At 36.3% G+C, this 72,089-nt stretch overlaps 4 protein-coding genes, 2 long non-coding RNA genes and 1 other non-coding gene across 7 annotated transcripts; 1 reads left to right on the top strand and 6 right to left on the bottom strand.

Annotated features, from left to right (window-relative positions):
* Nucleotides 1-18,190: 18,190 nt before the first annotated feature.
* Nucleotides 18,191-19,029, bottom strand: LOC110882852. Its single transcript, XR_002560255.1, has 2 exons — nucleotides 18,903-19,029; nucleotides 18,191-18,430 (listed from the first exon to the last, which is right to left on the bottom strand). It is a non-coding gene; the product is annotated as an uncharacterized LOC110882852 (long non-coding RNA).
* Nucleotides 19,030-21,354: 2,325 nt separating this feature from the next.
* On the bottom strand, nucleotides 21,355-23,660 carry LOC110882814. Its single transcript, XM_022130743.1, has 2 exons — nucleotides 21,914-23,660; nucleotides 21,355-21,581 (listed from the first exon to the last, which is right to left on the bottom strand). Exons 1-2 carry the CDS (start codon nucleotides 23,658-23,660, stop codon nucleotides 21,355-21,357), a joined length of 1,974 nt encoding a protein of 657 aa, XP_021986435.1.
* A 984-nt stretch (nucleotides 23,661-24,644) lies between these two features.
* Nucleotides 24,645-25,962, bottom strand: LOC110882851. Its single transcript, XR_002560254.1, has 3 exons — nucleotides 25,837-25,962; nucleotides 25,308-25,361; nucleotides 24,645-24,774 (listed from the first exon to the last, which is right to left on the bottom strand). It is a non-coding gene; the product is annotated as an uncharacterized LOC110882851 (long non-coding RNA).
* A 1,868-nt stretch (nucleotides 25,963-27,830) lies between these two features.
* LOC110885961 (interactor of constitutive active ROPs 4) lies at nucleotides 27,831-29,843 on the top strand. The gene is made up of 3 exons (XM_022133704.2): nucleotides 27,831-28,116; nucleotides 28,336-28,389; nucleotides 28,532-29,843. The coding sequence occupies exons 2-3, from the start codon at nucleotides 28,376-28,378 to the stop codon at nucleotides 29,637-29,639; spliced, it is 1,122 nt and encodes a 373-aa protein (XP_021989396.1). The 5' UTR covers nucleotides 27,831-28,116; nucleotides 28,336-28,375; the 3' UTR covers nucleotides 29,640-29,843.
* A 68-nt stretch (nucleotides 29,844-29,911) lies between these two features.
* Nucleotides 29,912-29,984, bottom strand: TRNAE-CUC. The gene has a single exon. It is a non-coding gene; the product is annotated as a tRNA-Glu (tRNA).
* Nucleotides 29,985-42,021: 12,037 nt separating this feature from the next.
* Nucleotides 42,022-42,339, bottom strand: LOC110882813 (allergen Asp f 7 homolog). Its single transcript, XM_022130742.1, has one exon. The coding sequence runs from the start codon at nucleotides 42,337-42,339 to the stop codon at nucleotides 42,022-42,024; it is 318 nt and encodes a 105-aa protein (XP_021986434.1).
* Nucleotides 42,340-45,575: 3,236 nt separating this feature from the next.
* LOC110885959 (gibberellin 2-beta-dioxygenase 1) lies at nucleotides 45,576-48,798 on the bottom strand. The gene is made up of 3 exons (XM_022133702.2): nucleotides 48,341-48,798; nucleotides 47,859-48,213; nucleotides 45,576-45,919 (listed from the first exon to the last, which is right to left on the bottom strand). Exons 1-3 carry the CDS (start codon nucleotides 48,727-48,729, stop codon nucleotides 45,665-45,667), a joined length of 999 nt encoding a protein of 332 aa, XP_021989394.1. The 5' UTR covers nucleotides 48,730-48,798; the 3' UTR covers nucleotides 45,576-45,664.
* Between the last annotated feature and the right edge of the window lie 23,291 nt (nucleotides 48,799-72,089).

Genomic DNA, 72,089 nt, shown 5'->3' with positions numbered 1-72,089 from the left:
GCTTCATATTTTTTTACAAATCTGTAGGATCAAAAAAGAAAACACTTAACATTGTTATTTTAACAGCATGTTGGTGTATGTGAAGAATCAAAATGATAAACACTTTAACAACATACCAGGATCCCCAGATAAGATCTTTGAAGATATTAAAGTAATAGGCTTTCTACGAATGAGAACCAGGTCCAAGCTTAGTTATCTTGATTAGACACAATAGTGTATGTTTAGTATGTATGTAATTTATTATATTTTAATTTGTTTTAGTCGTTAAAAAACACAAATCTATAAAAAAGTTAGAATAGTAAGAAAAATAAATATTCTTAGAATTCCAACGGGTACTTTTTTAAATAAATTAACGAATGTGTCTGATACTCGACTTATAATTACTTGATATATACGCATTGGGCATTAGACCATGTCTAGAACACCGTTTTACAAAAGCATATGACACTAGATTTACCAATACCCATCTCAAAGCGATCCCATTGTGATTCCGATTATTTAAAGTGAGATTACATCTGATAACGATAGTTAAAAGTTAGAGTAAACTTCCGTTTTGCTCCCTGTGGTTTAGTCACTTTAACGGTTTTGCCCCAAATATTTAAAAATAGCCATTTTCCTCCAATAGTTTGCTAAGGTTTTTCCATTTTACTTCTGTTGGTGCATACATCTGTCGACTTCGCCTTGTATCGAGTCTTAGACTAGATAGAATAGATCAGGGCATGTTATTTGAGAAAATATCAAGATTTATAGTATTAGAGGCTGATTTCGCTCCAAACAACACATATAGGTGATTCCGCCCGAAATCACAAGTAGGTGATTTCGCCCGGAATTACAAGTTGTTAATTCCGCTCCAAATGTCTAATGTCTTTTCGGGCGGAATCAGGCACCTATAAATAGGTCCTCAGGAGTGAAATCAGTAACCGAGTACTTGTTTTCCATGCCGAAGTGTTGCCGGTGTGAGATTTGATTGTAAACAGCGTCAGATCAATACAACCAGTGATTTAAGTGAATTGCAAGCTGTTTCTACCTTTGTTTCTTGTTTTCCGCACCTGAAACAGAGTAAAACTCCTCTGAACGACTCATTTGGGTCAATCGCACGATCCTACAACTTCCCGCCTCTAACTCCATCCAAATTGTTTTTTTAACTAAAAGGGCATTTCAGTAATTTTATAAATGTAAGTATTAATTTATTAAACAAACCACACATCAATGCACTGATTCGGTGAGTCTTCAAATTATCCGAATTATTAGTCAAAAGTCAATGCATTCAAGTTTCAATCTTTAACACTTTCTTAATGATGATTAGGTTGCTGCTATGCCAACAGAAGAACAACAGGTTAAAGAAGACAACAAGGGCAAAGCTGCTATGAAACCATCAATGGCATCTTAGAACAAATACCTCTTGTTAATGGAGGATCTAAACCGCTTGTTCACCCAATCCCCATCTTTCCAATACCTAATCCATCCACAATGATGGATCTTAACTTAGACCGGACATACGAAACAGACCCGTTGACAATCTCTCTGAATCAAGATCGAAACCCTTTTGGGTTCTGAAGCAAAAAAAAACCAATCTTGCAACACTTGTACACAATCGGAAGAAAGTTGGGCCAGGGTCAGTTTGGTACAACCCATCTATGCACAGAGAAATCAACAGGTGTTGCATATGCCTGCAAATCAATCCCCAAAAAGAAACTTATTTTCAGAGAGGATTATGAGAATGTGTTGAAGGAGATTCAAATAATGCACCAACACCACCACTAGCACCACCAACCGCCACCGCAGCCACCACCACCACCACCACCCCATTCCCTTCCAAATGATTAGAACCACCATATTTTGCACAGTAACTAAATAACAAGTACTGGATATGTATTTATTTATCATTTGAAGCCATCACTTTTTAGATTCATATGGTGGGTCAATGTAACCCCAAGGAGTTCTCCTTTTCGCTACTAGTAGCCTCAGAATATCTAATATCTGAAGAATCTCCGCTAAGATCCGCGATTGGAAACCCTTGCCGCACTAGGTGTCGTCGGATCAGGTCTGGTTTCTAGTTCAGGGTGATTAGGGTTTAGGTTTGCACAATTTGCAGGTTTTTTTGTCGAGCGGCTAGGTTTAGGTTGAAGATGAAGATGCTGGGTTCTGATTTGGGTTGGGTACCGGTTTTGGGGTTGGGTTTTTCTTTTTTCCGACATGTTTCACTAGAGGTGGCTAGTAAAAGAGTGGTTGGAGGGGTGGTGATGGGCGGCAGATGGTAGTGGGGATCAGATAGGTGATGGCGGTGGTGATTATACAGTTTAGTGAGAAGGTAGAGAGAGAGAGAGATGGGGGTAGTAAGAGAGAGAGAGAGTTTTGTGCTTATCTATCCTATATAATAAAAGAAACCATTTTGGGGACACTTGTCATCATATTAAGCCATGTCTTATGGATAATTATTATTTTAGTTTAATCTCTTCTAATTAATTATAGATAATCCTTCTACTAAATATTATTTAGTTTAATTATTACTTTTATATTTATCTATTTACTTCAAATTCAAACTTATTTATCTAATTTAATATTAGAGTAAATTACGATTTAGACCCCTATGGTTATATCACTTTTACCCTTTTAGCACAAAAAGGAATTTTTTAACATCTAAGCCCTCAACGTCTTTTTTTCTAATCCTTTTGGCCCCTGAAAGTAAATGGATGGGGTTAGTGTTAGGGGCTAAAAGGGTTAGAAAAAAAGACGTTAGGGGCTCAGATGTTAAAAGATTCATTTTTTTGGCTAAAAGGGTAAAAGTGATATAACCACAGGGCCAAAATCTTAATTTACTCTTGATATTAACTATATATTTGAACGTTTTGTTTAGTTTGGTATCAAATAGATTTTACGAAACTTAAAATAAAATTAACTAATATTATTTATCATTTCTACATTTATAAGTTTTAAATAAATAGTTAAATTTATTGAGACTTCGTTACATTTACAAGTTTTAAATAAAGGGTTAAATTTATTGGGACTTCTTTAACAAATGTTACTACAATATAATAATCTATTTATATGAATCTAAATATATATCTATACTATACTATATAATAAAACATTAATATGTGACACCTATTATTCATTGTAAAGATTTATTTTATGATTTTCTCGCCTCAGTTCCACACTTATCTTATATTAATTAAATAAATAAATGAACAATGAGCTAATATTAAATTTCATCCTACTTTAAATTTTGAATACCCCTCTTCTATTTTTCTAATAAAATATTATTCTAAAATTTAAATTGTTAATTTAAGATATTTTTAGAAAAAACAAATTATTTATCACGAAAATCAAACTTTGTATTAATATATGAAATATTTTTATTTTCATTACTAAAAAAATTATTATATCAAGTTTATTACATAATTTATAAATCAATTTATCGGAATTGGTACCAACATTTTATCACTCAAATAGATGCTAATTTGCTTCTTGAATAACATATATTCTTTTCAAGAACCATCTTCACAGTCACCATATCCATCGCGTATCGAGTATTATCCATTAGTATATTGAAATATATGACTTTTTTATTATTGGTATATAAAACTAGATTTATTAAACCCGTGTAATACACGTGGTTTTTTAAAGATATACCTTTTTTATTATTTACTATACAAAATAACATTTATTCGACCCGTGTAATACAGGAGGTTTTTTAACATATAACTTTTTATTATTTGATATAAAAAATTAGATTTATTCAATTCGTACAATACACAGGGTTTTTTTAAGGATATATATTTTTTGTTATTTAGTATAGAAAATTACATTTATTCAACCCGTGTAATACACATATTTTTAAAGATGTAACTTTTTTATTATTTGGTATATACAATTACATTTATTCAACCCGTGTAATAAATGGGGTTTTTTAAAGATGTATTATTTTATTATTTGGTAAACAATATTACATTTATTCAACCCGTATAATACACGTGGTTTTAAATATATATTTTTTTATTTGGTATATAAAATTATATTTATTCAACCCGTACACTATGGTTCTTATATATATAACTTTTTATTATTTAATATATAAAATTATATTTATTCAACCCGTACAATAAAGGAGGTTTTTAAAGATATATTGTTTTATTATTTAGTATAAAAAATTCATTTATTCAACCCGTGTAATACACGGGGTTATAACCTAGTGAATTAATAAATTAGTTATAAATAATTAAATCCGTATATATCAAATTACCAAAATATCCTTTTGATTGCAAGTAAAATTACTCAAGTATGCTTACTTTTAATTGTGATTTTTAACTGCGTTAGAGGTGGGGAGCAAACTGGCAATAAAATGGAAACATCAGGGAGTAAAATGACTATTTTTAAAGATTTAAGACAAAACTGTTAAAGTGAACAAACCACAGGGAACAAAACGAAAATTTACTCGAAAACTTATGAGCGTCCTTAATCAAATTGTTTAGTGATTAAAGTTCAACTTTCCTTGTTTTAAAGAAAAAAATTCATCGACATTTTTTATAAAACAAATAAATAAAAGTAAAATATTTGGATGGGGCAGCCTCCATATCACACGCCCTGCTAGCAAAGAGCAAGAAAAAGATAGTACAATAAACAAAGAGAGTTGCTTTAAAAATGGTTATAATAAGACAATTTAATGCCCCCATGCAACCTCCCTTTTCTTTTAAAAGTTTATTGACTTTTGAATAATAAACAAGATTTATTCCTTTCTTAATTGTCTTTTGAAGTAGCAATTTAAATTTTTAGACTTTTTACATGGTTTCCGCATATACAACTATACAAGGTGTTCGGTTTCACTTTTACACTTGACTGAGTTTAAGTTTAGTTTTTTTTTTTTTCTTTTTAAGATTAATAATCCAAAGAGTTAAATGCCTGGATAGTCCCTGTGGTTTGTCTTTTTTTCACCTTTAGTCCCTAACTTTTTAAAATTACATCTATAGTCCCCAACTTTTCAATTTTCGTTCCCGGATAGTCCCTATGCCTACCATCAGTTAGTTTTCTCAGTTAAGAGAATAGTTAAGAGAATGTGAAATGACAAAAATACCTTTTTCCTTAAATAAACCAAAAGCCCCACCATTTAATTTAATTAAAATTTATGTAGGACCCATCACCTACCCCACCACTCATCTTCCCCACCCTTCACCACCACCACCACCACCATCTTCACCTTTCACTACCACCACCATCCACCTTACACTCCAGGCTCACCAACTCCAATATTACACCTCAAAACCCACTCCACAAGTTGTACGTGTACAAGGCATCACCTAAACTGCCATTTATCATATACTCATAAACAAGCATCCCATTGTTATCATTATGCACAAACCCCAATAATCTAACAATATTCTGGTGCCGGAGTTTCCCCAGAACGTTCACTTCTCCGGAGAAGTCAGCGGCGTTGGTGCCTATTTCGATGTCGGGTTTCGTGTTCCAGAGTTTTTAACCGCGACAACGTCGTTTATTCGTGAAATCTTTGCTTTGTACACCACTCCGGTGGCGCCCATCCGTATGATGTTTATTCTTTGATACAGTTGACTGTGCATGAGAATTTGAGTTTTTGAAATGAAATTAATCGATACGGGTGCTCTGTTTTACGCATTTCGAATTGGGGTTTGAAACAGAGTCTGGTTTTGTGTGGTTTGAAAAACAGAGCTTTTCCGGCGAAGGTTGTGGTTACGACGGCGAAGATCACCGATTAAAGATGTCATCTTGTCTGGGAGGGGCCAAGTTTCTCATGTTTACAACCCTTATAACCATTTTAGTACCCATCAACACAGGGTTTACATCATCATCATCATTAGCGTTCGGATATCCATGGCCCCTAGTTATCTCATATTTCACAAGGTTGTGGAGTTGGGGGTTGATGATCTTGATGCTGACTTGGCGTAGGGGTTGTGGATTTTTTTTTATAGGGGCCATTGGCTTTGTGGCGGTAGTAACAGCGGCTCGAGATGTTGGGTTGGATGATCTCAATGGTTTTGCTGTTGTTGATGGAGCTTTTTTTACGGCGATAGTCTTCTAATGGAAATCTACATGGGGTTGTTCTAGCTATAATGATACATAGGGGGTAGGGTGAGGATGGGGTAGGTTGTGGGGCCACTTGAAAATGTCACTTATTAATTAGGTTTTTATTTTTTTTATTTATTAAATGTCAGGATAGTCCCTATGGTTTGCCATATTTAAGGAAAGGATATTTTTGTCATTTCACATCATTTTAACTGAGAAAACTAACTGATATTAGGCACAGGGACTATCCGGGAACGAAAATTGAAAAGTTGAGGACTATAGCTGTAATTTTAAAAAGTTAGGAACTAAAGGTGAAAAAATGGCAAACCACAAGGACTATCCGGGCATTTAACTCTAATCCAAACTTCACCACATAAGTTTAAGTTTATTCTTTTTTACTTTTTAAGATTAATAATCCAAACATCACCACAAGCTAATCACGCTACCTCACTACATCATGTAATTCTCTTAGGGATAACAATGGGTCGAGTTTAGGACGAGTTTAGGTAATTTCAACCCCAAAACTCAACTATAGAAGTTTGTCCTAAACACGTCCCAAAACCTGTTGGGTTTCTAGCGGGTAAATACCCATAAGATATCGGGTATACACGCTAGTTTCGGGTAAAACCCATTAATTTTAAACAAAAATTACTCGTTGGATATAACCGACCCAAAACTCATCGAGTATCTATTGGGTAACTACTAGTCAGTTACATTTAGTATTATCACTATAAAAATATATCAAATAACTATAATGTATACGGAATAAAATAGTTATATGTATAAAAATGGATGTATCGTATATATATACATATTTAAAAATATAAAAAAATTACATTGAGTATATAATCGGGTAAACGGGTACTCTTTATCGAGTAATCAGGTTGGGTAAACGAGTATATCACCAAATCTCAAACCTATCCCAAACCCATGAAAAAAATAAAAAGATAGTAAACAGGTTAACTCCCTCATCTTAATTACACTTTATTCTCTCATCTTTAACGAAACTATAGATAACTAGGGTTAAGACCCGCCCGCGTTGCGGCGCGGGTACGTCGTAAACATTGAATGGATTAGTCGAAATGTTATATGATGCATTAACCATATGAAAACACACATTTCGACGTATACAGTTGAACTCAGTGTAACCTGTATAAGCATTGTGATTAGATCAAATGTAAAGTAAATGGAATCCATATCGAACAATCATAACGTATTATATGTGATCCAACTCATACATAGAAAATGTAACGGGTGTGAAGGAAAATATGCACATGTAATCGAAAGAGATTAATTAGAGCTTTCGGAAAATGGGGAGAAAAAGAAACCATAATTTGACTCCACTCGGTTCGAAAAAAACTTTACGAAACATACATAAAATAAACACGAAAACATATTATATTTGACCTGAATCGTTTAACCTGAATTTATACCAAAACGTACATAAAAATATGCACGTAAAAATGGTTTCTTTAAACGAAAACGTATTATATTTGACCTGACTCGTCTATAAAAAAAGTTTACGTCGGAATGTAGAACAAATCATATTTATACATACCCATACATAAAATATGCACGTAAAAATAGTTTTTAAGTAAAGGAAGTATAAGGGTAAACCGAAACAAAATATTAGTAAAACATTTAATAGGTTAAAAACGTTCATAAAACAGTGCCAAGTAGCACCAATGCCACAAAGACATCAACTCTCAACATCGTAAAAATAAAATAGATAAAATGGTAAAAATTACACTGAACGAAAAGGAGACTAAAATCGTTGAACCACGCACACCCGTTACAATGTCTTAATGTGAAGAAATTAACCAGAAACGTAAAACGTACAAATTAATAACTTAGTCGATCTAGGACCCGCCCGTTGCGGGGAAGTTTTCAAAAGGAAAAAAATGGATGCGTTGCGACGGGTCTGTCAAATATAAAAAAAAATAGAACAAAAACGTTGAACCTCACATGCACGCTACGACATGTTAACTCGCAAAACTTAGAACGAAACGTAAAACGAAAAACTTGCGAAATATAAAAAGTATGGAGGGGCCAAAGTTGTAAATAATAAAGTGTTGTGTTAAATTACAAAAGATGAAAAAGTTTGAGTTAAAAGTAAAAATTTCAAATGGGTTAAAATGTAAAAGAAAAAACTTTAAGGTTGAAAGTGAAAAATCAAGTTTTTTTTTTTTTTGTGAAAAAGTCCCCAAACATGGGGTACAAGTCATGATGCACAAGAAAGTTGCAAATTTATATATGGAATAATAACTAGGTTTTTACCCGGGATTGCTTCCCGGGCTCGGGAAACTTAGTTATATTAATTACTATTTGTTATTAATACGACCACATTACATCAACCATCTCATTCGATTCAACAACAATGTCTTCAAATCACCGGATTAGATCATGAACTCATATTAGAGGACAAACAAAATCACAACAGGACCACATGAATAATATCATTTCCACTTTTACTTCAATGCACTTACATGATAGGGTGATTTGGGATTTTGTAAAAATCTTTGTTTTTGTACTTCTTTACAAAATAAAATGTCGACCAAATTTCAAACAGATGTTGACCAAAAGTCAATCAGATGTTGACCAATAGTCAAACAGATGTTGAGCTTAAACAGATGTTTGGTTTAAAGCTAAACATCTGTTTATGGCCAAACATCTGTTTAAGGTCAAACATCAGTTTAAGTCCAAATATTTGTTTAAGGCAAAACATCTATTTAAGGTCAAACATCTGTTTAAGGCCAAACATCTGTTTAAGGTCAAACAACTGTTTAAGTCCAACCTCTAATATAAAAGGCGAAACATCTATTAAAGGCCAAACATCTGTTTAAGCCTGAACAGATGTTTAACTTACTAAGATCTACTGTCTTCTCACACTGTTTTCCTCTTTAAAACATTGTTCAACCTAACATGGGTTTCCATTAACTATTGACCAAAGGGTAAACATATGTTCAAACCACTGTTTGTTATTGAACTTTTTTACAAAATTACATAGAATTGAAGAAAATGAAACAATGACTTAAAGAACTATAATTTAACACATAATCTAATTGGGCAAAGCAATCTATTATCTCACAGTTCCCTGCTTTTTACAACATTAAACACAACATCATCATGCCAAATACAGCCATATTTATCCATCCATTATTCTGAATTCATAAACCTATAAATGCAGTTACTATTAGCAAAAAGAAACCTCATATATCATCTATATATAAAACATAGGGAAATTGGCCTGTAATAATCCTATCTAGACCTTATTGGCCATTAATAATCCCACCTCGAAATATTCCCCCCCACCAGTCCCACCTTTCACATATTTTTCCTACAATGGTCCCCCGTTAAAAAAACTTAACGGAGTTAATCTTTTTTCCAAATTACAAACAGATTTTTTAGGGCTTTTGATTAGAACGACGATACCAGTCCATTGATGTAAAACTTGCCTCGAAACGGTGCTCCAAACGATGAAAACGGCGCTTCAATTCGGGTGTTTAAATTTCCAATTAACCAAAATCAAGTCACTTGGAGCACCATTTCGAAGTAAGTTTTACATCAATGGACTCATATCATCGTTCTGATCAAAAGCCCTAAAAAATATGTTTGTAATTTGGAAAAAAACTTAAATCCGTTAAGTTTTTTTTAACGGGGGACCATTGTAGGAAAAATAGGTGAAAGGTGGGACTGGTGGGGGGAATATTATGAGGTGGGATTATTAATGGCCAATAAGGTCTAGGTGAGATTATTACAGGCCAATTCCCCTAAAACATAAAGTGTTAATAACAGTGTTTTATCATCTTAGCCATACATAGCAACAAACCATCAAGTTAATAATTAAAAAAAAAACATACAACATCACCATCAAAATATTCATAGTTGTAGTATCTGATATCAGAACATAATTAAATGTCTTTGTTAAACTGACGTAACTTGATTTAATACGATCTTCTGTTGCGAAGACACGTATGTGAAGTGCAACATATCACCAAACCTCAAGTTATTGTCAGTCATAAACTTTCGCCAACCGTCCAACCCATAACGTGGGTTCAATCCATTTAACTCCGACTTAACATCATAAACCTCCACAACTCCAACCATGTTTTGAACTTTCAAAGGATGAAGATCAAGAGAAAGACCTGCTCGTCTGGCAACTTCAGCAGGAAGACGCTACATGTATTGTGTGGAAAAAAATAATAGTCAGATAAATAAACATAAATCATTAGTTTGTTATAAAAACTGGTATACCAGCCTATAGTCTCCTTTGTGATCAAAATGAAAGAACTCAGGGTCGAGAAGATGCCCAGAATGTTTTTTAGCAGTCTTTGCAATCTTATTTCTACGGTTAAGCTTTTTCTGAACGTTGGCGGCTCTCTTCCCCTTGATGAAAAAGTAAACATATACATATAAATACTGTGATAAATACTGTTACATATAAACATTGTGGTAATAAACACTGTTACATATAAACACTGATGCCATAAAAATTGTTACATATAAAACACTGAGGTAATGGCATCTAACAACCTAACAGACTATAAAACACTGATTTGAAAAACACTGTTACATATAAACACTGTTAACATAAACAAAGATCGAATAACTAATGTTGAAGCTGAACCACTGTTGTTGTTGGACACTGTTATTGGACATAATAAATTTCAGATCTAATTTCAAAGGAAAGTAGTGTATATCCTTATATGCTGCTTTATTAAAGTAATTAAATATTAGAAATGATATGCGAAGTAGGAAAAAAAAGAGAGAGAACGACAATTTTAAATTACCATTTTGCATATTTTGAATTTCAAAATTACTGACATTATCAGTAATTCTGACTTGATTTGAAAGCAATTGTCATGATGACTTTTCTAAATTTTATTTTAACTTTAATTAAGAGATAATAACCGTCAATTTGAAATTCACATTTTGCTTAATTCAAATGTCCAAAGCTCAAGAAATTAGCATTAATTATTGATTTGATTTGGAACAAATAGTCATCAAGATTTTTTTTTATTTTTTAATTTAACTTTAAATTTTATAATGAAAACAATGTTGGGGGAACTCTTATGTCATTGGAATGTAACGATTAGGTAAAATAGTAATTTGATTGTAATTCTAGTTTTGATTTGATAATTTCAATCTATCAATAATTAACAACATCAATAATAAAAATGTGAGCAGTGAGTGTTTTTTAGAGAAACCGCTGATGGTCAATATCAGTGGATGTCAACAATAAAAAAGTGAGCAGTGGTTGTTTTTTCCTACCAGTGGATACCCAATAGTTTTCGAAACACTGATGTTTGGTAAGTCAGTGGTCAACACGGAGATTGAAGAAACAGAGGTTGTATTTCAGCAGTGGATAACTTTTAATAATCAAATGTTTGAACCAATTTCAAGAATACTATACCCAAACAATCAAGATGAGGAGCTTAATAATCATCCAAGTGTACTTGATTTTTATTTATTAGTATAAAGATGAAACAACTGAAGTGATGTGATAAATACTGTTACATATAAACACTGTTGTGATAAACACTGTTACATATAAACACTGATGTCATAAAAATTGTTTCATATAAAACACTGAGGTGATGACATCTAACAACCTAACAGATTATAAAACACTGATGTGAAAAACACTGTTACATATAAAGACTGTTAACATAAACAAAGATAGAATAACTAATGTTGATGTTGAACCACTGTTGTTGTTGGACACTATTGTTGGACATCATAAATTTCAGATGTAATTTCAAAGGTAAGTAGTGTATATCCTTATATGCTGCTTTATTAAAGTAATTAAATATTAGAAATGATATGCAAAGTAGGGGAAAAAAAGAGAGAGAACGACAATTTTAAATTACCATTTTTCATATTTTAAATTTCAAAATTACTGATATTATCAGCAATTACTGACTTGATTTGAAAGCAATTGTCATGATGACTTTTCTAAATTTTATTTTAACTTTAATTAAAAGATAATAACCGTCAATTTGAAATTCACATTTTGCTTAATTCAAATATTCAAAGCTCAAGAAATTAACATTAATTACTGATTTGATTTGCAACAAATAGTCATCAACAATTTTTTTATTTTTTAATTCAACTTTAAATTTTATCATGAAAACAATGTTGGAGGAACTCTTATGTCATTGGAATGTAACGATTAGGTAAAATGTAATTTGATTGTAATTGAAGTTTTCATTTGATAATTTCAATCTATCACTAATTAACAACATCAATAATAAAAATGTAAGCAGTGACTGTTTTTTAGGGAAACCGCTGATGGTCAATATCAGTGGATGTCAACAATAAAAAAGTGAGCAGTGGCTATTTTTTCCTATCAGTGGATACCCAACAGATTTCGAAACACTGATGTTTGGTCAGTAAGTGGTCAACACGGAGATTGAACAAACAGAGGTTGTATTTCAGCAATGGATAACTTTTAACAATCAAATGTTTGAACCAATTTCAAGAATACTGTACCCAAACGATCAAGATGAGGAGCATAATAATCATCCAAGTGTACTTGATTTTTATTTATTTATTAGTATAATGATGAAACAACTGAAGTAATGTGATAAATACTGTTACATATAAACACTGTTGTGATAAAAACTGCTACATATAAACACTGATGTCATAAAAAGTGTTACATATAAAACACTGAGGTGATGACATCTAACAACCTAACAGACTATAAAACACTGACGTGAAAAACACTGTTACATATAATGACTGTTAACATAAATAAAGAAAGAATAACTAATGTTGATGTTGAATTACTGTTGTTGTTGGACAGTGTTTCACCTTTGGTTGATCAGGCCTTTGGTTCATCAGTGCTTGTCTTCAACAAGACTTTGTTCTTGATCAGTGGTTTAGTAATTGAACAGTGGATGATGTTCATCAGACTTTGTGTACAACCATCGTTATATCCAACAGTTGTTAGGCAGATCAGTGTTTTGCCTTATTAACTTGTTATAACCACTGTCATTGTAGGAAACTTAGCTGGGCAGTGCTTATTGGGGATCTGCAAGCGATTACAAATGAATCAATGCATCAATAAACGATAAATCAAAACGTTACAAATACCAAAAAATAAATCACAGAAATTGAAGTTACCTTGGAATTGTGTAATCACTTTGATGTCCATGACAAAAGCACCTTCATAAAAAACAATGTAAAACTGATTGTAAGATTAAAACATTCAATGACTTACCGTACACGGGTCCAAATGATCTCAATCATGCACTAAAATTCCTATACTCATCTGAGATTGTTTTCCGCTCCCCATCTTAATTCGTCTCTCCACAACTTCAATTGTAAAAAAAAAAGGGAAAAAATCAAATACATTGAAAGTTACTACAAACATATCAAAATCAGTCTACTCGCAATCAAGAAACATTGGAGCATAAAAAATTACTAACATGGGTGAATAAATCAACAAAAAAGCTTGTGAAAGACATAAACTATAAACATATCAAAATCAGTCTACTCGTAATCACATGATACAACAAACCAAGCATCTGAATAAACAATAACAAAGGAAAGACAAAATCAAAAGCTACAAACAGAGTTATTCATAAATTTCAGATATATACAATAATAAAAAGATTATTAGAACATACCAGTGTCACCGATTAATAGGAGCTTGTACAAAAGGGTTCATCGAGTACGATAAGAAACCCTAGGAGATCTGCTTCTTCTGAGGGTACAAAAGGGTCATCGTGTTCAGTATGAGAAAATAAATAAAACGAAATAAAAGTTCGAGAAAAATGCCCGGATAGTCCCTGTGGTTTCATCTTTTTTCACCTATAGTCCTCAACTTTTTAAAATTACCTGAATAGTCCCCAACTTTTCATTTTTTGTTCCCGGATAGTCCCTGACGCAGAAGGAGGTTAGTTTTTTCAGTTAAGTGAGTGTAAAATTACTAAAATACCCTTAATAATTAATAAAAAACCTATCCTTTTACCCACCCCACCCCCACCCCTCTTTCTTCCCACTTTCCCCTCTTCTTCTGATCTTGAACGACCAAATCACCATCTTCACAGCTTTATTTTTTACACGTTGTTAAGGACAATTGATTGGTAACATGTTTTGTAACTTATTATCCACCTGTAATTGGTTATATTATATGTAATGCTTTACAAAGATTCACAGAAACCAAAAATGGGTATTTGTTGAAGTCCTATTTGGCTTTTGGCAATCGAACCTTTAGATAAGGAGAATTTCTAGTAGTTATCGACGGGCTTACAATACAGATCTTACTTCTTGTGTAAACATGATCATATTAAAAAGGTTGCTAATATGACTCTTGAAGACGAGACCTTTTGTTTTGCTCGGATTAATATCAGGAATCGAAAAGCGACGTATCATTTATTAAGATTTGCTCACGTGTCTGTTAGTTTAGCTATGGGGATGCCAAAGTGTTCTGCTAGAAACGATACAGAGTTGTGGGATCTTGAGTGTAAGCAGCAAGTCATGTCTATGTATCTATGGCTGTCGAATCATTTCAAGGAGGAAACTTTTCCATATATTATGAAAGCCAAAGCAATAGCCACAGATATTGCTGAGTTATTAGGCGAATCGCTTGTTAAAGCTTACTGGAAACCAGAGTCAAGAAATCAAGGGAAGAAGAAGATGAACGATAAAGGGAGATGGTTATGAAGGGCCAAGATCAATGGTCAAGATGCAAGAAAACTATGTTGCAGAAGGCTAGAAAAAAATAATTCGAAATGTATAGAAAAGGTAACAGAATAGGAGAAATAAGGCAGCAACAGTATTGAGTGAGTATCAAATGATGTTTAAAAATCAATAATTAATGTCAAAAGTTGCCATTTATGAGCATCAACTCTACTTAGGGCAACCATTTTCTCCCCTCTATTCTTTCATCTTAAAACCACAATTACAAAACAGAGTATTTCACCACTCAAAACAGTGAAATCACAGCTTTATTAGTACAACTTCCGACAACCACCAACTTCACTTCTTCAACAAAGCACTACACTGAGCAGGTGCCGGAGTGGAGGTCGTGATGGTGGTCGTGATGGCAGCGATGAAGGCGGTGGTGACGGCAGTGTCGGAGCAGGTGCCGGAGTGGAGGTCTGAAGGTGTGAAGGTGGTGATGGTGATTTGGTCGTTCAAGATCAGAAGAAGAGGGGAAAGTGGGAAGAAAAGGAAAGAGGGTGGGGGTGGGTAAAAGGATTAGGTTTTTTATTAATTATTAAGGGTATTTTAGTAATTTTACACTCACTTAACTGAAAAAACTAACCTCCTTCTGCGCCAGGGACTATCCGAGAACAAAAAATGAAAAGTTGAGGACTATTCAGCTAATTTTAAAAAGCTGGGGACTATAGGTGAAAAAAGGTGAAAGCACAGGGACTATCCGGGCATTTTTCTCTAAAAGTTCTGAATGAAAAAAATAGATCTTACATGATTATTCTCTTCTTCAACCAGTCGACGGTGCATGATTTAGGGTTTCAAACGCAGATGTATCCAATAGAAGTAACCTCTATCGTACGATGTTGAGGAGATGAAAATGTGAAGGAGAAGGATGAACATCAGAGAGAAAGAGGATCTTAACATCGATCGGAATAGAGCAGAGCAGAGGGAGACAGAAAGTGGGAAGCCCTAAATGAGTAAATGAGGGAGGATATAAATAAAAGAATGCAGTGGTACTGTTGGGCGGGAAAAAGGGGAAAAACGATGCCCTCATCTACTGACACGTGACCCAAATAACTTTCACTTATTATATATAATAGATTAGTTAGTATTTACATTTTATCCTCTTATAAAAACTAACCACCCTGACGATTTGTAAACCGTCATAACTTTTGTGTACGTTAATATTTAAAAAAAAAAATACAACATAAAAATGAGTATTTTATTCTGTTTAATTTGAGTATAATATTTTTATAGTTTTTTAATTAAAAAATGATATATTACGTGATTAACAGTGTCTAAGGGTGAGAAATAACTTAATTGTTAACCGAAACTGAATAAAAAAAAACAGACGAAACTGAACCGAAATCAACCAAAACTTGAATTAACTAAAAACCAATTAACCGAAACCCGAATTAACCAAAACCGGTTATTGATTTTTTTGTACCATCATTTAACCAAAATTAACCAAACTGAACAATTCATATTTTCATATATTTCTAGCATTTATACCTTCAGTTCATATATTTAATATTTATACCTCCATGTAATGTATTCCATTTCATGGATTTATATTATTATACCTCAATTTCATGTATTTCTAAGCACAAAATTTAATTCAAGTTTGATTTAGCTAATAACCGAAATTAAACAAATCAAACCAACAACTGTCAAATTAACCAAGTAAACCAAACCGAAAACCGATTGGTTAATAAAATAAACTAATCAATGACTTTGGTTTCAGCTGAGGATAATAAGCGAACCAACCGAACAATGCACACCCTGGAAACGTCTGTGTTTCCCGCCGCATCGTGCGGGCCCCTTCTAAACGAACCCGAACCAAAATCATTTGAAAATTTAATAAACTGAAAACCGATTAACCGAACCCTGAATTAACTAAAACCGGTTATCGATTTTTTTGTACCATCGTTCAACCAAAATTAACCAAACCGAACCATTCATATTTTCATATATTTCGAGCGTTTATACCATAGCTCATGTATTTCATATTTATACCTCCATTTTATGTATATATACCTCCATTTCATGTATTTATACATACATCTCATGTATTTATACCTCAATTTCATGTATTCTAAGCAAAAGTTTTAGCCAAAGTTTGATTTTAGCTATTAACATAAATTAAATGAATCGGGGTAGTGAACAAGGTAATCTCAAAGATCCTCGCGAATAGGCTTAAAAAGGTTCTTGGGTCGGTCATCTCTGATTCGCAGTCGGCTTTCCTAAGTGGAAAGTATATTCCGGATGGGCCGTTGATTATTAACAAGATTTTTTCTTGGCTTAAGAGACGTAAAAAGAAGGCTTTCTTTCTCAAAATTGAGTTTGAGAAAGCTTATGACAATATTAATTGGAGGTTTGTTGTCGAGGTTCTCCGTCAAATGGGGTTTCAACATAGGTGGTGCAGTTGGATTTCGGAGATTCTCTCTTCGGCTCGAGCTTCTTTTCTGGTCAACGGTCTCCTACCTTCGAGTTCGGATGCGGTAAAGGTATGAGACAAGGGGATCCCATTTCTCCTTTTCTTTTTGTGGTTGTTATGGAGGCCCTTTCCTGTATGTTTGACAAGGCATAGGAGGTTGTTGTTTTGGATGGTATTTGTCTCCCTAACGACGACCCTTGTGTGTCTCATTTGTTTTTCACTGATGACACTCTTGTTCTTGGTGACTGGGATTGTGAAAAAGCGCTTAATGTCGTTAGGGTGCTGAGTTGTTTTTCTGTGTGTTCGGGTCTTAAAATTAATATTGGCAAGTCGAATATTATAACGCCTCATTTCCATACACTTTAGAACTTAAGTAATTTCAACATTTATTTTAGAAAAATTCGGCATGACCTGTTCGTAATGTGAACAATCCCTGTTTTGACAGACTTAATTTCAAGTAACTAACAACACTTTCAAAGGACTTAACAAATCCAAAACATACTTTTAATTAGCTACCGAAAACTAGAAAAATTCAAAAGACCCAACAAGTCAAATTTCAAAGTCTAGCTACTATTAAAGACTAATTACAACAAAATACTTTTGAACAAAAAGTTTGTTACTAAAAGTAGTGGAAGCGCTTATAGGCGAGTTACATATGGGTGCTCGTTCCAAGTCGCCGAACCGATTAAGTTGAGGCTTTACCTACATCAAACCACCAATGAAAGAATTAATCCATAATCATATTAACAATTTCAAATCAAGTAATCTACATATTTCTCGCCTTTACATCATTCTTTTTCTTTACACATCCTACCCTTTGAACGGGTCATTACATTCTCATCTCAGATAGAGACATTACATTCCATTTCTTACATACCCGTTAGTAACGGATATTAACATTCATGACATAACTTCCATTCGATTCGTTTATGACGAACGAATGCAATCTTTACATTCTTGCACATACACCCCAACCCGTACATGACGGATTGAGTAGAGCATCATTCCATTCTTTCTTAACTTTCCATTGACCGGTTCAACTAAGATGAATCGGTTATAATGCAGTCTTATTCATAAATTTTCCTTTTACATAATTCGTTCATAACGGATCATACTAATTGCTACTCAACTTCCATGGACTACCATTATTATGATTTTTGGCATAAACGACAAGTTACAATAAAAATTAGTGATCATAATACAACATGCTAGAAATGTATGTGTAAATTAACATACCTCGATCTTGTGAGCCTTTCGATTTCCTAGTGTCTGAACCTTCTTCCTTCACGCCTATATCACATTCATTCATTTATTTATTACAACTAAATTTTATTCCATCATCTTCCAAATTACACATATTTATTCTTTTAAGCATTTCATCAAACACTTGGTGGGCATCGTATTTACTAGTATTATGTACAAGTACACAAAGCATGAATCCTACTAGTTCATCTTATAACTCATCAACAATCAATCCATATTCATATCATTCTTTTATCCTACATAAATTTTCTAAAATTCAAGCATTACAACATCATCACATTTCAAATTTCACATGATTATATCTACTTTGATCATCCTATTCATAACACAATTTCATAAAGTGGGTTTTTACTAAAATCTTTCAAATAACCTAAAATCAAACATGATTCTTGTTCTAGAAATAAATTCTAACTCATATCTTTCACATTTTGCTACAAGAACTCGAGATTGGGTTGTACCCTTCATTCTACAAATCATAATTTCAAAAAATTGAACTTACCACTTCAATAATCGAGTTCAGTAGAGTGATATTAGAGTTCATGCATTGAATTATCCTTTGATTTCAGGTTCAATCGCTTGATTCTTAAAGCTAGGGTTTTCCCCCCTTGTTCTCTGTTCTTGATCGATCCCCAGACACACACCTACTGTGTGTTTGGGGTTTAATTGTTTTTAATTATAGAGTTTTAAGAATTTTACACTTTTGGCCCCTTTTATTTGTTTGTATATTGAAGTTTAGGCTTTCCCATAACTTAACTACCATTTTGCCATGTTTCATTAACTATGTTAAGTTCTTTATTTATTTTTACTTATTTTCACATCAAACATTTTTGGGGTGTTACAAGTCTACCCCCTTAAAAGAGGTTTTGTCCCCGAAACCTGGTCACATAACAAATTAAACATTGACATACCGAAGAGAAAAGGGTAGTGCCTCCGCATTTCATCTTCCGCTTCCCATGTAAGTTCCGATCCCTTTCGGTGTTGCCATTGGACCAACACTTGTCTAACGGCTTTGTTGCGCAGGTTCTTTACCTTGACATCTTTAATAGCTATCAGTCTTTCGACATAATTTAACCCCTCGTCCAATTCAATGTCGTCGAGAGGTACTAACGCTATTTCATCCGCAAGACACTTTCTCAACTGCGATACATGGAAGGTATTGTGAATCCCGTCTTGTGTAGACGAAATTCTAAACGATATGCAACCTTTCCGACTCGAGCCAAAATTTTAAACGGTCCAATATAACGAGGACCTAACTTACCCCGTTTACGAAAACGGATTATACCCTTCCATGGAGATACTTTTAGCAAAGCATAATCTCCGACTTGAAACTCGATAGGAGGCCTTCTCTTGTCCGCATAAGCTTTTTGCCGATCCTGAGCTGCTTTCAGTCGAGCTCTAATCAAATCAATCTTTTCATTTGTCACTGCTATTAAATCACTTGGCGCAAGCTCCCTTTGCCCTACTTCACCCCAACATACTGGAGTCCTACATTTTCTCCCGTATAGTAATTCATAAGGAGCCATTTGAATGCCACTATGGTGACTATTATTGTAAGAGAATTCCACTAGTGGTAAATGGTCATCCCAACTTCCGCCGAAATCTAATGCACATGCCCTCAACATATCGATAAGTGTTTGAATGGTCCTTTGTGATTGACCATCAGTCTGAGGGTGATAGGCGGTGCTTATGTGTAACTTCGTGCCTATATTTTCGTGAAACTTCTGCCAATAATGAGAGGTGAACCTCGTATCCCGATCTGAGATGATTGACACGGGCACCCCGTGTCGAGAAATTATCTCGTTCATATACACTTCTGCCATTCTTTCCGATGAATAAGCTTCTCGAATAGGTAAAAAGTGTGCACTTTTTGTAAGTCGGTCTACGATTACCCATATTGTGTCGTACCCCTTCTTCGTTCTAGGTAGCTTGGTCACTAGATCCATCGTTATCTCTTCCCATTTCCATACGGGAATTTCCAAGGGTTGTAACTCCCCAGGTTTTTGATGTTCTGCCTTCACTTGGGAGCATGTTAAACATTTCGCGACATACTTAACAATATCACATTTCATACCCGGCCACCAGTAATTTGTCTTCAAGTCCTGCTACATTTTTGTTGCCCCTGGATGGATCGAATATCGTGACTTATGAGCTTCCTTGAGTAACACTGTCTTGGCTTCGCAAAACCGTGGTATCCAAATCCGACCGAATCTCGTTTTGAGCCCGATCGAGTTTTCTTCCAATTTTTCGACTATACCTTTCATTCTCTCCTTCTTTGGGTCTCCTGCCGCTAGCGACTTTATTTGAGCGTCTCGAATCATATCAAGAAGACGAGATGTAACTATCAACCTCATGGACTTTATTTGAATCGGAAGTGGATACTCTTTTCGACTTAATGCATCCGCTACGACATTTGCCTTTCCCGGGTGATAAAGGATATCGCAGTCGTAGTCTTTAATAAGTTCCAGCCATCTCCGCTGCCTCGTACTCAAATCTTTCTGTTCGAAGAAATACTTGAGGCTCTTATAATCCGGGTATATTGTACATTTCGACCCGTATATATAATGCCTCCAGATTTTTAAGGCGAATACTACCGCTGCCAATTCTAAATCATGGGTTGGGTAGTTCCCTTCATGCGGTTTTAGTTGTCTCGAAGCATATGCGATAACATTTCCTCTTTGCATTAAAACACATCCTAAGCCTTGATGTGAAGCATCTGAATAGACAACCAAATCTTCATTCCCATCTGGTAAGGTCAACACCGGGGAACTCGACAATCTCTCCTTTAACACTCGAAAAGCTACTTCTTGTTCCTTACCCCACACAAACTTTTCTTTCTTTCTTGTCAATTTCATTAAAGGTAACACTATTTTTGAAAAATCTTGTATAAATCTTCTATAATAGCCAGAGATACCTAAGAAACTCCTTACTTCAGTTGGATTTTTCGGGGAGACCTATTTCATTATGGCCTCTATCTTTGACGGATCAACCAAAACACCTTCCGAGTTTATAACATGACCGAGAAATTGCACCTCTTTGAGCCAAAAGGCGCACTTTGAGAATTTTGCATAGAGTTTCTCTTTACGGAGAGTTTCAAGTACTTCCCGTAAGTGTCTCGCATGTTCAGCCTTGCTTCGCGAATAGACTAGAATATCATCTATGAACACGATCACAGATTTATCTAGCATGGGTCGACATACCCGGTTCATAAGATCCATAAACGCTGCTGGCGCGTTCGTCAACCCAAAAGACATAACTAGAAACTCATAAGATCCATAAATGCAGTTTTTGCAATGTCTTCTTCTCGTACCCTGACTTGATGATATCCTGACCACAAATCTATCTTATAGAACCAACTCGCCCCTTGTAACTGATCAAAAAGATCGTCAATTCTGGGTAAAGGGTAGCGGTTCTTCACGGTCAGTTTATTTAATTCTCTATAATCGATGCACATGCGCATCGACCCATCCTTTTTCTTAACAAATAGGACGGGCGCTCCCCAGGGCGACACACTTGGGCATATGAAGCCCTTGTCGAGAAGATCTTGTATCTGCGTCATTAACTCCCGCATCTCGGTGGGGGCCAGCCTGTACGGAGCCTTAGCTGCCTGTTTTGCACCCGGATTCAATTCAATTCGAAACTCTATTTCACGTTCGGGAGGGAGTCCCGGTAATTCCTCTGGAAACACGTCCGGAAATTCATTCACTATTTTGACATTTTCAAACTTCGGGAGACTTTGTAGGTTATCCACTACGTAAGTTAAGTAGGCTCTACTTCCGTTAACAAAATACTTGACTGCTTGGGCAATGGTACAAAGTTTCGCTTCTATATTTCTTTCTCCTTGAATTTTTAGTCGTTTCCCACTTGGAGATTGGATAGATATAGTTTTATTTTCACAATTAATTTCTACATGGTTTCGGGCCATCCAATCGATACCCATTATCACTTTAAATTCCCCCAAAATCATTGGTACAAGGTCAATGTTAAATTCCTCATCTTCTATGATCAACTTACAGTTCCTACAAACTTCGTGCAACAAATAATTCTTGCCATCGGCTATTTCTACCTCTAAAGGTATCGGCATTCTTTCAGTCTTAAATGAAGGGTGTTGTATTACTTCACTCGAAATGAACGACATAGTGGCTCCGGTATCAAATAAAACATACATCGGCAAGGAATTTAGCAAAATGATACTTGAAACGACATTCGGGTGAGCTTTGGCTTCTTCGGATGTTATTTGGAACATCCACCCTTTCGCTTTGGAGCTCTCCTCCTTCTTTCCTTCCTTTTTCGCTTCCTGTTGTAGTTTAGGACACTCCGCTTTAACATGCCCTTTCTGAAAACAGTTGTAACAGGTCTTTGGGTTGTTAGGGCATTTGTAGTACGGATGTCCTTCATCACCACAATTATAGCACCCCTTCTTGCCTAAAAGGCATTCCCCAGTATGAAGTTTCCCACATGTCTTGCAAGGAGTAATGCCACCCTTCGACTTATCCTTCTTTCCATGGTCTTGAAACTTCGCCTTCTTAGACGGACTTGAATTGGCCCCTTTTTCCATTGATCTCTTTTCACCACGTTCCTCTTGTCTTTTAATCTCTAGTTCTCTATCCCGAGCCCAGTCAATAAGCTCATCAAGGGTTTCACATTTATAGGGAGTCATTAACTCCCTAAATTCTGCCTTTAGTATACCATAATAGCGATTGATCTTCATTCTTTCCGTCTTCACAAAATATCCGCAGAACTTCATTTTATCCAAGAAGGTGTTTGTTATTTCGTTAATCATCTCGTTTTTCTGTCGGAGGCGTAAGAAATCCTCCTGAATCTTATCAATAGTTGACTGAGGACAGTGATACCTCATGAAAGGCTCCTTGAATTCCTGCCAAGTCATGTCTTGAAGCTTGTCCTCACCAACTTCCTTACTATACGCATCCCACCAATCCTTTGCTTGAAAGGTGAGTTGACCAGTAGCGAACATCACTTGATCTACCTTATCATACCTACTTCGTATAAACACCGCCTCTACGTTTGAAATCCATCTTTGGCATGCTATCGGATCGATTTTGCCATCATATGTTGCAGGGTTGCATGACATGAAATCCTTGTACGTGCACCTTCGTTCCTTGCCTTTACTTCTAGACACTTCAGTCATCTCCTTTAACTCCTCAAACTTACTAGTCATCATTGCCGCTTCCATAACCTTATTATCTAATGCTTCTTGTCGTGCTACTTCGGCATCATCTATATTCCCTGTGTCCGTCATCTACATAAAACATTCATCTTATTCGTTAGAGTTCCTTTCATACCTCTTCATCACATTTAAACTCGTATTATCATTCTACATTCCATTTACAACTTATACTTCATACATTGTCGCCATCGACAATCATAATCTTTGATGTTAACGATTTGTCTTTTCTCCTTTAACATATAGTTTCCTCATCTTTCTTAATGTAAAAATGACGTTATCATTGATTACGGGGTCTTAGAAACCGGTTAGAACAAACCACATAATCTAAACAGCAAAAATAAAAATTTTTGAACGATTTAGGGTCTCTCTCGGCACGCGACAGATAGCTCTAACTTTGTCGCGCCCCGCGAGCGCTGTCGCGTGTCACGCCACATGCCATGGTTCCTGTCGCGTGGCGTGGGGGAACCAGTTTTCCAGCAGGTTTGTTATAAAAACCTGCATTTTGTCCAGCTCTAGTTTTCACTCTAAGTCAACTTAAAACTTCCATAACTTTTAATTTACAGGTCCGTTTTTCGTAATTCTTTTTCCTACACGTTTGTAATTTAAATACGGACCTGTTTAACCTCGCCATATGCCTAAAATTTTGGTTTATAAGTAATTTGCATAAAATTCCCCTTTTTATCACTAACTATAGGTATAATCAAAGTTTACAAATTACTTACTTGATAGCGCTTCGGAACGAACACACACTTGCACGAGCTTTTGGTTTGAGTTCAAGCACTTGATACTTGAATCTCTCAAACCTAGGCTCTGATACCAACTTATAACGCCCCATTTTCATACACTTTAGAACTTAAGTAATTTCAACATTTATTTTATAAAAATTCGGCATGACCCGTTCGTAATGTGAACAATCCCTATTTTGACAGACTTAATTTCAAGTAACTAACAACACTTTCAAAGGACTTAATAAATCCGAAACATACTTTTAATTAGATACCGACAACTAGAAAATTTCAAAAGACCCAACAAGTCAAACTTCAAAGTCTAGCTACTATTAGAGACTAATTACAACAAAATACTTTTGACCAAAAAGTTTGTTATTATAAGTAGCGGAAGCGCTTATAGGCGAGTTACATAGGGATGCTCGTTCCAAGTCGCCGAACCGATTAAGTTGAGGCTTTACCTACATCAAACCACCAATGAAAGAATTATCCATAATCATATTAACAATTTCAAATCAAGTAATCTACATATTTCTTGCCTTTACATCATTCTTTTTCTTTACACATCCTATCCTTTGAACGGGTCATTACATTCTCGTCTCAAATAGAGACATTACATTCCATTCCTTACATACCCGTTAGTAACGGATATTAACATTCATGACATAACTTCCATTCGATTCGTTTATGATGAACGAATGCAATATTTACATTCTTGCACATACACCCCAACCCGTACATGACGGATTGAGTAGAGCTTCATTCCGTTCTTTCTTAACTTTCCATTGACCGGTTCAACTAAGATGAATCGGTTATAATGCAGTCTTATTCATAAATTTTCCTTTTACGTAATTCGTTCATAACGGATCATACTAATTACTAGTCAACATCCATGAACTACCATTATTATGATTTTTGGCATAAACGACAAGTTACAATAAAAATTAGCGATCATAATACAACATGCTAGAAATGTATGTGTAAATTAGCATACCTCGATCTTGTGAGCCTTCCGATTTCCTAGTGTTTGAAACTTCTTCCTTCATGCCTATATCATCACATTCATTCATTTATTTAGTACAACTAAATTTTATTCCATCATCTTCCAAATTACAGATATTTATTCCTTTAAGCATTTCATCAAACACTTGGTGGGCATCGTATTTACTAGTATTATGTACAAGTACACAAAGCATGAATCCTACTAGTTCATCTTATAACTCATCAACAATCAATCCATATTCATATCATTCTTTTATCCTAAATAAATTTTCTAAAATTCAAGCATTACAACATCATCACATTTCAAATTTCACATGATTATATCTACTTTGATCATCCTATTCATAACACAATTTCATAAAGTGGGTTTTTATTAAAATCTTTCAAATAACCTAAAATCAAACATGATTCTTGTTCTAGAAATAAATTCTAACTCATATCTTTCACATTTTGCTACAAGAACTCGAGATTGGGTTGTACCCTTCATTCTACAAATCATAATTTCAAAGAATTGAACTTACCACTTCAATAATCGAGTTCAGTAGAGTGATATTAGAGTTCATGCATTGAATTATCCTTTGATTTCAGGTTCAATTGCTTGATTCTTGAAGCTAGGGTTTTCCCCCTTGTTCTCTGTTCTTGATCGATCCCCAGACACACACCTACTGTGTGTTTGGGGTTTAATTGTTTTTAATTATAGAGTTTTAAGAATTTTACACTTTTGGCCCTTTTTATTTGTTTGTGTGTTTAAGTTTAGGCTTTCCTCATAACTTAACTACCATTTTGCCATGTTTCATTAATTTTGTTAAGTTCTTTATTTATTTTTACTTATTTTCACATTAAACATTTTTGGGGTGTTACAAATATCTACGGGATAGGGGTCAACAACGTGGAGATAGAAGAGATGGCAGAGGCGATAGGGTGTAAGTCGGACTCGCTTCCTTTTAAATACCTTGGGCTTACGGTGGGAGCAAACATGAATAGAGCTAATAACCGGAGACCGATATTTGATATTTTTGAAAAAGGGCTTTCGCTCTGGAAAGCTTTGGTTTTGTCTATTGGTGGGAAAGTGACGCTACTTCGTTCCAGGCTCGAAAGTCTCCCGACTTACTACATGTCTTTGTACAAGGCTCCGGTGAAGGTGATTAAAGACTTAGAAAGTTAGTTCTTGTGGGGTAGCTCAGCCGAGGAGAGGAAGACGTATTGGGTGGCTTGGGATAGGGTGGCTTCGCATGTTAAGGATGGGGGGTTGGGTTTGAGTAAACTATTTGATATTAGTGTCGCATTTTTAAGAAAATGGGGGTGGCGTTACAAGTGCGGAAAAGAAAACTTATGGGTTAAGGTGGTGGACGCCATTCACGCAGGTGGGTCCGGGTGGTCTTTCCTCCCCGTTAACAAAAGTATGGGTGGAGTGTGGAACATGTCGCCATTATTAATAAACCGATCATAGATAATGTGCCTATTCGAAGCTTCTTCAAGGGGATAGTCGGAGATGGTGTCGATATTCTATTTTGGCTTGATCCATGGTTGAAAGATAAACCTCATAAGGAAGTCTACCCTAATATGTCCAGGTTGGAGGCTGTTAAAACCTGTTCGGTTCGGGACTGTATCGGCGGAAGCGAAAACTGGTTGTGGTTACATGATCCGGATGTTGAACCAGAGACTAGAGAATTCAGTGATTTAAGAGATTCTTTGCAATTGGTTTTGTTAAGTAGTATGCGGGATCGCTGGAAGTGGACGAGGAATTCTACAGGTAGTTTTTCGGTTAAATCAGTAAGAAGAACAATATCTAACCAATATGATTTTAGCAACCGTTGTGTGATCGAGTGGTGTAAATGGGTGTCTTTAAAGTGTAATGTTTTTGTTTGGAGGACCGAGATGAAGAGAATCCCCACTGCGGATGCGTTGGCTAAAAGAGGAATTGTTATTGGAAACGAATTGTGCCCTCTCTGCAAAAGTGATGAGGAATCAGTGGACCATATCTTCACAGCCTGTATTGTTGCGACGGTCCTGTGGCAGAAGATTAGTCGATGGTGCCGAATTCAAAACATTTTTGCTTTCACGTTTAACGATCTTCTGGGAATTCACAACTTCGGTAGATTGGGGGAGGCCGAGAAGAGTGCTCTCAAAGGAATAATCATTGTTGTGTGCTGGAGTCTGTGGAAATATAGGAATAAAGCGGTGTTTTCGGGTTTTCAAGTCAAGGTTGAAGACGTGTTTAGCGAATCAGGTCTTTGGGTTTTCTTTGGTTTAAGAGTAGATCAAAGTATGTACATATTCTTTGGTTAGATTGATGTAAATTTGTATTTATATAGGTTGTTGTCGTGTTGGGCGCGGCCCGATTTTTATATCAACCGTGTTTTCTAATGAAGTTTTCCTTTAAAAAAAGTTTGTGTAAAAATAGAGAAAATAATGTTTCTATACAGAGTCAAACAATAAATTAATTAAGTAAAATAGAAATGAGCTTTCCAAGACATGTAATATACACATTTACATGTCTCTTTCTATAATTCAAAAATTACTCTCTTGTCATCTTCTCCATTCAGATTCTTCTTCTTCCTCCCTCCCACCTTCTCTCTCATCTCTCTCTCTCTCACACAAAGAGATTCACTTTAATTCAAACTTCAAACGGTTCTTCTCACTTTCTTCAAGGCTTCTTGTTGCCAGTGTAAACAAAACACATCCATCCAATTCTTTCATTCTTATAATAATAATCTTCTTCTATCAACATTTTCAACAACCAAATCATCACCATATCACCCAGATCTCTCACATTCAAACCCAGCAATTCCATCTTCATGGTAAGATCACCAACTTTCTAAACATAAAAAAAATATGGGTCTTGTGTATATCCTCATAAAGATTTGTGGGTCTTCTTCTGTTTGTAAAACAGACACTAAAAGTTCCCAGCTTTTTTTTATTTCCATATTAACGTTACCTTTTTTTCATCAAGATGTCTATGTTACTTTTGTGTATTTGAACTTTTTGAAGCTAACTCTGTTTTTTGCTAAATATTTCAGCACTAAAGAGTAGAAGATCAAGATTTTTACAAGTGTCTAAATGCCAAGAGTAAGGTTAGAAGCTACATTCATTACTTTAATTCCTTCAAACTTTCATTCAGTTAATTAAATTAATAATTGTATGACAAAGAATAATAATATTATTATTTTTCTTAACGGCCAAACTTATATTAGTAATATTAATTTTTAAACACAGAGCATCAGAAATGGCTCCAAGAGTATCAACCACCAGAGGCCCACTTTCTCACCGGACATCAAGCTCCGATTCCGACCCACCACACCACCGTCCGGTGACTGACCGGAGCCCAAAACTAGGTGACCGGAGGTCACCAAGAAGCGCACATTCCGACCCACTGTCCCAGAAGAAACTCGGAACTCGAATCGCTGGGTTAGAAACTCAACTCGAGCAAGCTCAAGGCGAGCTCAAGCTTCTTAAAAACCAGTTAGCCTCAGCTGAAGCTGCAAAGAAAGAAGCCCAAAAACAACTAAACAAAAAACCCCTTAAAACTGTCGGTTCCGTACCGGATGCTGTTCCGGGTTCGGGTCCGGGTCCGGGTCAAGATACCCGTGCTTCACCAAGTGAGAACCAGAACCCGGAACCGAATCAGGATCCGAACAATGAGATCAATGAAGAAACTGATGTTTTTGAAGTGCCTATTGAAATGGTGAGTGTGGAGGCTAAAGTTGAAAAAAGTCAAACTTGTGATCAGGATGAGGTCAAAGTCAAAGTCAACACTGAATTACCGGAAATTGGTGTGAAAAATGAAGAAATAAGTTTATTGAAACTGACTATTGAAGAGAAAGATAAGAAGTTAGAAACTTTGGGTGAAGAAAATGAAGGTTTAAAGCGTGAGTTAAGTGAAGCTAATGTGAAGATAACTTCTGCAATGGTCAAAGAAGAGAGTTTGAATATAAAGTTGACCCAAGTTGACCAAGAGTTGCAAAAGAGTAAAAGTGATGGGATTCAATTAAAGGAGAAGTTAAAAGAAGTGGAAGGAGCAAAAGAGGCATTGGAAACAGAAATGAAGAGGCTGAGGGTACAAACCGAGCAGTGGCGGAAGGCGGCGGATGCTGCGGCAGCGATTTTAGCGGGTGGTGGGGTGGAGATGAGTGACGGGAGGAGGGTGTCGGAGAGGTGTGGGTCGATGGATAAGAATTACGGGGGTGGGTTTGACGGATATGGAGGGTTTGGGGGTTCACCGGGGTTGGGTGAAGATTCGGATGACGGGTTTGGGAATGGGAAGAGGAAGGGATCCGGGATTCGGATGTTTGGTGATTTATGGAAGAAGAAGGGACATAAATAGGGAGTTTTGGAATGAGGAATGATGGATTTGTTCTAAAAATCTATGTTTGGTTTTTTGTTTGTTGGGTTTGAATGTTATATGTTGGTGTAGATTGATGATCATCATGTTAGAATGATCTATTTAGTTATGTTTGTGTTCGATCTATGTTTAGTTTTCCTTCATCTAGAGGTTGTGTGATGATATGATTACAATTTACAACGATTACTAAGGTTTCAAAATGCAAAATACAAGATTGAAATAATCAAAAAAAAAAAATACTAACCAAAAATTAATTCCGTTGCCGGGACTTGAACCCGGGTCTCTCGGGTGAGAGCCGAGTATCCTAACCAACTAGACTACAACGGAATTTGAATGTAAAGTTTTTGTAAATGTTTTAATCTGTCTGGTATCCATTTTTCCCATGTTGAGACATAGACAACCCGTATAGAATGTAAAGTAATAATCAATATAGCATCAAAGCTCTTTTCTTTTGTAGTTTTGAATATTGGTTCTTATGTTATATTTACAAAGAATATACTAAATATAAATAAATGTAACATGTGTACTTGTGTAGTACATCTATATACTTGATCAACCCATCTTATTGGCAGGTCTTTGGGGTAGAGATGTCCAACTAACTCTTTACTTACAAATGAGCAAATAGCTTGATAAAAAAAAACATGCTCGGAATTCAGGTTTAACTAATTTGACTCGTATAAACTTTTGAGGCGAGTTCGGTTGAAGTTAACTTGCTCGAATAAATTTTTTATTCTTGATCTTCTTCATAGGTAGTTTGATATTTTGTTATTTGACACAACTTGTTTATTCCCATCAAATTTGTGAAACATAGAACTTTAGGTATAAGAGTATTCACAGGTTTCTTATCCTTATCATTATAATTTAACTAAAAACCATCATTCTATAAAAATATTGTTCATTTTCTAAAATCTCTCACATCTCATTCCGTATCCTTAAAATTTTTAAGGAATTGGTATATTTAAGATTCTAAAGTTTTCTTAAGTTCATTTCCATATAACTTTAAAGATAAGGATAAGGTTTAAAGAATTTGATATAGAACTCTTTTAACTTAAACTTTATATTTTCCCCTTATAATTTAAGGATATGGTATATATACGAATCCTAACATGGATGCTCTATACTTTCTTATATATTTTTAATAAAAATATGTTAAACCTATTTTGGTATAATAACGCTTTTTAACTTTTAAAAACAAGAAAAATTCACTATTCTAGTTTTTTTTTTAATAAATTCCTTCAGCCTGTAAAAATGTACGTATTCTTTAAAGGTTTTTTTTTTTTTTTTTTATTTTAAATGACCTGTAAACTTTTAAATCTGTAACGTGATGATGGTGTAACTTAACTTTATTTTTTTACAAAAATGTTGAATTTCACTTTACAAAGTTTAACCACTTTAAAATTTGATAAATGACTTTTTTCCATCACAAATAAATAAATGACTTTTTTAAATCCGTGAATAGGATATTAGGTTCAATGACAAGAATCATCCATGGGCTAGCTCACATTGAAAATAATAGCCCTCTTTAAGAATATTGAAATATGGATAGCGGGCCCAATCAAAATCAATCACCTTTGTGCACTGCTCCCCTCTGCTCGTTCATTATTTTTTATTCTTCATGTTTTTCATAAACACTACTAAAAAAACAACTATATTTTTTTATTCTTTATGTTTTTTCCATAAACACTACTAAAAAACAATATATTTTTATTCTTTATGTTTTTTCATAAACACTACTAAAAAAACAATACTTTCAACTATATTTTTTGTTCTTTTTTTTTTCATAAATACTACTAAAAGAACAATACTTTCAACTATAGTTTTTATTCTTTATTTTTTTTTTCATAGACACTACTAAAACCCATACTTTCAACTATAAAAAAATCACTCATAGGGTTACTGTTATCAACAAATGGACCAACATTCATATTTTTTTTTTCATAAACACTACTAAAAAACAATATTTTCAACTATAAAAAAAATCACTCACATGGGTACCGTTATCAACAAATGGACCAACGTTCAAAAGCTGATCTTTTAAGTGAACTCAATGATTTATCGATTATTACCTACATATTTATGACAGATCAGGCAAGGTTCCAAACAAAAAAGATTCTTATCAATCCGTTCAGTGAATGGTCATTTGCTAATGCATCGTAAAAGCATCATTGTTAATCTAGTGATCACGACGACTTTCCAACCATGACTTATATTCGTAATCCATCGGTGTCTCGTCCATGATTTATTTACCCACGCAGGTGTTTCTAACGGGGGCATTCTCTAGCGGATTATCGATATGCCCTCCCTTCACCGAGGGATCACTGACGGGCTTCATCTTTTTTTTTTTCTTTCATTTCTTCGACTTTCATCAAATCTTAAATTGGTGATGAATTTCTTTGCAAACCCTATATGGTTTCGTTAACATGTACGTATACACACTGTTAATCCAACACGTACGAGCTTAAAAATCTTAAAGGGAACCGATCCATTAATCAAAATCCTCTTGGTCCTAGAACTTTTATAAAAAAAAATGCATACTTTTGTATTTCTTTGGACTAACAATAACTTTTAGAACATCAAAAGAACATGACTATGAACTGAAAGCATATCTAATCCACCATTCAAAATCCTGATAGTCCTACACCTTTTATGAAAAACAACCCATCCATGAATGTAATAGTCCTACCACCTTTTGTTGTTTACCGGTAAAACTGATGGTTTTTTGTTCCGTCTCATTTATTAGATTTGTTTTCTTTCATACATGTGGGATCTAATACTCCATAAAGATTATATCTTCCGTACGAGTCTTCTCAATCTTAGATTCTTAGAATCCTAGTTTTTTTTTTTTTTTTTCTGAACTTAAAATCTTAGTTATATTTTTTTAGAATCTTAGTTACTTTATATAGATGTTTCATTCTTATTTTTAAGTTACATTGTTTATAATACTTTTAAATTGCACACCTCCGTCACCACATGTACCACCCCTTATGTTTGGAATAAAAAAATTATTTAAGTTCCAACAAATCAAGGAATTTCTTTTTTAAATTCCATAAAGAAGTGGATGAAATGTTTATAATTCTATTAAAACTAGTTGTTTATAATGCGCGCGCGTTGCGGCGCGCTAAACCAAATCGTTCTATAAGAATGACAAAACATGTCAAATAACAAAAAGTAGCTCGAACTAAAACGTAACGTATTTTCGGTACCGGTTCGGCACCGGTGTTCACCGATTTTTACCCTCAAATACCGGTGTTGTACCAGTACCAACCGGTACCGAACCGTACCGTACCAGGTATATTCGGTACCGGTACATACTTTTGGGGATTTCGGTAACGGTATTTTCGGTACCGATTGGTACCGTCCTGTAACAACGTAGCAATACAAGTAATTGCACAGTTTAGATTACCTTTTATACACACAGTAAGTAAACTGACTGACATCATTCTTCAAACGATTCGAGATAAACGATGCGTAACCAGTCATATCCGGCATCGTGGAGTGCATTAAAAAGGGAGCAATTGGACGATTGGATGCTGGGCTAGGTGTTTCTTGGAATGCCCACGGATTGTTCGGGTCAAAACCTCGATTATGAGGATTCATTTTTTCGTATTGTGGTTGGATGAGAATTTTTTTTTAAAAATAAGATAGAGATCATTATAGAAGAGGTGGAGTAGTTGTGGCAAAAAAATGAATAGAAGTGTGAGTATTTATAGTGAATAGATATTTTTTTTAAACACATAGCCGTTGGCCAACGGCTAGCCCAAACGGCTACTTGTCTTGGCCAATGAGATCCCGCCATGTCATCTTGATAGCCCCGCCCAACGCCCGGGCTGAAACCCCCGCCCAAGAGGCCACGCCGAAACCCAAGCCCACCCGGGGTGGTGATTTGGGTGTTTGTACCCAACCCACGCCACAACCCCCGCCCCATACCCCATATTCTAATATTTCTTAGATCTTTTTTTTAACACATAGCCGTTGGCCAACGGCTAGCCCAAACGGCTACTTGTCTTGGCCAATGAGATCCCGCCATGTCATCTTGATAGCCCCGCCCAACGCCCGGGCTGAAACCCCCGCCCAAGGGGCCACGCCGAAACCCAAGCCCACCCGGGGTGGTGACTTGGGCATTTGTACCCAACCCACGCCACAACCCCCGCCCCATACCCCATATTATAATATTTCCTAGATCTTTTTTTTTAACACATAGCCGTTGGCCAACGGCTAGCCCAAACGGCTACTTGTCTTGGCCAATGAGATCCCGCCATGTCATCTTGATAGCCCGCCCCATCGCCCTGGCTGAAACCCCTGCCCAAGGGGCCACGCCGAAACCCAAGTCCACCCGGGATGGTGACTTGGGCGTTTGTACTCAAACCACGTCACAACCCCGCCCCATACCCTATGTTCTTATATTTCCTAGATCACTATTGATTTAGTTTGTTTTAATTAATTGAAATCACTATTTATTTAATTAATATATATTAAATCTACTGTTCATTCAGTTTCTAATTTATTAGTATATAACTAGTATTAATCAACCTCGCGGTGTGACGGGGACGTAAAACCACGACAAATAACACGAATGCCACACCATCACTATCGACCACTAACATTGAAGTTTTGGCGTCTTAATACGGAGAAATTAGACCGAAACGTAAAACATAGAAAATAATCACTAACTTGATTTAGGACCCGAGCATTGTAACGAAGCTGTTAAACAGGAAAAAATAAACAACGTAAAAACATTGAACCACACACGCACTTTGCGCCATGTTAACTTGCAAAATTTAGAACCAAGCGTAAAACAAAACGTAAAAACGTTGAACCACACACACGTTGCGTCGTGTTAACTCGCAAAATTTAGAACGAAAGTAAAAATATTGTCACTTAAATTGATAAAGATGAAAACTTTTGGGTAATAAATAAAAAAATTAAGTAGTTTTGCGTTAAAGTGTAATAGCAATTATTTTTTTGAAAAGCACCTAAGCATAAGGTACAACTCTATGCATCAAAATGAAAATGTTGCAAATTTATAGTTTGTAAATTCATATGTTAATCAAAACATACTTGTTAATCATATGTTAATCAAAACATACTTGTTATTATTTGTATTTATGTTATTATACTAAACTAGTGGGATTACTGGCGCTTCGTAGCAGGTTTCGGTCAGTGTTAGTTCAGTTCGATACGGTACCAACACTCAAAATAGCAATCGAAAGAGATACGCACAAGAAGATATCGACACGTGTTTTACATCGATATAAACCATAATTAACGAATACCAGTATCGGTTCCGATGTTCTTCAGCTGGTAATGGTTCGATTCGTCACGCTAATGTATCATACCGGCAAAAAATACTCTATTGCGAATACAACTCCATTCTCAACAAATTTTATACCGTCACGTCAAAAAAACTATAAAAAATTATACGGTACCAATACCGATGTAGTTCAGATGGTATTCGCCCAATTTCTCACGATAAAGAAACAAAAAATCTGCTATATTTGACTTGTTTAAATATATAAAGTTATAAACAAAAAACGAAATATACTTAAAAGCAATAGTAGTAGTAATAATAATACAATAAAGAAAATTTTAAAGTAAAAAAAAGAAATAAAAAAAATATTAGTAAAAATAAAAGAAAAAAAAACAATAACAAAAAAATAGCAGTAATAGTAATTTATTGTTACTAATAAGCCTTAAATAAAATATATTTATAAATTTACTGTTCAACCTCTTTGAAAATGAAAATATTAGGTATATAATAAGCCTTAAATAAAATATATTTATAAATTTACTGTTCAACCTCTTTGAAAATTGAAAATATTAGTTATATAATAGTTATATAATATAATATAATATAATATAATAATATAATGGTATAAAACTATTAAGTTATCATATCGTATATCAACAAAAGATATAATTTCATTTATCCCTTTTTACACTTGTAAATTTCACATTTTCCGAAATCATTTTAAAAAGCATTATTCATTACTGATTACAAACTTGTATTTTAATGAAAATATGAAATGAAATATGAAATTTACAAAAATAAAGAGGGATATATGAAATCCCCCTTGATAAAACAATTCTTAGATCACCCGTAATCATGGGCGTGATTGGCGTCTTTTGTCCAAGATCAAGCTCAATATCAATATCGCCCCTTTCCCACTACGCATGGGCGTGATTGGCAACTTTTTTGTTGAGGCGTTTTATAAATCACGCCAAAGGGGGGATTTCTTGGCCAATCACATTTGAGCTTCCATTTGGTGGCCAATTAGAATTTTTAAATGTTTTTTTTATTTTATTTTATTATAAAACATAATGCCCCACAAGGGGAATGTTCATTTGAGAAGAAATTTAATGTGAGAATAAAAAGAAGAAAGAGCATATTAGTAAAATACTATTTCATTTATAACTCATATCATTAATTTTTCTCTCTTTAATTAATTAGTCAACTAATCATTAATTATCCTACATATAATCTACAAAACCTATACATTATCAAAATTTCCCTACATATGCCCTACACATAATAGAATTTTATCTTACACAGTCGAAATTTATCCTACACACCTCGAAATATATCATATACACGACTCGTAATTTATCCTACACAACTAGTAATTTATTCTACACTTGAAATTAAGTTGTTGTTTTTTTAATTTGGAAAAAGTATATATTTTAAAAGGAGTTACAAATTTAATTTAGTTAGTTATTAAAGGGGGAGAATACAAATTAGTTATTTATGTAAGTTTACCAATATACCCTTATATTAAAATTAAATGCAAATATTAAATGAAGTAAAATGAAGCATTCTTACTGGTTGAAACTTCTTATTTTTTCTTCTTACAAAAAAATTCTTCTCATTTGAACCCTCCACTGCCCCACAATCCCCACATCCCCACTACATCCATTTTAGAAAACGCCCCATAATACCTCATTACTGACTGGGCTGTCACATGACGCAAAACGCCCAAAGGTGAATATTGCCCACTACGCATGGTCTTAGTTTCTTTTTGAATGCCTCCTAATTTACACCTATTAAACCCACCAAACATCCCTTGTTGTTGCTGCTACTGTTGTTTAACATGCATGGTCTTAGTTTCTTTTTGAATATGCTAAGGTAGATGCCGATGGCAGATCTGGGGGTCTATTGTCACTATGGAACCCATTGTTATTCAAGAAAGAATTGGAGGTCAAAAGTCAGAATTTTATAATAATTAAGGGTAAAATAACAGGTACGGTTGATGATTTGGTGATAGTGAATGTGTATGGCTCAACTTTAAAAGCAAACAGAAGAAGAACGTGGGAAGAATTATTGGAGGCAAAGAACGGTATAACAGGAGATTGGATAATGTTAGGTGACTTCAACGAGGTCAGATTTCCCGAAGACAGATTCAACTCTCAGTTCGACATGAACGGAGCTATTTGCTTTAACAACTTTATTAGCAGGGGGTTCCAGGAGTACAATATGGCAGGTAGAAGATTCACGTTTATGTCTGGAGATGGTAAAAATTTAAGCAAGATCAACAGAGTATTGGTTTGTGAAAACTTCATGAACAAATGGCCTAACGCAACATTATTGGCCCTGGATAGAGAGATATCTTATCACAGCCCTTTAATATTAACCACAGTGAACAACAGCTTCGGACCGTCGCCTTTCAGGTTGTTCAACAGCTGGTTCTCCATGTCTGGCTTTGATGAGGCAGTTAGAAGAGGTCTTGCAAAAACTTGTGAGACAAGATTCAAAGACGAAGAGATAGCAGTAAAGTTTAAGGCAATAAAGGAGGAGTTAAAATCATGGCGAAAGAACAAAAAGGAGGAAGATGAGAAAGCCCTGTTGGAAGCACAGGACAAGGTAAAACACCTCGATGAGGTTGCCGAAAGAAGAACTCTAACCGAAGAGGAACTCAAAATTTGGCAAGAAAGTAAATTCAAAATAAAAGAATGGCACAAAACGGTGGCCCTAGACATACAACAAAAGGCGAAGCTAAGATGGGTGGAGCTGGGTGACGAAAATACAATTTTTTTTCATTCCATTGTTAATAACCACATTGCAAGAAACAGGATCGCGGGCTTATGGATTGAAGGAGTATGGGTTTCGGATCCGACACAGATAAAAGCACGTATCTTGTCACCTTTTAAAGGTAAATTCAACGAACCGGTTAGCTCAAGACTCCATATCGGGCCTGGCGACTTCAAACAACTGAGTTCTGCACAAGCGAATGGGCTGATCCAACCGTTTACAATTGAAGAGATTAAAATAGCGGTTTGGGACTGTGGTATAAATAAATCGTCTGGGCCAGATGGAATTACATTCAATTTAATAAAAGCTTATTGGGAGGAGATGAAGGGACCACTTATGCAAATTATGAACCAATTCTTTATCCACGGATCTATTCATCATTCATGCAGCGCCTCATTTATTACCCTCATACCAAAGGTACTTGATCCTATGACTTTATCTGATTTTAGACCTATATCACTAATAGGTGTCGTGAATAAATTGATTTCCAAAGTATTAACCAACCGATTAAAAGGGGTAATAAAAGGTGTGGTATCGAATGCCCAGTCGGCCTTTGTATCGGAAAGAAACATAGTAGATGGTCCTTTAATTATTAACGAAGTGGTGGGTTGGGCAAAAAGGACAGGTAGACGATTATTTGTGTTTAAGGCTGATATTGAGAAGGCGTATGATACAATTAATTGGAAATTTTTAATTTCTATATTAACACGAATGGATTTTCCACCTAAATGGAGGAACTGGATAATGGGGATACTATACACAGGGAGAGGCTCGGTATTGGTGAATGGCTCACCTACGGAAGAATTTCAATACAAAAGAGGTTTAAGGCAAGGGGACCCATTATCACCCTTTCTGTTCATTATAGCAATGGAAGCCTTGCATATTTTAATGACTAGAGCAAAAAAATAGTAATATGTTTTTGGGTATAAAATTACCGGGTGACGTTCCATATTTAACTCATATGCTATATGCGGATGACTCAATCTTCGTGGGTGAATGGGAGGAAAGCAATGTAAAATGCCTCAATAGAATCCTTCGAATTTTTTTATCTTTTATCCGGCTTAAAAGTGAACCAACGCAAAAGTCAGCTCTATGGGGTGGGAATAGAGGAGGAGGAAGTAGAAGGTATGGCATCGGTATTTAACTGTAAAGCTGGAAAGTTCCCATTTCTATATCTAGGGTTGAAGGTAGGTGCAAACATGAACAAGATAGCGAATTGGAAAGAAGTTATTGACATGTTTAATAGAAGACTATCAAATTGGAAGGCAAAGAACCTGTCATTCGCCGGTAGGGTTGTATTAGTGAAAACAGTGCTTGGGAGCCTACCTAATTATTATTTATCTTTATATAAGTGTCCTATTGGGGTATTGAAGATACTGGAAGGAATTCATAGGAAGTTCTTATGGGGCGGAAACAACACAAACAACAAGATAAGATGGGTGAAATGGGAAAAGATAGTAGCAACAAAGGACTTTGGAGGACTCGGCATCGGAAGCATTAGAGACATGAACTTGGCTTTGTTGGCCAAATGGTGGTGGAGACTGAAAATGGATCCAGAAAACTTATGGGTAAATGTGATAAAGTCGATCCACACTAGTCAAAGAAAGGTGGAATAGATACCGACAAAAAAATCACTGCCCGGAGTATGGAAAAATATTGGTGAAATAGGAAAGAGGTTCTCAAAGAGTAATATCGACATCGCTGCAAGTTTAAGAAGCAAGGTGGGGATGGGAAATAATACAATGTTCTGGGCTGACATTTGGCTTGGCCAAAACTCACTTAAATCGCAATTCCCTAATTTATATCAGCTTACAACCAGAAAAAAGGCATTGGTAAGTGAGTGTTATCAGGCAATCAATGGTGGGATAATATGGGACTGGCCGTGGGAAAGGATTCCAAGTTCGGGAACCGGACTTAGTGAAATACAAAGTTTATATGATCTTTTGCAACAACAGGTAATATCAACGAATTGTGATGTATGGTATTGGAATAATTATGAACATCAGGAGATTAGTACAAAAATTGTGAGAACGGCTTTAAGTAGACAACTTGATTTGAATGCTCCTGCTTGTGATTTTGAGTGGAACCGGTGGACTACAAACAAAACCTTGATGTTCGTGTGGAGGGCAATGGAGGAGAAAATACCGACGACAACAGCTTTGAGCAACAGAGGGTTAAACATTCCAGATGTAACGTGCAGGATCTGCGGGGCTGCAGATGAGACGACAGCTCATGTCTTAATTCAATGTAACTTTGCAAAAAGAACTTGGGAATCGGTTGTAAATTGGCTGCATATACCGATGATAAACACGGAGGGTGGCATAAAAGATCTTTTACTGGAGCTGAATGGGTTACAAAGATGTAAAAACATGAAGAAAGTAATACATGCGATTGCTATCCAAACAATGTGGATTTTATGGAAGAATAGGAACGGAAAGATTTTTTCAAATAAACAAGGCGACGTACAAAGAATAATGATAGTTTTTAAAGAAGCTTCATATCAAGGCTTGAAAATGAGATCAAAGTTTGGCTCGATAACAAGGCAAGAGTGGTGGGATTTTAATATAACATTGTAATTTCTTTTGGTTTCTGTTTTTTTATTTCTTTTTTTCTTTTGATGTCCAGCTTCTGGCTGGTGTTTTGTTTTGGATTGTGAGGTAATAAAAGTTTCGTTGGCTATTAAAAAAAAAGTAAAGATACTCGCGCTACACAGCAGGATTCTGGCCAATATCGGTCCGGTTTGGTGTACACTGCCACTCGGTTTTAGCAACCGAAGGAATTACACCAAAATTTTACATTGATCGAAAAAAAATACACTAAGCAGTATCGTTGTGGGGCGCTAAATCAGGGAAAGATTTATCGTTTTAAATAATAGATAAAAAGAGGTCTTGAAAAAATATTTAAACAATAATACTATCGCTAGCGGGGTGGGAGATGACGCAAGCGTATAAGAACCAGTAAAGTCAGGGGGTGGGGGCGGGATTCGAACTTACGCTTTTGGGTAAGTAGCCTACACAGGCAACACTCGATTCATGTGGGCTATAATCTTGGTTGTGTAAGTGTATGATTTAAATGTAATATCCTAAATTAAACATATAAAATATTTAATAATTTATTTCGTAAATGCAATATATAAATTTAATACTAACCATGGTTATTAATTAAAAATCTATATGAACAATAATCGAATTAAAAAGGGGAATTGACCTCTAATAATCCCATCTATACCTTATTAACCATTAATAATCCCACCTCAGAATATTCCCCCCACCAGTCTCACCTTTCACTTATTTTTCCTACAATGGTCCCCCATTAAAAAAAACTTAACGGAGTTAAGCTTTTTTCCAAATTATAAACATATTTTTTAGGGCTTTTGATCAGAACGATGATACGAGTCCATTCATGTAAAACTTGCTTCGAAATGGTGCTCCAAGTGACTTGATTTTTGTTAATTGGAAATTTAAACACCCGAATTGAAGCACTATTTCGAGGGAAGGTTTACATCAATGGACTCGTATCATCGTTCTAATCAAAAGCCCTAACAAATCTATTTGTAATTTGGAAAAAAAGCTTAACTCCGTTAAGTTTTTTTAACAGGGGACCATTGTAGGAAAAATAGGTGAAAGGTGGGACTAGTGGGGGGAATATTTTGAGGTGTGTTTATTAATGGCCAATAAGGTTTAAGTGGGATTATTACAATCCAATTTCCCAATTAAAAAATCAATTAAAGGCCAGTAGTCTATAAAACACTATAAATGAATGGGGGTCGAACATGGGTTTCCTAAATAAAAGAGAAGGGCATTGGCGACCCCACCAAGCTACGGGTAAGTGTTAAGCGATCCACAATAAAATATACAACATCAAGGGTAAATTACACTTTTTTCGTCATTTATGTTTGTAGCGAGTTGCAGTGGATGGCCTTTAACTTCAATAATTACAGTCATAATCCTTTTTTAGAAAACTCATTACACCTTCGTCCTTTAAGACTAACCAGGTTAAAAATTTAAGTTAAATCCATTCACTTAAGGGTATCATGGTCATTTCATGCTTTTATTTAAATTTTTCTTAATAAATAAAACAAAAAAATTACATATAACATATCTCCCCTAATTCCTAACCCTAATCACTCATCCATCTCCTGTTTCTTTCTCCCTCTCTCCACAAACCTGTAATTCAAAATGAAATATCTTATGGGGCATCATATATATATAACAAATTCAACAACATTTCAATATCAAAATCGTTAAAATTAGCATAACAAATTTGCCAAAATCAATCGAAAATTTCTCAAAAAAAAAAACAAATAAATAAATATAATTCACGTAAATATGAAGAAAGTTATCAACCATTCGTCGGGCCTGGAGACACCATAACCGCCTGCGGAGTAACCGTAACCGGCGATGGATTATCAGGCAACGTCGATGGCGGCGGTGTTTGATAGCTTTCCGGAGGTTCCGGCGGTGTCATATTGGTTTCCGGCGGTGGCGGAGTTGACATAGAGGTTTCCGACGGAGGCGGAGGTGCAGTGGAACTGACAGCTGGATCAAATGGATTAGAATTCGGTAACGATGCAAACGGCATCTGCACCGGTGGCGGATGAAAGTCACCGGAAATTGAACAACCTTCGCCGGAAATTAAACGTTTTCGAACAATCTCCATTAGTAGAAGACTATATTTCTGGTAGAGCTGCAAAAGCATCTTTTAATGCAAACGGAAACTGCTACCCGCACTGATACTATTTGTGCGATGGAATTTATCCTAGGTATTCGATTGTCGTGACGTTTAGGGACCCGTACGATGAAAAAAGAGCTCACTTTAAAAAAGTTCAAGAGTCTTCGCGGAAGGACATTGAGAGATGCATTGGGGTTCTTCAACAACTGTGACATTATTTGAGAAATACATGTCGTGCATGGACCAAAGAAAAAAATGAGAGATGCTATGTACGCTTGTATAATCATGCATAATATGATATTGGAAGACGACGGAAAAGCAATATGCCAAAACTATGTACCGGAAGCTGTTCAGGAATATCCCTAAGCAACAATAGAAGACAGGGTGAAGTATGCACATGAAATGCGGTCTGAAGCCGCACATACTGCGTTAGTGGTTGATTTGGTTAAACACGCATGGTCGGTTCGGTATATTCCAAATGAGGGTGAAGAAGAAGCGGATGACGAGAAAGACGAAGATGGCGAGAATAGCGAAAACGAAGACGAAAATTAAGACGGGTAGTATTATGTGTTTTATTATTGGGAAATTGGCCTGTAATAATCCCACCTAGACCTTATTGGCCATTAATAATCCCACCTCAGAATATTCCCCCCACCAGTCCCACCTTTCACCTATTTTTCCTACAATGGTCCCCCGTTAAAAAAAACTTAACAGAGTTAAGCTTTTTTCCAAATTACAAACAGAGTTTTTAGGGATTTTGATTAGAACAACGATACGAGTCCATTGATGTAAAACTTGCCTCGAAACGATGCTCTAAACGATGAAACGACGCTTCAATTCGGGTGTTTATATTTCCAATTAACCAAAATCAAGTCACTTGGAGCACCATTTCAAAGTAAGTTTTACATCAATGGACTCGTATCATCGTTCTGATTAAAAGCCCTAAAAAATCTGTTTGTAATTTGGAAAAAAAGCTTAACTCCGTTAAGTTTTTTTTAACGGGGGACCATTGTAGGAAAAATAGGTGAAAGGTGGGACTGGTGGGGGAATATTCTCAGGTGGGATTATTAATGGCCAATAAGGTCTATATGAGATTATTACAGGTCAATTCCCCTTTATTATTTATGTAATTTTTATTTATTTAATAAAATATAATTAGTTTTAATTAAAAAATAATAATTAGGTAATCATTGGATGAGACATTAGACTATCCACTATGGTGACCAAATTGCACAAACGGTTACCACATGGCAAATAAGACAAAATTGTAGGAAATTATTTTAATTATATATTTGAAATTTATGAACAACCAGGTTGGTATGGCAACCAATGATTGCAACCAACAACCAACATAATATTAATTCTTTATTCTTTTTTCTATTATTTAATTCTATTTCTTTATAATATTTAATTCTTTTTCCTTTTTTTATTATTTAACTTCTATTTGTTTATATAATAAAATATTAGTTTAGGTTGGGTTGTGATAGTGAGTGAAAAATTGGATTGGGTTGGGTTGGATTGTGTATATGGAAGAGAGAGAAATTAGTATTTTAATAAAAGATTGGGTTGGGTTGGGTTGGGTTGGGTTGGGTTGTGATAGTGGATAGTCTTATGAAGCATTGTACCACTACACACATTTTAAATAGATGCCCCATAATGCCTAAAAGTTGACTGGACCGTCACATGATAGATAATACCCAAAGACAAGGCATTATCTTTACCCTCCCAGTATACATGTTGTTAGTTAGATTTATTGAACAACCGAACATGAATTTGAGAGGAATTAATTTCATATCTAAATAATTTCTCAAACCAAAGGTGGCCTTTTTGTTTGGTTTATGGACGGTTGAGTTTTTCAAATTTTGTTTGGTTTTGGTCTGTCGGACTTGGCTCACATTAAACACTAAACCATTAACTAATCTTTTTCGAACTCCGTATTTGAACATCAACCAAAGTTTTTCAACTTTAAAATTAATACCAATATGCCATTAAAATCAAACCAAATTGGCATAAAAGTCTAAACGGAGTAGTTTAATGAAAAAATAAACAGTCTGATTTATCATGTATACTGTAATCTATCAGTGGTGGAGCTTGACCTATTAAATAGAGAGGGCCGAAAGTTTCAAAGAAAAAATTAGAGGCGGCCGAACTTAATACATATATTATTTTCGGAGTTTTCGGTAAAATTTACACTATGAGGCGAAAAAACAGGAGGAGCCAGGGCTCTCGTGGCCCATACTAAACTCCGCCATGTAATCCATATTAACCAAAATGAGCCAGAATAATTATCGGCTTTTAAAAGCTAAAATCCAAATCATCTGTTATTTAAAAATGTTTTGATATTGGTTTTTCCACAATGTTCATTAGATTGCTTATTGTTATTTGTTTAACGAAGGACTGCCTAGTTATGAATATTTATAAATAGTTAATGTGATTAATATGATTAAATATAATGCCCCTTAAAATAGTAACTTCACTTTTTGGAATGATGGTTTTATTTTTGTAGATAAACAAGTCAAATTGTTAACTCTCGCACTAAATTGAAAATGACATATTCTTCTAAATCAGTTTAGATAAGCTTTAAGCTTTAATCAGTCATGATACTAGTTGGATATCTCATTCTTACAACAGACCAAATTACTAAAGAAGTATTGAACTTTTTAGAATTATTTATTTGAGTTATCAGCTTATTTTTATAAACCAAAAGGTCTCAACCTTTTATTTTATGAATTTGAGATCTTTCTAACCATAAAAGGAAATCTCAAATGGACAAGCAGAAATAATAAACTGAGTCCATCAAATAAAAAACTATAAACATCATCATCATCATACTCAGTAAATCCCACCAATAGCAAAGCTAAGGTAGGGTCTGAGGAGGGTAAGATGTAGACAGTCTTACCTCCACCCCATAGGACTAGAGAGGCTGCTTCCAGTGAGATCCCCGGCTCCATTGTAGTTTTGCATCAAACCTTGGACATAAGACGCATAACTCTCGGCAAAAGGCCGATTAGTGCATGTACCCCCATTGTCTTTTGACTATCAACGGCACTATATGATGCATGATTATCCGTCCCCCGCTTTTAATGTTATTTTCACGAAATTAGTAAAATAACGTTAAAATTAGTGCAATTTCACTTTTGCCCCCGAGGGCCCACACACATATATATATTATATGTACACACCGCAAACGGGACGTGAAATAAAAAACTATAAACAATTAGCAATATCAGAACTTTGTTTATTTTCTTTAATTTAATAATAATAATACTAAATACACTGTAATACTTCAAAATTCAAATGAACATACAGGTAATCAAATTTTAGAAGAAAACTTTTCAAAGGAACCCAACCTATTATGGGACAATGTGGAATTGAAAGCAGAATTTTTGTACTCAAACCAAGTAAACTCTTTATACAAGCTGTCTTCTTCCCTTTCAAGGAGTGATGCCAATGGAGCTATCTTCTCATTCAATGGTGGTCCTCCAAAGTATATCATTGACATCCTACTTTTCTTACTGTTTGCCACCACCCTATGCTTTATGCTCTTGAATCTTCCATTTGTCAACACCTATCATCAAAAATATCATTCTAACTTATTCAACAACTCATGTCTAAAATATATGTGTTGGACCAGTGGTGGACCCGTAAATTATTTATTGGGGGTGCAAACATGGGCCTTAACCAACATTTCAAGTGGTGCGTTCGGGATTTTTGCCTATAAAATACACTAATTTTTGTTTTCAAAAGGTGCGCCCACCTACCCAGTCTATAACCTAGATCCGCCCCTGTGCAGGACTCATGAACAAGATTGATATCGAATTGCGATCGTTGTTAAAAAAATATTAAGTATTTTGATAATCTAATAGCTGAAAGTTTAAATACTAGTTATTGGATTGAATGATATTGTTAAGGTAATGAAAATATATGTTTGTTTAACATACATGTGGGTCAAGTGGACTTCCCTTTTTTTAGATTATCTTTGAAAAGACAATTTCATTTTCAGCTGGTATGAAATTATTGAAAATTAATGCCATCTCTAGAGGAATCTAATTGTAGGTTTGATATGTAATCATTTTTTTAAATATATAAAGGAAATACAATTTGATTTATTCAGATAAATAAAACATAAAAAAGAATTATATAACAATTCTTGTTTTATAGACTTATATCATGAGTTGTTAGTCTGGTAACTGTTTTATATGAATAAATTCTAGGATTTTTTTTTAATGGCTAATGAATCCTCCAAATGGTCTACTGACGAAATTCATCACATCGGGATACACTCGCCTTCGAACCGGGGAAAACCCTCGCCTAGGGCCGAAGACCGTGAACACTCGCCCGAAGGCACGACAGTGCGGTGAGGTAAAACCCGCTCAGTTCAAGGATCGAACTAGCGATCTCCACCTATTTGCCTAGTCTTCCATCATCACCAGGTAGCACAGAAAATAATGGAGAGAGCAGGAATCGAACCTGAGTCCCTTAGAACACAAAATCTCTCTCCTACCACTCCACCACCACCTCATTCGCAATAAATTCTAGGATCTACATGTCACATCCCTTCTATGTATTATATATAAATGAATGAATAATAATTGTTCAATGATTATTCTATTATTTTGTCTAAAAATGTAGGTAGAAAGTGACTTGTAGAACTTGGGAAAAAGATTGATTAGGACTTGGAAAGCATATATGCTAAATTGATGGGGAATTTATTTATATATATAGGAGTCATTTGAACTACTTGTACATGTTCTCGTAAAGTACAACCCTCTTATAACCATTTATGTAAACTTTTTAAAATAATATATTCAATTTTTAGTTAGTCTATTCAACATTGCTGTATTCAGTTCAGTTTTAGTACAAAACATAACTTACACGCAACAAATGTATTTCCAACATAGCATATACAAATTATAAATTAGTTAGACTGGTGGTTTGTTATATGTAAATCATAAAATACATATTGCTTAAAAAAACTGTTAAGAGATGGTATTTAAACACACCTTAATATGGTCATTAAAACACCCTTTTATTGAATATCATAGAGGGATATTCAATAAACAATACCCTCTTTCTAATTCTTCACTTAAATTTAGTTTTTATCAGGGACGGACCTAGTAAGGTGGTGAGTTGGCGGACGCACTCTTTAAAAAAATCCTAGTGTATTTTATAGGGATAAATCTCGCCGCACCTCTTGAAAATTTGATTAAATCTTTCATCCGTATTAGTTAAAAAAATTTATCAGGTCCGCCACTGTTTTATTGAACGTAACTATGTCAAACTATAATATTTTTATAAAAATATATATAATAATATCTGTAAGTTGGTTAACCTTCAGAAACTGATAACTACTTATTTAGTTATTTAATACCTAATAATTTAGAAGTAAGTTAGCTTCTCGTTAAAAAAAATATAATCTACTGGTTATAAAATCAAATTATCAAATACCAAATTTATGATTATATAACCATTTTGCATGATATAAAACATGCTGTATACATACATACCTGTAAAGAGTCACCAACATTGATGAAGAAAGATTCAGAATCAGGAGGAACAGAGACCCAACTGCCATCTTGTAACGAAATTTCGAGGCCCGAGGTGTTATCGGATCTTAAAACCGATATGATTTGTGGGTCTGTATGTTCTCCAAACCCAATCAAATTCCCACCATCAGCTTCATTTTCTTGAACCTCTGGACATGGTGGATAGTAATTCACCCTGAAAACAGAGTCACTCTGTTCATCCATCAACAACTTACTAAACACATTTCTATCCTCTAAATTCAACTCATCAGCCATCATTTCAAGAATCTTACATGCCATATTCTTCACTGCTGTCACATAATCATCCACAGCACAGCTGCAGTATAAAAAAAGAAAAAAAGAAAATTAAGCTCAAGAAAACAGAGCAAAAACAGAGCAAAACAGAGTAAAACAGAGGAGCAACATAAATGTTATGAATTCTTGAAAATAAGTAAGAATCATACTGGAAATTTTCTGGGTGTTGAAGTTTATTGTAATGGGAATCGGGTTTTACGTCGAGGAGGAGATATTCAACCCATCCAACGTCGCCATTTCGACCAATGTTTTTATTGCCATAACCGAAAGGGTCGGGTGGACCGGCTTTTTCTTTGAGTAATTGAGGGGAAGAGAAGAATTTAGTGGCTTGTGATTCAAGTTTATCGATGCAATCTAAGGAAATCCCATGATTAACTACCTTAAAGAATCCAAAATCTTGACAGGCTTTGACTAATAGGTGTTTAGAGTCAGGTTTAGAAAGGTCAATGAGGGGAATTTGAGGAAAAGTCAAAGGGTTGACTGGCTTGCAGGTTTTGAGAAAGAACTGTTGGATTGTGGATTGTGAAAGAGCCACCATTGTTGATTGTTGTTTTGAGAGATTGAAAGAGCAAATAAGGATGAAAGTTTGGGGAAGAAGAAGGTAAGTGAACACATAGCATTGGGCAGTTGCTTGGCTATTTGTAGGAGAGGGGAGAAGCAGGTGGTTGTGTAAAGGAAAGAGATATGTGGGGAAGTTTATATTTATTTAATTATTTTATGTCTTTGACATTTTGATTTTTTTTTTTTTTTTTGTTTATAAAAAGATTAGATTATTTTTTATGGATTGAGTAGATTTTATTCTATGTTTATAAAAATCCTGGATCTCTATATAACCAGTCAAACACTTTACATTATAAACAAACAGAGATGGAGAATATATTTATTTTAATTCATCTTATAAACCAAACCAAAATTCTCATTGGTAGCTAGTATATCGCTTTTTGGTATAAAATTTTGACGTAAAATGATATTGGAATGACAAAAAAAGGAAAAAAAAACCTGAAATTGGTGAGATAACCCGAAATTCAAAACATCTATATCGGGTATGGGATCAAATATGGTACCCCTTTTATAAATTTTCATGGGATTGTAAAGGGTAAGAAATTAGATAATACACGACAGTGGCAAATTTAGAATAAATATTCATGGATTTCCAAAAAAAATAAAGTTTGTACGGTGACGGATTTAGAAAATAGAAAAAAAAAACAGTAAATTATCTTTTTCTACTTCTTCAAAAAAGTTAAGGGGTATCATGGCACCACCTCAACCCTTAGATCTGCCCTGTACACGACTCATATCCTGACCTTGTCTACCTAAATATATTAATATATTGAAACTATAAAATTGTAAGAAGTGTCATTGAGTATTTAATATTTCAATTCGGTTGTTGAGGTGAGTTTAATATTAGATTTCAGGTAATGGACATCCAATAGGTAAATTTTAACTGCATAGTACCGCAAACTCGACGGGTATTAAGTAACCAGTACTCAGTGAGTATGCGACATGGTTTTATAATCGGATATGAGACTTCAATTATCAAAATCCAGAACCTTAGATATTTCATTTGGACTAAAAAACCAAACCATAAATTCAAAACTTTTGTTTGACTTTTTAGACCTTGGACTAAAAATACGTGAACATCAATCCCAAACCTAAATGTTTATGTGGTTTTCTTTGCATTGATGTGATATACTGATATGTATAGGAGTAAGCCTTAATTTCTTATACGGAATGATGTGTGATAATTTTCCACATTTGAATGTTTCATTTCCGACATTTGAAGAATTAAATATTAAAGAGGATAAATTACAAACGTTTTATTGCTTTACGGTATGAGTATATATTATATACTAATATATATCATAACTAGGTTATAAGCACGTATTATGCGGATTGAATATATGATAAAAAAAGAACTTTGGGTTCACAGAATTGTAACAAGTGAACCTATTAGAGTATGGGTTCACTGGCTCAGTTAAGTTTCTAAAATTACTTATAGTCTCTATATATTATAACCTAATTATTCAATAATGATAATTCAATATTTCACCCTTCAATATAGATATTTCTATTAAAGTGGCTCAACTATTTATCCGGTATAGATATTTCTATTAAAGTTGTTTGGAAAATTTTGGTTGGTTTTTGCATGCAAACCAAATCTGAATCGATGTAATCAGTTATCCTCAAAACTAAAGACAATCATCAGTTATTGATTTGCAGGTCGGATCTATGGTATAATTAACTCAGCCTTGGACCTAGGGCCTCCAGACAATACGGCTTTCAATTAGAAGAAAATTAATATGCTAACTATTAATTCGGCAAACCTATTGTTTTAGATTTGTTTGATTTCTTATACAAATAAACCACTCTGTGTTATAGTTGTGTTAGATTTGTGTTTCCAAACACGGATAAATGGGTATCGTTTATAATAATCAAGAAATGAAAAAGGGCCTCAAAATTTTATTTCGTCTTGGACATCCAAAAAGTAAAGACGACCCTGTTAATTTGATTCGTTTAATTTTGGTCAATTTTTTGGTTTCTGTCCACCTTGACATGGAGTGTCAAGATTGGAATGATGGATTATTTTCACTCATGACCCTGAGAGGAGATATCAGTCATATCACCGATAAATTAATCCTCAAAGAAATGAGAAGATATTGATTTTTTGGATGAGATCACATTTCATGATCAAATGAAAAGTCAATGTGATATGAGTAAATCAATCAAAGAAGATCAACTTCCCAAGCAACGTCAAAGATCTTGCAAATTTGCCATCCTCTATTTAACCAAACTCACGACATAAATATGCTTATAGTCGTGGGCTCCTAAATCAAGCACAAGTCAAATGTGTCTAAAATATTCATTAAATAAATCCATAGTAAGTCCTAAACAATATATATAGTACTCATGATCATGTCATGAATATTATTTATTATAGAGAGAGATCCTAAATAGCTCCATACTATTCTACCATCCATCAATCATATCATCAATACTAACATTTTAAAAATCATTGTAACATTATATTAGAGGTGTGATTATTTAATATACGGAATGAATTCCCGATTATCAAAAACCGACCTAATTTCCTAGTAAATGTATATAACTGAACAATAGTATCCTCATATGTGGTTAGCTGACCAAGAGTTAAAATGAATCTAAACATACACATTACACAATTAAACCGCAACATATAGTTTGGTTCACTGATGTGCCATAAGGTCGTGTCGTGTCAATAGTATACTCATATGTGGTTAGGTGACCGAGCACCAAAACGAATCTAAATATACACATTACTTAATCAAATCAGTGATGCTATATCCAAGAAGAAAACATTTGATGGAGACTGATGATGCTATCACAAGATACACACATTCAAAGGAACATATGGATTTCAATCATGTCAAGGAGATCCTAATGAATACGCACTAAGAACATATGCAATATACCAAATACAAATAAAAATACGAAACATATAAAATCCTTACATAAAACATAGGTATTTGTAAAAACATATTACAAAGAACAATAACACTTTGAAAAGATCGGATGTGTGTACCTGATTAACAATTATCGAACTATTTATTGTTTACTTCATATCTTTTTTTATATATTTTTTATCACATGCTTATCTTGTTAGTTCATTTTAATATTACTTTAAGTCTTATCATTATAAGCTAACTACTTTATTTTCTACTTTTACGACTAATCAATATATCTATAACAAATATGATAATTCTATAAACCAAATTTTGAAATAGCCCAGACAACACCTCAAAGAATTTGTTACATGTGTTTTTAACTCACCACCTTATAACTAAAACATGGAATCTCAAAAATATTGTAAGTTTATGAAGGCTCATCGTTATATTGAACTCAATAAGTATATGAGGATGGTGAAGTGGTAAGAGAGAGACTTGGTGTTTTAAGTGACCTAAGTTCGATTCGTGCCCTCCCCATTATTTTCTAGCGGCACCTGGTGAGGATGTGATACTAGGGGAATAGGTGGAGATCGCTAGTTCGATCCTTGAACTGAGCGAGTTTTACCTCACGACACTGTCGTGCTTTCAAGCGAGTGTTCACGGGCTTCGGCCCTAGGTGAGGGTTTTCCCCAGTTCGGAGGCAAGTGTATCCCGATATTATGAATTTCACCGGTAACCAATTTAAAAGATTCATTGGTCGTTAAAAAGAGTAGAAAATAAATTAAATATTGGAAAAATTACAAGTTTTGTCCTTTATCTTTATACCATTTTTCAGGCGGTGTCCTATTTAACGAATGTTGACAGGCGGTGTCCTTTACTAAGTATTTTGTTGCAAGTTTAGTCCTTTACACCCAACCCGGTTAAAAAACCCTGTTAATTGTTGACAGGCGGTGTCCTTTACTAGGTATTTTGTTGCAAGTTTAGTCCTTTACCTAGGTATTTTGTTGCAAGTTTAGTCCTTTACACCCAACAATTAACAGGGTTTTTTAACTCGGTTAGGTTTAAAGGACTAAACTTGCAACAAAATACCTAGTAAAGGACACCGCCTGTCAACATTCGTTAAAAAGGACACTGCCTGAAAAGTGGTATAAAGATAAAGGACAAAACTTGTAATTTATCCTTAAATATTTGTACATAGCGTTAAATTGGTATAGTGTGCGTGTGAGAGAGATGAGAGAAATAAAAGTGCTTATGCATTTATAATTGTTAAATCATATCATTGTTAAAATCAATAGACAAATATGTTTATACGACACATCAATCTATATCTATAAATATGAAATTTTATATAACGCGTGTCACACTAAGGTGTCTTCTTACCGTTATTTCTTTTTTGACTCTCTCTCTCTTATTAAATAGAGTTAATTGCTAAAATAGTCACTGTGGTTTGGGTTGTTTTGCCGATAGTCCAAAGATTTCATTTTTCGTCTGTGGGTCCAAAAAAGTTTCACAATTGTCATTTGGTCCAACTGACTTAACTCCATCCATGTTGAGACTTGTACCGTTTTAACTCCATGTCGAGACTTGTACCGTATTTGGTCACCCATGTGACCAGTTTTAACTCCATGTCGAGACTTGTACCGTATTTGGTCACCCCAGAACCCAAACGCATTACGCGTTTTATCGGTGGTTTAGCCCTAGAGGTTAGGAAATGTCAAGGCTTCTAAGCCGGCTACTTATAGATCTGCTGTAGATCTATCTTTGTCGCTTACTCTAGATGTTGTTAGGAGGAGAGCAAAGAAAACCACTGATGAGGGGAAAAGAAAGAGGGAGGAAGACCAGTCACATCACTCAAACAAAAAGAAGAAAGGAAACTTTGGTTTCAAAAAGGGGCAGTCAGATGACAAGCCCAGATGTAAAACATGTAACAAGAGGCACTTTGGAAAGTGCAATCAGGACCCACAAGCTAAACCTTGTGGGATCTGCAAGAAAAAAGGGCACAAGACTGTGGAGTGCCGAAACATCAAGGATGCGACCTGCTACGGTTGCAACGAAAAGGGGCACCTCAAAACTAATTGCCCTAAAAATGCCAAGAAGCCTGATGAGGCAAAGAAAACCAATGCTAGGGTTTTTCAGATGAATGCAAGGGAGGCGGTGAATGATGACAACGTTATAACAGGTACCTTCCTCATCAATGATATTTATACTAGATTTTTATTTGATTCAGGTGCTGATAAGTCTTTTGTAGACCATAAGTTTAGTAAATTACTGAATCTACCTATTAAAACTCTAGACATATTATATGAGGAAGAGCTAGTAGATGGTGCCTTAGAAACTGCTTCAACTCTTCTTGATGGATGCGCTATATCTATTAAGAATCATTCTATCCCGCTATCCCTTTTGCCAATGAAATTGGTTGGGTTTGATGTAGTTTTAGGCATGGATTGGTTATCGCATAACCAAGCCCAAATTGCCTGCGATAAGAAGTTAGTTAGCATCAAAACCCCATCTGGTGAGTCAGTCACCATTCATGGAGACACACAATATGGTTTACCCGACAATGTTTCTATACTTAAAGCCTCGAGGTGTCTGAAGAACGGATGTGTCATTTACATGGCACAAGTGACTGTTGATGAACCAAAACCCAAGATTGAAGATATCCCAATTATCTATGAGTATCCTGATGTCTTTCCTGATGAATTACCGGGATTGCCTCCTGAGAGACAAGTTGAATTCAGGATAGACATTCTGCCAGGATCTGCACCAATTGCACGAGCTCCTTACCATCTAGCGCCTACAGAAATGAAAGAGCTCAGGACTCAATTGGATGATTTATTGGAAAAGGGTTTCATACAACCCAGCTCTTCGCCTTGGGGAGCTCCTATTTGTTTGTGAAGAAGAAGGATGGATCAATGCGCTTATGCATTGATTACCGGGAGCTAAACAAGGTAATGATCAAGAATCGTTATCCATTACCCAGGATCGACGACTTATTCGACCAACTTCAAGGGGCAAGCTTCTTCTCGAAGATCGATTTGAGATCTGGATATCATCAACTCAAGGTCCGAAGATGTACCTAAGACAACGTTCAGAACGAGGTATGGCCACTACGAGTTTTTAGTGATGCCTTTCGGGCTCATTAATGCACCTGCAGCATTCATGGATCTTATGAATCGAGTCTGCAAGCCATACTTAGAAAAGTTTGTCATTGTCTTTATAGACGACATACTTATCTATTCTCGTAGTCAGGTTGATCATGAGAAACATCTTTGATGTATCTTAGGGTTGCTTCGACAAGAGAAACTGTATGCTAAATTCTCTAAGTGTGAGTTCTGGCTTTGCGAAGTCCAATTCCTTGGACATGTTGTGAGTGAGCGTGGTATCCAAGTCGATCTCGCTAAAATATAAGCTATCATGAACTAGGAGGCACCTAAAACACCAACAGAAATTCGCAGCTTTCTGGGATTAGCTGGTTATTATAGAAGATTCATTGAGAACTTCTCGAGGATAGCTGCACCACTGACTACTCTGACCTGCAAGAATGTAAATTTTGATTGGGGTCCAAAACAACAAGAGTCTTTTGAGATTCTTAAATAGAAACTGACCAATGCCGCGGTGTTGACATTGCCCAAAGGAATTGAAGAATTTGTCGTATACTGTGATGCTTCACACACCGGTATGGGTTGTGTACTTATGCAGAGAGGCAAGGTGATTGCCTATGCATCACGACAACTAAAGGTGCACGAAAAGAATTACACCACCCACGATTTGGAGTTGGGTGCCGTTGTATTTGCACTAAAGTTGTGGAGACATTATCTATATGGAGCTAAATGTGTGATATATTCGGATCACAAAAGTCTCCAACACTTATTCAATCAAAAAGAGCTTAATATGAGACAACGCCATTGGATGGAGACTCTAAATGACTATGATTGCGAAATTCGCTATCATCCTGGTAAAGCGAACGTAGTCGCTGATGCTCTAAGCCGAAAGGAAAGAGTCAAACCTATAAGGATTAATGCCAAAAGCATCAAACTCAAGAACAACTTGAATGAAAAGCTGTTAGCTGCTCAGAAGGAAGCTATTTTGGAAGCTAACCTTCCAAGTGAAAAGTTAGGTGTACCGGCCGAACAATTAGCACCTGGCAAGGATGGAATCCTTAGAATGAATGGAAGAATCTGGATTCCTATCCACGGAGGACTTCGAGATATAATCCTCCAGGAAGCTCACAATTCCAAATACTCAGTTCACCCTGGAGGTGACAAAATGTATCAAGATTTGCAAGCTAATTATTGGTGGATAGGTTTGAAGAAATCTATAGCTACACATGTAGCTAAGTGCCTGACTTGTGCTCAGATTAAAGCTGAACATCAAAAGCCATCAAGTCTGCTACAACAGCCAGAACTTCCCACATGGAAGTGGGAGATGGTAACTATGGATTTTATAACCAAGTTACCTAAAACAAGGCACTGAAATGATACTATATGGGTCATAGTTGATAGACTGACTAAGTCAGCACATTTCTTACCTATCAGGAGACTCATAGCTCCGACAAGCTAGCTCAGTTGTACGTGGATAAGATTGTATCTCTCCACGGAGTGCCGGTATCTATTATATCCAATAGAGATACTAGATACACCTCTCACTTTTGGAAAAGTTTCCAATAATCATTAGACACTCGTTTGAATTTTAGTACTGCTTACCATCCTCAAACATATGGACAAAGTGATCGTACAATTCAAACTTTGGAAGACATGCTTCGAGCATGTGTTATTGATTTGGGAGGTAGCTGGGATGACCACCTACCTTTGATCGAGTTCTCCTACAATAACAGTTATCATAGTAGCATTCAGGTTGCGCCTTTTGAGGCGTTGTATGGAAGGAAATGCAGAACGCCTGTTTGTTGGGCGGAAGTAGGAGAAGCTCGGTTATCAGGACCTGATATAGTCCTTGAAACAACGGACAAGATTGTCCAAATTCGTGATCGCCTGAAAGCTGCCAGGGATAGGCAGAAAAGTTATGCTGATAAGAGGCGAAAACCTTTAAAGTTTGAGGTAGGCGACAAAGTCTTACTAAAAGTATCACCCTGGAAAGGTGTGATGCGTTTTGGTAAGAAGGGCAAGTTAAGCCCGAGGTATATTGGACCATTCGAGATCATCGAATGTGTCGGCAGTGTAGCTTGTAAGCTAAACTTGCCTGAGGAGCTTAGTGGAATTCACAATGTGTTCCACATCTGTAACTTAAAGAAATATCTAGCCGATGAATCGCTAGCAATGTCTCATAAAGACGTACAGATTGATGAAAGCCTGAGGTTTGTTGAAAGACCAATATCGATCGAGGATTGACAGGTTAAAAAGCTCCAAAGGAAGCACATGCCTATAGTGAATGTTAAATGGGATGCCCGTAGAGGCCCTGAATATACGTGGGAAGTTGAGTCCACTATGCGACAGAAATACCCTCACTTGTTTTGGTAAATCTCGGGGTCGAGATTTCTTTTAAGGGGGTGAGGATGTAACACCTCGTAAAAACGTGTCCAATTATGTAAAGACACGTGTCCTAAACTCTAATTATGTAAAAGTTTGAGTTTGAAGGACTAAAGTTGACAAACGATGAAAATAAAAAACCAAAGGGACTAAAAGTGTCAGCATGACAAACTTGTGCCTCTGAATGACCATACACGAAGAATATATTCTTAAACGAGTAATAATTTGGACATAAGAAGCCGTTTACGAAATTAATCGAAAGATTATAAACTACAAGGGTTAAACGTGTCAACATGTTAATTCTTACCTCTGAGTGACCTTTTAACGAACCCGAGGCTTTGTGTCACACCCCTATTTCCACGTGTCTCACCGGTGGGCCCGGTGGGGGATTACCGTGACGATGTTGGCAACATTATAGTCAAACCACACAATATATATGAATGCACAGCGGAAGCATAAAGATAAATATATTTCAACATTTAGTGTAATATCAATGTATCACCATTGTTGAAATAATAATCCACAGGGGATCTAATAATAATATCAAAAGTATTGTTCAACAGACTTCAGGCATCTTAAGCTTGCGAGACTTCTAATGATGCTAAGGAGAAATCCCAGCCAATTACACATAGTACCTGCATTTAGTCTTTTTGAGGAAAATACGTCAGTTTACACTGGTAAATACATTCAACTGACACTTTTGTAAAAATGTTTAATAAAATTGGTTTAAATGCTCAAGGCACAAACTCTTTATAACTTGGGATAATTTATAATCAAATCTTGTAAAGAATTACATGTTACTATGCGTTCGGTCGCCCGAGTCGTGTCGGGTTAAAGTTTAATAGACACACCACATAGTATAGAACCGTGGCGGGTAACCAACGGCTACACTTTTATAGTCATAGACATAATGCCGGGTGTACGCCTACACCGGGATGTCAAGGTCGTGGCCATTCATAAATGCTGCCAAGGATATCCGGGACATGGTCATTAAGCCCCCAAAGGCGTTAAGCCAACAAAACAAGTTTTTAAACGGGTCACATTGATAATACCCAACTACTAATGAGTTGGGGTCAATTGCCCGACCAAGCGGTTTTTTAAATACCGTAACCCAAGCCCGTATAACGGAAAATAAGTTAAAAGTATTTACCTTTGCAAGTATAATCCTTAATTGAATAAATCACAGATAGCTTTTACTGGTCTCCTATTATGGAACGAAGGTTTTAAAATAACCTATTAGAATCCTAACGGGTCTTTATATTGGCCGTAGCCTAGACCGGTCAGTTTCAGTGGATAGTTACGGTTTAAATCACGTGAAAGGCGAAAACCATGAATGGAGTGTGATTTTGACCCAACAAGTTTGAAGACTTGTTTTATATGGGTATAATAATCATACTCTGGATTTTGGGGTCAAAACAATATGGTTTGACCCGTTTCGGCTAATTTATGTGAACTAGTTACATAAGCCGAACCGTGCGCGCAAAAGGCGCAACGGGTAATCCGTAAGAGTCCTACACTGATTTCCTAAGTCAATATGCCCTAAAGAGGTTGTGGTATCAGTAGGATACCTTCCATAATGCCCGTAACGAGTTTAAGTTAATATTATGCCCCGTAGGGGTATTTCGGTCTTTTTAAAGATTATAAAAGAGGTTTCTGAGTTCTACAGGAAATCTGAGTTTCCTGAACAGTTTATAAAGTCTAAAATACTTTATTTATTATTTAAAATCAGTAGCAACTGGAATCGGGTCAAAAGACCTTGTAGAACTCAAGTTATGGCCGAAAAGGCATATTCGGTATTTACCGAACCGTTGCCATAACCGCAGGTTATGAGTAGGTTAAAAATAATTAAAAATCTTTAAAAATCCCAAAATATTATTTTACATCAGTGAGTAAAAGGTTTGGTGTCGAAATCCGGGTTTAGATAGGCGTTATGCTAATTGCGCTATTTAATTACTAAAGTTTCGCAATTTGCGCTATTTCGCATAACTCCTATTCTGGACCTCGGATTGACATGAAATTTTAGGGACATGCTTAGAAATCAGTAACTAAGGTTATGGTTCTTTCACATGTCCGAAATTCTCGTTTTAATTCAAAAAGGGCGTTACGGTCAACTTTTAAGCATTTAACGGAAATGTGTAAAAGGCTCGGACAAACAACGAACCGGTCACAGAGGGGTATACCATCATGTAACCTGGTCCTAAGAGAGTCCTAAGGCATATCTAAATCAAACTTTAACAGGTCAGAACTGAAGTCAATGCAAAAGTCAAACTTTTGCGACTTTCGGCTCCGAACCGGGTCAAAGCAATAAATGGTCGGATCAAACAAGCTTAGACTAGTTTATATACTTATTATCATGTTTTATTAGTGTTCAAATAGGTTACATATCATCTACATTACAGATTATGCAAGAAATCGCAAAATGACCTTTCTGTTGACTTTTTCTAAGCACGTTTGACTCGATATTTGATCTAGTTAGAGTGGGAATCAGAGGGTGCCCTTTTAGGGGTTTAATGCCCACATGATTACCATCATATAACTATCTTTGATTCGACAAACCACTGGACCATTCGTGATTTATCGCAAAGTCAATCGTTAATTACGACGGATTGACTTTTAGGCTAAAACTATGGAAAAACGAAACCACAAAGGGTTAGGCAACTTACAGAAGCTTGGTGCACGACTAAGAATGATAGAGGAATGCTTGAGAGCTCCAAGAATGATCAGAAAGCAGGTTTTGAGGTGTGATTCAATTGTGCACAAAGCATTGGCTTTTATAGTGAAAAATGAGGCTTAGGATCATCACAACTCACCCTACATTGAGTCATGGATGATCAGCAGGTGGCCCTTGGTGCTAGGGGGCAAGTAGAGGGCGCCCATGCTTCAATTAATGCTCACAAGTTCGTTCACAAGCTAAATCATTGAATCTGTCCAAAGTTTCTGCATCTGGGACTTGTACGCGACCCGCATTAGGATCAAGCAACTCACACGCGGGCCGCATGGATCCTAATGTCAGAAAACAGATCTTCAACTGGCGTGCGGCCCGCTTTGGCTCATGCACATCTTCAACGCGGCCCGCATGAGGTCTGTTTTCAAAGATTTTCAAATCTTTTGTAATAATTAACTTGACCTTTCGGTTTCGAAGGGGTAACTTTGCGATTTGGCCCTCGATTATTTACCGTTAAGGGCCTCGTGCCTTTTACCCGCACTGTTGAGTCCCCGGTTAGTTTAATTACTATCCGAAAAGCCTTAACTTTTATTGACGCTTTTAGCCCCTCTCGTACGAATTTGATCATAACTTTCTCGTTTTAAAACGGAACTTCGCGAAATTTATATAGTATATTCTAGCGAGTATATTTTGTTGTTAAAAAGCCTTGGGTTCGTCAAAGGGTCACTTAGAGGTATAAATTAAACATGTTGACACAATTAACCCCTGCAGCTTGTAATCCCTCACTTTCTTCCGCGTTTCGCCCCGTACGATCCATGATTTATTCGTTTGAAGGTACGAGTATCATTTAGGGTTACTATACAGTATATTTACCCTTCGTTGACATTTATAACCCTCGAATTTACATACTTTCAAGGTTTGTCAACTTTAGTCCTTTATTGAACATTTAATGCCACGTGTAAACTCATGACACGTGTTAACACATTATTGGACACAAAATTTCGAAGTGAAAATCTTTACGCTTTGGATCCGCGTAACTCTTCTGCCTATCTCGGGCAGCTTTGAGACGGTCTCGAATCTGAACAATCTTGTCCGTCGTTTCGAAAACTATCTCTGGTCCAGACAATTGGACATCTCCAACTTCCGCCCAACAAACAGGCGATGTACACTTTCTACCGTATAATGCCTCGAAAGGCGCAGCCTTAATGCTGGTATGGTAGCTATTGTTGTAGGAGAATTCGATTAGTGGTAGGTTCTTATCCCAACTACCACCCAAATCGATAGCACATGCACGCAGCATGTCTTCCAATGTTTGAATAGTACGCTCACTCTGACCGTCTGTCTGAGGATGGTAAGCCGTACTAAAATTCAAACGTGTGCCCAAAGATTGCTGGAAGCTTTTCCAGAAATGAGACGTGTATCTAGTATCTCTGTCGGAGATAATAGACACAGGTATGCCATGCAAGGCTACAATCTTATCAACGTATAACTGGGCTAACATGTCGGAGCTATAAGTCTCCTTGATGGGTAAGAAATGAGCTGACTTAGTCAGTCTATCGACTATAACCCATATTGTGTCATTTCCTTTCCTCGTCTTGGGTAACTTGGTAATAAAATCCATAGTTACACATTCCCACTTCCATTCTGGAAGTTCAGGCTGTTGTAGCAAGCCAGATGGCTTTTGATGCTCAGCCTTGACTTGCGCACAAGTTAAGCATTTTGCTACATAAGCGGCTACAGACTTTTTCAAGCCTATCCACCAATAATTTGCCTTTAGATCCTGATACATTTTATCTGCTCCAGGATGGACAGAATATTTGGAACTATGGGCTTTCTGGAGGATAACATCTCGTAGTCCTCCATAAATTGGAACCCATATTCGCCCATTTAATCGTAAAATTCCGTCCTTGCTAAGAGTTAACTACTCCTCAGTTACTCCCAGCTTTTCTTGAGGATAGTTAGCTTCCAACACAGCTTCTCGCTGTGCAGCTAACAACCTTTTAATCAAATTATTCTTGACTTCAATGCTCTTGGCATTGATTCGAATGGGTTTCACCCTTTCCTTTCTACTCAGGGCATCAGCGACTACATTCGCTTTGCCGGGATGATATCTGATTTCACAATCATAATCATTTAAAGTCTCCATCCAACGACGTTGCCTCGTGTTTAGCTCCTTCTGATTAAACAGATGTTGAAGGCTCTTATGATCAGAATAGATCACAAACTTGATACCATACAGGTAATGCCTCCACAATTTTAGTGCGAACACAACGGCACCCAGCTCCAAGTCATGGGTGGTGTAATTCTTCTCATGCACCTTTAACTGTCTCGAAGCATAGGCAATAACCTTGCCTTTCTGCATGAGCACACATCCCATGCCAGTGTGTGACGCGTCGCAGTAAACTACGAACTCTTCGGTACCTTCAGGTAATGTCAGCACAGGAGCGTTGCTCAGCTTTTGCTTTAGAATATCAAAGGACTCTTGCTGCTTAGGGCCCCAAACAAATTTTATCTTCTTCTTGGTCAAGGAAGTTAAGGGCGCAGCAATCCTTGAAAAATTTTCAATGAATCGCCTGTAGTATCCTGCTAACCCCAGGAAACTACGAATCTCTGTAGGCGTCTTTGGCTCTTGCCAATTCATTACAGCTTCAACTTTAGCGGGATCCACCTGGATTCCACGCTCGCTGACAACGTGTCCTAGAAATTGGACTTCTCGTAGCCAGAATTCGCACTTGGAGAATTTGGCATAGAGTTTCTCATGATGTAGAAGTTTGAGAATACAGCGAAGGTGTTTCTCATGGTCAGCTCGGTTCTTCGAGTATATAAGAATGTCGTCGATGAAAACGATGACGAATTTGTTCAAGTACGGCTTGCAGACGCGATTCATGAGATCCATGAACGCAGCCGGTGCATTTGTGAGCCCGAAAGGCATCACTATGAACTCGTAGTGACCGTAGCGAGTCCTAAATGCGGTTTTATGTACGTCTTCATCTCTGACTTTCAGTTGATGGTAGCCTGACCTCAAATCAATTTTTGAAAAATAACTTGCCCCTTGTAACTGATCGAACAAATCGTCGATCCTCGGCAAGGGATATCTATTCTTTATCCTGACCTTATTAAGCTCGCGATAATCGATGCACAGACGCATCGATCCATCCTTCTTCTTAACAAACAGGACATGTGCTCCCCAGGGAGACGAACTAGGTTTAATGAAACCTTTAGCTAGTAGTTCATCCAGCTGGGTCCTCAACTCCTTCATTTCGGTTGGTGCTAGCCTGTAAGGTGCTCTAGCAATAGGTGCTGCTCCAGGGATGATATCGATCCTGAATTCCACTTGCCTATCTGGTGGCAAACCAGGTAGATCTTCAGGGAAAACTTCTGGATATTCCGAAATGACGGGAATGTCTTCTATCTTTGGTTTAGGCTCTTCAATAATCACCTGTGCCATGTAAATGACACAACCCTTCTTTAGACATCTTGAAGCCTTGAGCATAGTCACTTGCTCAGGCAATCCGTACTGGGTGTCTCCCCGAATGGTAAGCGATTCACCAGACGAAGTCTTTATCACCACTTGCTTTCTGTTACTGACGATTTGGGCCTGGTTGTGAGATAACCAGTCCATACCCAACACTAAGTCAAAACCGGCCAAATTAAAGGGAAGTAGAGATAGAGGAAAAGAGTGGTTCTTAATGGATATCACACATCCATCTAACACAGTGGAGACGGTTTCTATGGTGCCATCTGCCAGCTCTACCTCATAATTCACTTTTAAGGTTTTGACAGGTATATTCAGCAATTTGCAAAATTTATGATCTACGAAAGACTTATCAGCGCCCGAATCAAAAAGTACTCTTGCAAAGATATCATTTACGAGAAAAGTACCCGTGATCACGTTATCATCCAGCACTGCTTCTTTCGCCTCCATCCTGAAGACTCCAGCATTGTTCTTCTTGGCCTCTTCAGGCTTCTTGGCATACTTATGGCAGTTGCTTTTAATGTGCCCCTTCTCATTGCAGTTATAGTAGGTAGCATCTTTTATTTTCTTGCAGTCCACGGTCTTGTGGTCCTTGGATTTGCACAACCCGCAAGCATATGACTTCGACTGAGTCTGCGAGTTTGATTCGAGCCTACACTTTCCAAAGTGATGTCTCTTGCAAGTCTTGCACTTGGGCTTCTCACTAGACTGTTGCCCATCCTTCCTTGACTCCGACCCCCTCTTGTTATCACCGTTTCCACGGTGTTTCTTGCTCGACCTCCGTGAAGTTTCATCTTCACGCTTTCTCTTCTCAGCTTCTTTGTTCCTTAGCGATCTTTGTCGGACCGCATCCAGAGTAAGGGACAAAGAAATGTCAGCTACAGATCTGAAGGTCGCTGGCCGAGAGGCCTTCACGCTTGCCTTTATTTCGGGGGCTAACCCACCGATGAAACGAGCGATTCTCTTTGGCTCCGGGGTTACCAGATATGGAACCAACTGGGACATCGTGTTGAAGCTCGTTAGGTAAGCTTGGCAGTCAAGGTTTGTCATCACCAATGATAGAAAATCGGATTCTATCTTCTCCACCTCATGTTGAGGGCAGTAATTCTCCTTGATGAGAGAAATGAATTCCTCCCATGTCATGCTGTATAGAACAACTTTTCCCGAGGCCTGAACCAACGCCCTCCACCAAGCCAGGGCCTCGCCCTTGAATGATTGAGACACATACTTTACCACATCTCTTTCTGCACAGCCGCTGATGTCCACCACGGTGTCCATCTCATCAAGCCACGTCATACAATCGACCGCTCCCTTCTCCCCGGTGAAGTCTCGGGGTTTGCATGATACAAAGTACTTGTAGGTGCAGCCCCTGGCGCGAGACGCATCAGTATACACCCTCTCTTGACGGACACTGTTTTCATTGGACGAGTGATTATCATCGTCCTTTTTAGGCTTAGACAGCGGTTTGCTGTGAGATTTTGTGTGGGCTTTCGGCTTTGAGTGAGGTTTGGATATAGTTCGGCTCCGAGATTCAGTATATTCCTTGTATTGTCGATCCAGAGCTGCCTTGACAGCGTTATCGACAAGAGCTTTCAACTCTGCGCCCGTCAGGTGAACTTGGGCGTTATCATATTCGTCTTCCATCGAGTGGGTATTTTCTCCACTAGGATCAGCCATGGTAACTTGTATCTGTTACAGAAGATAACGAAAATTTTTATTTAGGAGTTTATTATGGAATTGTCTTTTATGGCAATTCATTAACCATAGTAACAGAGACCATATCTGGTTAATTTGTTACTCACTTTTATTTAGGATTTGAACATACTTATCCTAATTACAAATAATATTGCCAGTGGCATAAAAGCCTAGTCACGAGGACGTTTTTATAATATTAGCCGAGATTACAGAGAATCAAGGTATGAACGTTTGAACCGTAGTCTTTTTATCCTTTCTGACAGGGAGTCATAGACCACCACTGCCTTTTGTCTTATATGACAATAATTATGGCCCATAGGCACTACATCACTAATGGATGCTTAATAATTCGGCCCGTAGGCACTACATCACTAATGGATGTTTAATAATTCGGCCCGTAGGCACTACATCACTAATGGATGTTTAATAAATGATCATCTTTATTGATGATTCAACCCATGATTTATTATATCATTAATTTGGGCCTTGAAATCCTTAGAAGGATTCTTATATAAGAATGACGCGTGCGATTTTAACGAATCACATCTGCCATGAACGTTAACATGATTACAGAGGTTAACTGGAATTCTGAATCTTTTAATTAGGTCTTACCATCTTGGCCGGGTCTAAAAAGACACCTGGCTAGGTTTCACTCTTAAGATTCTTTACTTAGGCAGATTTAAATTTAAAAGGAATGATTTTGATTTATTTCATATATAGTAATAACAAAAATGAAATTTATAACATAACATTCCATAAACTTCAAATACGATTACACGCTGCCCTAAACGGGACTTTATAATTAAATAACTACCTACGCAGAGGTTTATAGAAAGACAAGTCCACGTAGGGACCAAATACATGATAGATGTCCGCACAGGGACTATAAAGATAAGTCCACGTAGGGACTGAAATACGATAAATGTCCACGCAGGGACTAAATTGCAATACAACATTACATAAGGAGACTAATGGTCTCGTTTCTTCCTTCCTTTCAGCAGGTTTGCTAAGCCCTTGAGAAATCCGCGATTACTCTTGCGTTCTTGTTCGAAGTCTCGTTCCACACGGTTTAGACGGTGGAGTATTTCTTCTTGCTCCGGTGGAGAAAAACGTGGCTGCTGCGACGGTTGCGGAACTGGAGATCTAGAGGGTATTGGATACCCATGAGCTGAGTAATCGGCTCTCCAAGAGGTTCCATGGAGGGCATTATAATTTGCCGCTATCACATATGGATCGGCATCATAGTTATAGTTGTAGTGCGTGTGAGTCAGCTGCTCAAACGGATTGTACGCCGTGGAAGCGCCGTACGCTGGTATCGGATTGTCATATCCGAATGGTGGCGGAGGTGGTGCAACTGGTGCAGAATTCACCTCTGCAGGGTGACCAGAAGGTTCCCCTAATTGTGGTTCTTCTTCAGGTACTGACGGAAAATGACTAGCACTCGAGTGGCGAGGGGTGCTGAAATGAAATTCCCCTCCTCGGGTAGACATCCGTGCTCCTGATCTTCTACGCCTTGGCGGATCTGGAATTACTGGTTGAACCGGTGGCGGTGGTGGTGGCGTAACGGCCACAAACCGCGAATCCTCAGAAGGATCCTGTTGTTGCTGTTGATCATGAGGCGAGTAATGATGTGAAGGTGTAAAGTACCAATTATATTGGTCAAACCTCGCCTAGTAGCTATCGGGACCTTGATAGGGCGTTCCATGGAAGGATGACCCATCCGAGATCTCGATTGGATGATTGGGAGTACCCCGTGCCGGCTCGACGGGATCTGTATCCTCGTCCATATCCACTGCATTGTCTTCCGAAAAGTGATCCTCGGGTCCTAAAGGGTTATACCCTATTGGCTCTTGGACATAATCCGCCGGGTTAAATTGTCCTATGAAGAAAGGTGAAGGATCGCCATAAGATCGGTGCGAAGCAGATCGCTGTAGAGGTAAAAAGGATGGTTGAGGGTTATTTGGATTGTTTTCCGAGTCTGGTCCAAATGAATGGCGGTATGAGGGTGTTGAGCTATGCGAGGTAGAATGTCTCGCAGGTTCAAAAATGGCTACACTTTTATAGTCATAGACATAATGCCGGGTGTACGCCTACACCGGGATGTCAAGGTCGTGGCCATTCATAAATGCTGCCAAGGATATCCGGGACATGGTCATTAAGCCCCCAAAGGCGTTAAGCCAACAAAACAAGTTTTTAAACGGGTCACATTGATAATACCCAACTACTAATGAGTTGGGGTCAATTGCCTGACCAAGCGGTATTTTAAATACCGTAACCCAAGCCCGTATAACGGAAAATAAGTTAAAAGTATTTACCTTTGCAAGTATAATCCTTAATTGAATAAATCACAGATAGCTTTTACTGGTCTCCTATTCTGGAACGAAGGTTTTAAAATAACCTATTAGAATCCTAACGAGTCTTTATATTGGCCGTAGCCTAGACCGGTCAGTTTCAGTGGATAGTTACGGCTTAAATCGCGTGAAAGGCGAAAACCATGAATGGAGTGTGATTTTGACCCAACAAGTTTGAAGACTTGTTTTATATGGGTATAATAATCATACTCTGGATTTTGGGGTCAAAACAATATGGTTTGACCCGTTTCGGCTAATTTATGTGAACTAGTTACATAAGCCGAACCGTGCGCGCAAAAGGCGCAACGGGTAATCCGTAAGAGTCCTACACTGATTTCCTAAGTCAATATGCCCTAAAGAGGTTGTGGTATCAGTAGGATACCTTCCATAATGCCCGTAACGAGTTTAAGTTAATATTATGCCCCGTAGGGGTATTTCGGTCTTTTTAAAGATTATAAAAGAGGTTTCTGAGTTCTACAGGAAATCTGAGTTTCCTGAATAGTTTATAAAGTCTAAAATAATTTATTTATTATTTAAAATCAGTAGCAACTGGAATCGGGTCAAAAGACCTTGTAGAACTCAAGTTATGGCCGAAAAGGGCATATTCGGTATTTACCGAACCGTTGCCATAACCGCAGGTTATGAGCAGGTTAAAAATAATTAAAAATCTTTAAAAATCCCAAAATATTATTTTACATCAGTGAGTAAAAGGTTTGGTGTCGAAATCCGGGTTTAGATAGGCGTTATGCTAATTGCACTATTTAATTACTAAAGTTTCGCAATTTGCGCTATTTCGCATAACTCCTATTCTGGACCTCGGATTGACATGAAATTTTAGGGAAATGCTTAGAAATCAGTAACTAAGTATATGGTTCTTTCACATGTCCGAAATTCTTGTTTTAATAAAAAAAGGGCGTTACCGTCAACTTTTAAGCATTTAACGGAAATGGTGTAAAAGACTCGGACAAACAACGAACCGGTCACAGAGGGGTATACCATCATGTAACCTGGTCCTAAGAGAGTCCTAAGGCATATCTAAATCATACTTTAACGGGTCAGAACTGAAGTCAATGCAAAAGGCAAACTTTTACGACTTTCGGCTCCGAACCGGGTCAAAGCAATAAATGGTCGGATCAAACAAGCTTAGACTAGTTTATATACTTATTATCATGTTTGATGAGTGTTCAAACAGGTTACATATCATCTACATTACAGATTATGCAAGAAATCGCAAAATGACCTTTCTGTTGACTTTTTCTAAGCACGTTTGACTCGATATTTGATCTAGTTAGAGTGGGAATCAGAGGGTGCCCTTTTAGGGGGTTTAATGCCCACATGATTACCATCATATAACTATCTTTGATTCGACAAACCACTGGACCATTCGTGATTTATCGCAAAGTCAATCGTTAATTACGACGGATTGACTTTTAGGCTAAAACTATGGAAAAACGAAACCACAAAGGGTTAGGCAACTTACAGAAGCTTGGTGCACGACTAAGAATGATAGAGGAATGCTTGAGAGCTCCAAGAATGATCAGAAAGCAGGTTTTGAGGTGTGATTCAATTGTGCACAAAGCATTGGCTTTTATAGTGAAAAATGAGGCTTAGGATCATCACAACTCACCCTACATTGAGTCATGGATGATCAGCAGGTGGCCCTTGGTGCTAGGGGGCAAGTAGAGGGCGCCCATGCTTCAATTAATGCTCACAAGTTCGTTCACAAGCTAAATCATTGAATCTGTCCAAAGTTTCTGCATCTGGGACTTGTACGCGGCCCGCATTAGGATCAAGCAACTCACACGCGGGCCGCATGGATCCTAATGTCAGAAAACAGATCTTCAACTGGCGTGCGGCCCGCTTTGGCTCATGCACATCTTCAACGCGGCCCGCATGAGGTCTGTTTTCAAAGATTTTCAAATCTTTTGTAATAATTAACCTGACCTTTCGGTTTCGAAGGGGTAACTTTGCGATTTGACCCTCGATTATTTACCGTTAAGGGCCTCGTGCCTTTTACCCGCACTGTTGAGTCCCCGGTTAGTTTAATTACTATCCGAAAAGCCTTAACTTTTATTGTTGACGCTTTTAGCCCCTCTCGTACGAATTTGATCATAACTTTCTCGTTTTAAAACGGAACTTCGCGAAATTTATATAGTATATTCTAGTGAGTATATTTTGTTGTTACAAAGCCTTGGGTTCGTCAAAGGGTCACTTAGAGGTATAAATTAAACATGTTGACACAATTAACCCCTGCAGCTTGTAATCCCTCACTTTCTTCCGCGTTTCGCCCCGTACGATCCATGATTTATTCGTTTGAAGGTACGAGCATCATTTAGGGTTACTATACAGTATATTTACCCTTCGTTGACATTTATAACCCTCGAATTTACATACTTTCAAGGTTTGTCAACTTTAGTCCTTTATTGAACATTTAATGCCACGTGTAAACTCATGACACGTGCTAACACATTATTGGACACAAAATTTCGAGGTGTTACACTTTGTTATATTCAAATATACTCTCAAGAATAAGTGATATCAGTTTCACGTGATTTCGAGATCGTTATGCAAGTTTTCAAAAACTTGGGTTAAAAGTGTCAATGTTTAGAAACTTATGTTTACGGTGATCGTTTATCGAAACCGGGCCAAACAGAGTTTGGTTATACTCCCATGATCCTCTACAAACTAACTATAAGGGTCTCTTATGCCAGAAATGAAGTTAAATAAGGTTACCAGGGACTGAATCTGCCAAACTTGAAACAAGTTTTACCTGACAACAAGGTTGTCATGGCCCGCGTAGACTCCCCTTAAGTCCTACGCGCCCCGCGACAGACGCCCAATTCTGTAGATTGTTGACAATTGCAGGTTGCAGCCTGTTGCACCGCCTTTGTCACCTGAAACTAGAAACCTGGAGCTTGCAAATGGTATTAGATTACCACTAGGACACCTGGGATAATCCTAAGCATCCCCATAACACCTAGAGTGATCTAAATTCTTGGATTTCAAGTATAAATAGGCACTTATGTTGCCTTGTTCATTTGCTCATTTCACTTGAATCATTCTCTACTCTCTCATCTGGAGTTTCCTGGCCAAGAAGGGAGCTTGTTCTTGTAGAAAAGATAGCTAGGACCCTTTGTAAGTGTCTTAGCCCCTTCTTTAGTTCAGTTTTTTATTTAAAAACCGAAAAGTCAAAGTTATCATAATCTGACTTTGACCTTCGGTTTAAACTCAATTGGTCCAGCCACTGTTTGAGATGAATGTGGTTATATGACCATAATAAGGTAGGTGATTAACCCTTAAAAGAGCACCTTCTAATTATTTCGTTTGCTTAGTCAATTGTCGGGTCAAACTATATAGTTAAAAAGTCAAACTGGACAGAATTATAAATAATAATTAAAAACTAATAATACAGAGGTTATAAATTATATTTTAACACTCTAATAACTTAGTAATTATTAGAACATGTTCAAACAGGTTCAACTCGACAATTCTGAGTTTAAGGTCGGTTCGCAACCGAAAGTCGCAAAAGCTTGACTTTTGCTTTGACTTTCAGTTCTGACCCGTTTGAGCTTAATTCTTCCATGTTTTAAGCTTCCATTAGGACCACATTATGTTGTAGTATAACCCTCTGGAGTTATATTACCTGGTCATTTATATTTTGGATTATATGCTAGTTTCCGTTAATATGCTTATATATGCTCGTTATGCCCTTATGTCATATAAACGAGATTTTTGGAAATGTGAGTGGACAAAAACCTTCATTACTAATATATAAGTAATGGTCTCAAACTAAAGTTATGCTCGATATCGTAAATTGAAACTTTTTATTAATTAAATTACGATATCTTGCATAAGGCATGTTTAAACTTGGATTTTGACCCAAAACTCATTGCCTACTGTTAAGATATTATATTTAAGGATTTTTGGTCAGATTATAAGCTGACCATATCATTGAGTTCTTGTGTAATTCGGTAAATAACGATAATACCTTTTTTATGCATAAAATTCTTGTGTAATTCGGTAAATGACGATAATACATTTTTATGCATAAAATGAGATTAACATATGATTTGAATGCGAAACCTTTTCCTACTGATATTATACATTAAATAAAATATTTTGAACACTTGAGACTGATCAAAATCTCATATTTCCATAAACATCTTAATTATCGTCAATTAGCGATTTTTACGCTAATTAGGTGCATAGTATGGTTTAAAACCATATTTAACACCTAAGACTTGTTACCTACTGAATTTTTAAATAAATTTCAATATTATTACAGTAGGTTTAAGTCATGAACTCAGAGTTCCAAAAATGTCCTTAAAAGCATATGTGAAATGACCAAAATACCCTTTCGGGGCATAGTTTGGCCATAAATGGTAAACCACACATATGAATGATATCTTACTGTTATACTAACATAAAATAAATATTTTTACTGAATACTTAAGACCAGAATATCAGTTCACTATAAAACCTCTTTTATAAAGGGTAAAATGACCAAAATGCCCCTACGGGACTTAAAATGGTTTTAAATACTTTTTTTGGGCATATATGTTAACATCCTACTGATGTATTAACATATTCTAAGCATAATAACATATGAGACCTGTATATAATTCATTTGGTTACCTGTTATGCATTTTATGCGTTCGGTTCGGTTTATGTAACTAGTTTACATAAATTAGCCGAAATGGGTTTAACCTTATCATTAAATCTTCAAAATACAGAATGTGTTTAGTTTACCCATATTAAACAAGTATCCCAACTTGTTGGGTACAAATCACATTCCATTCCGGTTTCC

The sequence above is a fragment of the Helianthus annuus genome, chromosome 10, assembly GCF_002127325.2.
Source record: "Helianthus annuus cultivar XRQ/B chromosome 10, HanXRQr2.0-SUNRISE, whole genome shotgun sequence".
In the NCBI taxonomy this organism is placed as follows: Eukaryota; Viridiplantae; Streptophyta; class Magnoliopsida; order Asterales; family Asteraceae; genus Helianthus; species Helianthus annuus.
Note: the sequence above shows the minus strand (reverse complement) of the source record. Positions and strands in the feature narration are given on the sequence as shown.

Excerpts from the sequence above, each read along its gene's own strand:
- LOC110882814 (XM_022130743.1), bottom strand. The coding sequence starts at position 23,660 with ATGACGGACACAGGGAATATAGATGATGCCGAAGTAGCACGACAAGAA. Across the intron at positions 21,582-21,913 it reads CAAGGGCTTCATATGCCCAA|ATAAATCTGTGATCGTGTTC; the intron begins GTGTGTCGCCCT and ends GACCCATGCTAG.
- LOC110882813 (XM_022130742.1), bottom strand. The coding sequence starts at position 42,339 with ATGGAGATTGTTCGAAAACGTTTAATTTCCGGCGAAGGTTGTTCAATT.
- LOC110885959 (XM_022133702.2), bottom strand. The coding sequence starts at position 48,729 with ATGGTGGCTCTTTCACAATCCACAATCCAACAGTTCTTTCTCAAAACC. Across the intron at positions 48,214-48,340 it reads CAACACCCAGAAAATTTCCA|CTGTGCTGTGGATGATTATG; the intron begins GTATGATTCTTA and ends TTTATACTGCAG. Across the intron at positions 45,920-47,858 it reads ATGTTGGTGACTCTTTACAG|GTGTTGACAAATGGAAGATT; the intron begins GTATGTATGTAT and ends TTTTGATGATAG.